Source organism: Oreochromis aureus, linkage group 7, assembly GCF_013358895.1.
Source record: "Oreochromis aureus strain Israel breed Guangdong linkage group 7, ZZ_aureus, whole genome shotgun sequence".
NCBI classification, from domain to species: Eukaryota; Metazoa; Chordata; class Actinopteri; order Cichliformes; family Cichlidae; genus Oreochromis; species Oreochromis aureus.
Genome location: NC_052948.1, coordinates 8,274,589 through 8,331,547, shown reverse-complemented (window position 1 = coordinate 8,331,547; position 56,959 = coordinate 8,274,589). Strand labels below are relative to the sequence as shown.

At 39.9% G+C, this 56,959-nt stretch overlaps 1 protein-coding gene and 1 long non-coding RNA gene across 2 annotated transcripts; one reads left to right on the top strand and one right to left on the bottom strand.

Annotated features, from left to right (window-relative positions):
- Positions 1-585: 585 nt before the first annotated feature.
- Positions 586-27,731, bottom strand: polr3b (polymerase (RNA) III (DNA directed) polypeptide B). The gene is made up of 28 exons (XM_031737238.2): positions 27,552-27,731; positions 27,266-27,298; positions 25,043-25,099; positions 24,893-24,957; positions 24,707-24,782; positions 22,772-22,872; positions 22,409-22,500; positions 21,919-22,036; positions 20,899-21,007; positions 20,070-20,192; positions 16,223-16,339; positions 15,999-16,133; positions 14,790-14,951; positions 13,261-13,461; positions 11,433-11,595; positions 9,756-9,909; positions 9,516-9,590; positions 9,138-9,236; positions 8,898-9,025; positions 7,655-7,864; positions 7,386-7,544; positions 5,572-5,689; positions 5,324-5,466; positions 3,214-3,317; positions 1,844-2,010; positions 1,206-1,319; positions 943-1,116; positions 586-772 (listed from the first exon to the last, which is right to left on the bottom strand). The coding sequence occupies exons 1-28, from the start codon at positions 27,621-27,623 to the stop codon at positions 643-645; spliced, it is 3,399 nt and encodes a 1,132-aa protein (XP_031593098.1). The 5' UTR covers positions 27,624-27,731; the 3' UTR covers positions 586-642.
- Positions 27,732-44,801: 17,070 nt separating this feature from the next.
- On the top strand, positions 44,802-49,968 carry LOC120440870. The gene is made up of 3 exons (XR_005613587.1): positions 44,802-44,834; positions 44,952-45,076; positions 49,676-49,968. It is a non-coding gene; the product is annotated as an uncharacterized LOC120440870 (long non-coding RNA).
- The last annotated feature ends 6,991 nt before the right edge of the window (positions 49,969-56,959 follow it).

Genomic DNA, 56,959 nt, shown 5'->3' with positions numbered 1-56,959 from the left:
TTAAATCTACTATTTAGCTTTATAGTGTCTTTGAGTTGGAAATATGGCATGTAGCTGCAGGCACCTGCTTTTATCTTTTTGAATTTAAGTGATTAAATCAGCAGTGAAGAGTGAATCTACTGAAAATAAGAAGTTATTATGGGACCTCTTTGACTCTAGGGTATGTTTTCTCCACACTGCACTGCTACTGCCGATCTCAGAGTTCCCAGCTTCAAAATCCTACTTAACATTTATTAGACAGGAGAGAAGCAGACAAGAAAGGAAAGAGAGGAAATATCACCCAGGCCAGCTGGATGTTCAAAAGATCTTGTGGTAAAAACACATTTCAGGACAAACAATTTAAAGTTGGTAACATCCTGGAGATTTTGCCCTCAGAAGGCAACCTTTTGATATTTGTAAAGAAAGAAGTCAAAATGTAAGAAAAACCATCAATTTATTTATTATGTACATAAACAGAGAAAGAATAAACAAAACAAAAAAAAGAAACAGGAGAAAAAGTTTTCACATTTTAAACGACAACAAAAATAGTCCTGTTTCAGCTTCTTTCTGCTTGTCTGTCGCTCGATCCAACATTCACAAATCAACTTATAACTCTTGCTCTAAACCTGTGACTCACACATCCCGTCTCTGTCCCTGTCCTGCTCACTCATTGTAGCGCGACAGCTTGAGTCGGGGGATGATATTCATGGACTGCAGCTCCTGGAAGAGCAGCTTGCAGGCGTAGGGGATACGCAGGGAGGAAACGTGGCAGGACGACTTACAGTAATGACACCTGAAACACGGAAACAGAACAGACGTTTATGGACCACCCGGATTACACAGTTACCAAGCTTTTTTATTCACTGTGTAAACTAAAGTATTTCCCCTTCTTTCAGTTCATATCAATGTGCACCAGATCTTGTGATGGCCCCTAACATGTTTTCACCAGCAGAAACAGCTTACCACCCAGAGTATCCCAACAGCCCGCACTGCCCACACACGTCCACCTCGAAAGCATCGCTGGAAATCATGAGGCGCTCCAGGAGCAACATGCTCGCTCCATAGCCGATCAGACAGTCGCGTTCCATCTCACCCAAACGCAGACCTCCATCTCGGGAGCGACCCTCCGTGGGCTGCCTATTATCATGACAGGTGGATACGCACAATTTAATTCAACACTTATAGGCATTAATCGAATCTCAACGTCACCACAGATGAGAAACTACCTGGTGAGAACGGCTCTGGGGCCTCGGGCTCTGGCGTGCATCTTGTCAAGAACCATGTGCTTCAGTTTCTGGTAATACACAGGTCCAAAGTAGATATAAGCCTCCAGAGGTTCTCTGAGAGAAAAGCAGGGGTCAGGCATTGTGTGCACATCAGGCTATCACATACATTATTATAAAATTACATACACATATAAAATCTATCATTTTTTGTAATAAAATAGTGGATAAATAAAGCATGGGATGATTACAACAAAATTCTGCCTTCTTTTTGGACTGCTGGTCCACAAATTTAAATGTTAAAGATGAAAGATTTTATTCTGTACACGTGATCTTTGCCTTCAGACGGCAGATTTTACACAGAAATTAAATGTACAGTTTGCATACAGCAGATACAGCGTGGATGGGCACTAACAGGGCCACTATGAGAATGTGCAATTTCTGCACAATGAAAACATTCAAGCAACTGTTTAAGAACTAACATTGTAATGAGAAAATGTTAACATCACTCTGAGAAATGGTGTTTTCACAGCATTAAGAGAAATAAGACTTGTAAACAGTCATGAGTAGCAATACAAACACTTGTGTAGGAGCATTGTGTTGTGTGTGGTTATTAACCTAAAACATCCTCTATTAATTACCCAGTGATGCCTGAGGTGACGTAGTCTTTGCCCTGGTAGTTGTATCCATAACGGATGAGATCTTCACACACATCCTTCACCTTGCTCCCTCCGAAGGCTGTGCCATAGTGGAAGCGCCCATCCAGGACCCCTGCCTTCCCAGCCAGCAGTTCAATCAACTTTCCCACCTGATGAAGTTCAGGAAAAGAACAGCAGCTCTGTTCATTACACAAATCTGTTTGTGCTTTACATCCTCTCCTGGCACTAAATGTGTATATTAAGGGTGAGATTAGATTACACATGTACTCCTCAGGGTTGGTGACAGCAGTCCAAGAATGGCTGAGTTCAACAATTCCACTAAGATCGCACTCAGAGGACCCCTGACCCCATCACACAAAGAGAAACACCTACTCTCATATCACTCCCAGGCCACAGAAACATCCTCTGGAGCCAAGCATTTCTGAGCCTTTTCCATGGAAACCAGAGTGAGCAGCAGTAAAGATCATTCAGGTTTTTACAGTGTATGAAACGGAGCCAAGTCTCATGTCATTCACATTCATCACCATCCTACAGTTCACATGTACTGGCCACGTTTGATAAAACTTCCACACACACCGCTACAGGCGGTGGCCTCACTGGCAGCTGTCTCCGCAGCAACAAATATCTGTTTGTGAACAGTGAGATTGCTGCTTAACGGCGTCAATGGACGTGTGCTCTGGAAGCCAATGATAACCCAGAGAGAAGAGGAGCGGGGATAATGAGGGTTTTGTCTCAGGAGAGCCAGCACAAACTTATAAAGAGCGACAGCCACAGCGTCCTAGGTGACTCAGACTCAAGTCGTAGCAAAAAGAAAAAAACAAAACAAAACACACAAATAAAAACCAGAAGCACGTCCTCAAATTAGACAGCAAATAACCAGGTTTTCACCAAGAGAAAAGAAAATTTAACCACCCTGACAAATGTTACAACATCGGAGCAGAAATGACACAGCCAGTGATGAATTAATAGTCCTAAAAATAATCTGCAACCATGAATAATATATTTTAAATATTTTATATTTTATATTCTAGCTCCAGTAAATGGGTTGATCATTAAAGATTGGATCTTGCAAGATGTTTAAAGGTATCACTTTTTGCCTTTGGGGTCTTTTGATACTTTTGAGAAAATAATCATTTAACTGTTTATCAAACGTATCATTATCTGCAGATGATATTTCACACTGTTTTCTGACATTATGGTTGTTTACTGTTCATTTTACTTATTTTCTTCCCCTTTGGTTTATTTCTAAACAAAACAAGGGGGAAAAAAAACCCCGCAAAAATACTGGCCATATGAATCTACAGAGAAAAATGCTGCAGAATTTGAGTTTCCACAGCTGTGAAGTGCCGCACCGTCATTCTGGAGGGATATCCATGAGGGTTCATGATGATATCTGGACAGATCCCTGTGTCACAGAACGGCATGTCCTCCTGTGGGACGATGAGGCCACAAACACCTGAAACACACAAACACACACACAAAAATATAAATGCACACATATGGCAAAGAGAAAACCAATCAGCTTCCCACGTGTGAGGATCCAAGCAGTGTTAACACATCACTTTGGCTGCACAGAATGTGTAATAGGCATTTTATAATATTTTGAATAGAAAATGTTAAATAAAAATGAACATAAGTTTTAAAACTAGGCTGCAGTTTTAATATTGTTTTAAGGAAAAGATCTGACTTTCTGACCTAACTGCAAGCACCAGTTCAGCAAACTTATAGTGTTTGTGCTGGGGGAGCTCTGTGTGGACCACTGGCAGAGCATGACATTTCCATACTCATGTGGACAGATAGGGACCTCTTTTGACTCGCATGATGTGGGGGGACAAGCACCCCTGGTAGCCAGGAGTTTAAGTGTGAGTGCAAATGTTTACTGAGGGGCCGAAGCACTCTTCCTTGGCCATGGTAAACAGATTGTAGGCCCATTTGCAAATGAAAAAAAACGGAGAAAAAAAAAGAAAAAAGGAGTGAAGTGAAGTGAAGGAGAGCAGGAAGTGGAGAAAGGTGCTTAGCTGGACAGGGAGACTGGGATTACACACCCATGATTTTCAGTTCAAGTCAGAGGAAGTGGAGGGGATCAACTCGAGAGGAGAAAACGAATCAGTGCACGTGGGAAAAATTCACTATTAGCCGACCAGTCAGCGACGCAGCTGACTGCTGATGCCTTACAGGATGTTGCAACAGGATGTTGACTAGGAACAAGTGCAGCGATTAACAGGAAAGTCATCCAACGGCAGGAAGAAGGTGAAAAGAAAAGAGAAAAGGCGGGTAAGGCAGGGCCAGAAGAAAGTATAAAGAGAGAAAAGGCATTAAGAAAAAGGCTGATTATCAGGTTAAAAGTACTGCAAAAGAGGAGTGAGAGGACGAAGAATGAAGTTGGAAAACGGTGGAAAGCACCAGAGAGACACTACCAACAGCAGACATCCTTGGGTGTTGTTTGTTTTGTGTGAAAGTAAATGATAAAAGAGGCATGAAATCAGCAGAGAAAGGCAAGACAACAGCAAGGGTCCAGAGCCCTCCATCACAGCTCATACAGCTCCACAGTGGCGGCTCACACAATAGGCCCCTACTACTAACAGCCCGTCCGCCGCCTCCCCCACCTACACAGCTGTGTATGTGTGTGTGACCGGTAAATAATTAACTTATTCTGCTCTGCTGACCAGGACTTATGAGAGTAGTCATGAGAAGCTGGGAGATCCATCACTGCAGCCAAATTCACTTCTAATTAAACACTTTTATATATTGATGAAGAAATAATGAGTTTGTTCCTTTCAAATTACTCATCAGAGAAGAAATAAATGGTTGTTTTTACAGAGAGATGACCACAGTGAAGCAAAAATGTAGATAAAAAGGGTTTACTTTTCCTCTTTGAGGCAATTGTGATTAAAACTAGCTCCACATCAGCTGCACATCTGGGTGTCTCCATCCAAAACTCCTCCAGCTAACCCCACACTGACCCCTCTCCTTGTCACTATCTGAGACAGAAGACATTGTCCCATCGCGAGCTGACCGCCCAGTGCCCACCATGTTAATGAAGAGAGTAAATTATGCATGGCGCCAGTTAGCTTTTTGATTAAAACATCATACTAGCCCTCTATAGGGGAGGTGCTGCAAAACAATAGAGGCTATAAACACTTTTTTCCCCCCAGTAGCACCAGAATACTGCTGGGGTGTAATAAATTTGCATAGTCTGGCACAGGACAAAGAGCCAATTAATTGAAAAGCCTCTTGAAAGATGAGAACAGGGGGGCAGTGACAGAGCAGCAGCTAGTGGGACTTGACTCAACAAATGCTCCAGCACAGTGAAAGATTTTCCTCTTTTTGTCCAGGCATTTACAAATCTCTCGCAACAGGTTGAAAACCCGAACCCTCTGTACTCTCCCTCCAGCTTTGAGCTCAACATCTGTAAGTGCTGGTCTCACAGAGCAGGCCTTGTGACTGTCATGGGGTCGCCACCTTTCTGTCCGTGTCGACTGCTGAATTTGTCGCCTATCTCCGGTCTCCTGGTCTGCCTCAGGAGGATCTTGATGAGGAAGGCGTCTTCAGCATTGGACGAGATCATGACCTTTTCGATGTACGAGTCCGTTGACCCCTTATAACTGAAAACAAGAGAATTCAAACTGAGACCCTCTACATAGATATAAGAACTGAAAAAAATAGTCCCATAGTGATGTGTGTGGGCGTGGTGCTGGAAGCTGACTCACCTGATGGGCACGTCTCTGTACTGGGGCTGGCCTGGCTGGGTACTGCCCTCCAGTGGTGTCTGCGTGACAGTCGGCATAGATTTGTTCACCAGCACCTGCTTGTTCTCCACTCTCTCACCTGAAGCACACAAAACACATCAAAGAGTCTTAGACCAACTGGCCTACATAGACTTAAGGCCATTAAGTTCTCTTTAACTTGTTCTAACGTCCAATCTTTGACCAAAAACAAAAAAATGAAACCAAATAAGTTTGGACAGGAGACCACAAACCCCCAAGGTTTGTGGTCTCCTGTGCTATTTTTTTTAACCTAAATATGATGAACGAGGAGTGGATCCGACTGAGAAGCGATCCGCACGCTAGAGCTCGACCGATACTGGAATTGATACTGATATTTGGCGATTTAAAAATCAGATATATCGGACGATTTTTTTAATACACATGAAACAAAAACACTTGCCTTATATTTGTTATGTGCAGTAATTTATGTCTCCTTCCTTATCAACATCATATTACAATGCAGGTTTAAAAATAAGTTTGGTTTACTCTATTATCCATCTGATTCTGCTCAGATCAACTGGCCGTCTTGTTTGTAGCATGTTGCCAACACGGAAGTAGCAGAGTGCCCTCTAGTGGACAAACTATGCAAAGTCAACACTGATAACATGGTTGAATGGTGTCTTTTTTCTGTTTCTTCTTTACTTCACTGTTAATTTATTGGCCGACAAATGAAAATTACTATATCAACAAATAGGATACATCAGGAGCTTTATATCAGTTGGGCTCTATTGCTAATACAGGATATACAAACAAAACTCAACTTTTTTGAATCTTAAATATTATTTTCATAATACAATTACAATTTCTCCAAAACTGCAGTAAGTCACAGGATGCTTTTAAAGGGGTCTGCCACATGAGGTCCAAATGATTAATTGAAAAGAAGTTACTGTACACCCACCTTTGCATAATAACGACATATTTTACCTTACAAAACAAAACAAAAGCAGATGCAACAGATTTACATTACAAAACGAACATCAGTTACTTGCATCATTTTTCAGCATGTTTATAACGCCACCAGACAGCAGGACAGTTTCTTTTCACTCGTCTCTACAATTTACTTGTAACTGCCTTGATCCTTTGCTCACAATCGATCTCATGGCTGCTGGCTGACTATAAGCTCTGGACAGCTTCAGCTTTAGCCACTTTCTCTTTGTTAGCTCCTTTAAAATGTCCATATTGAGCTTGGTGAGGGTGATTTAGGTGCCAGATTTGGTTTGTTGTTACAAACGATTTTGTGGTGGTTCCCCCAGGATTTACTCTGGGAACTCTCTGTGTTCACTCACAGTGAAGAGCTCAATAATGGCCACAGTGAGTGTGTGAGCAACTATTTGCCTGCGCTACCGTGCATGTGCTGTGCATGCATGAAATGGACCGGCTTGTAATCAGGCATACGTGAGGCCAACCGGCTGAGAATACTGAAATCGGTCAATTCCAGTCCCCAGCTTTTGATCAATTCAGTTGATAATCCACACTTGTACTGCATGATCCTATTTTCTTCTTCTTCTTCATACTAATAATATTGATGACACATTCCTAACTGTTCCAACTGATGAAAAAGTATGGAGATATGTAAAAAGTGGTGTGTGTAAATATTGCAAATTAGGCTTCACTTCTCTCTGAGTGAACCATCAGTAAAATCAAACTCCTGACCACTAATAATGACACAGATAATGCTCACAAAATGAATGCCACAGAAGAGGCTCTTAAGGAGCAGCGAACCATGCTGGATTCGCTCCAGTCCTGCTGGTACTCACCAGGGGAGCAGATACCATCAGCATCCAGGATGCTGTGCCTCCAGATGGGTTTTCGTGTGGCAGCATCCAACATGGGGCCCATCACCTTGTCGAAAGTCTGATTGGTGTAACGCCGCAGTGTGCATTTTGCATTTTTGTAGACAAGGCACCGTCCAAATCCTGTATGGAGACACATTTACTGTTACATTAGATTTTCTACCTCCTATTCTGGTATTTTGTTGCTTAAAAACGACTACACAGCAATTTTTTAAGTTGAACAGATCTCACACCTCTGTCCAGTGAGGCTTTGTTGAGGACCAGAGCGTCCTCGATATCATAGCCACTGTAGCTCATCACAGCTACGGTGGCGTTCTGACCAGCCGGCAGCTTCTCAAAATCAATCAGCTCGATGGTTTTTGTTTTGACCATCGGCCTTTGAGGATAGGCCAGCAGATACATCAGGGTGTCGATGCGGTTTCTCTGGTTGTAGCCGATAGTCCCTGGAGAGAAGAATCACGAAGATCAGATTTTAAAAAAAGAACTAAATTTTTAATAAAAACTTGTATATAACTCACTGTGTGTCTGTAATCTAGTGATTTAGGGCATCTATAAGCAAATATATAATTGTCAATAAATCCATTTTTAGAGGATTATCGGTGTTACTTCCTCCTGCTTAGACCCCTCTTATATTATGGCCTAAAGTCTGGCCTCCATGGAGGCTTTGACACTTGTCAGATGATACTGCTTCACAATTACACTGTGTGTGATAACAGGGCCGGGCCACACAGCCAGATTTGCACATGTATGGGAGCCGTCCATACAAAACAGACAAGGCAGAGAATATTGGGCCAAATATAGTTCCAGTCAGTGTTTTTGTAAAGACTGGGAGGGCGGGGAGGAAGGGATGGATGAAGGTAAATGCAGGGGTGGGGGTGACCGCAGTCCTTACGAATGTTAGCAGGGCCGTTTGGGGAAGTTCTGGTTACCAAGGAGCTCCGGGTGCACACTCAGTGGTCTTTTGCAGCTGAGCACACTGACCCCCCGAGCACAGCCAGAGCAGACACAATGAATTGCTAATGACACTCTGGGTGACTGGCAGGGAAAGGGCCTCTGCACACACAGCACAAAAGAGAACCTACGCAAGCTCCCCATGTTTGATGTTCATGCTCACACACTCACACACACACTCACACACACATGAGACACTTAATCACACATACAAATGCATTCTGACAAGAAGTGGTGCAGGAGTGGAGTTTTGGGGGAGAAGAACCAGCAGGCTGCTTGTATCTATACCATTTGTTATTCTAATGCCCTTTTGTATGATTTTAACTTGTGCAAATAAAAGTGCAAACTCTGAACCAGCAGATTTAGGAGGCTTAGGAACACCGTTCATTTGTTCATGTAAGATTAAATTACTGTAAGAGGCTGTGTTTGTGTGTGCACTTGCAGCTGTGGGGAGGATGTTTGAGAAAGGATTCGAGATCCTTGCAGTTTAATGACCTGTGTGCTACCTGCTCAGCCCACTCTTACCCATTGCCTGCTTGCCCATAGCACACTGGTATGTGTTCCTTGGTGACTGGTTGTGGTGGGGGTAGGGAATGAGGCCGGCACACACTCCGAGCAGCGTGAAGGGCTCGATCTCCAAGTGTGTTGTGTCCCTAGAGAGGTTTAAAAAAAAAAAAAAAAAAAAAAAAAAAGTGGTAACTTACTTGACATAAACCTGAACAATCTTTTCGTTTTACTGAAATCAGCTTATCATGTGCCACTGACTTGTTAATCATGTATTCATAAAGGGCGATCTGACAGTCGTTCTCCTCGTTGACATCCAGATACTCCACCAGGCCTTCATGTAGGAAATCCTCAAAAGTTCTGAAGTTAATAAAGTACAGAAACTATTAATAAAAATCTACTGTTTGGGAAGTTCCTGTATGTGGTGTGACTGCAGAGACACCCTGCAGGTGTTGAGGACACACTCATAATTTCACAAATATGCACGATACTATCCAATGACTTTTGTTTTTCAAGCAGTTGTATAATTGATGTTTATTAAGTTAGAAAATAAGCCAATGTGGCAAGTTTAAAAAACAAAACAGTAAGTTAAAGAGCTGCTTCTTTAACAGCAGTCATTCTCTGCACTCCTACCCTCACCTGTAGCCCTGAGACAGGTCTTCGATGTGCTTGTTTTTCACCATTGGAACTCCCTTCTTTACTATGATGTATGGCCTGCAGAGGGAAACACAACAAAACAAAGCTGTGTGAAAAACATTCTTACAACTAAAGAACTCAATGTTACGCCAAGCAAACACACTGGTGTGTAAAGATCTTTAGGTATTTATTCACAGCAAACATTTATTTCCATATTATGCTATTTTTTCTAAACTTCCGCACCTGCAGAGTCGTCCTCCATCAGATGAGATGTAGACGCAGCGGTCGCTCAGATTTGTGGAGATGGACACAAACTCATTGATGAAACCCGCCCTGCGCATCAACCTGAAAGTGTTGATCAGCTTCTGATGGTCTCGGATCACACCAAGGATGTTACCTGTGGACATAATACAGATAAGGAGGACAGACATTAAATAATAAACATATTTTTGGGGTTAGAAGACTGATGTGCTGAGCTAAGCACATTCTGACTTTGTGTATTCAGCAATCTTTAAGATCCAGCAAACAATTGTTATGCAATTGTGATGCAGCACGCCAAAACAGGCTAAACACCAATTTTAATTTATTGTTGTTACAAAACCCTTTAACAAGAAGAACCCATTATATTGATCTTCCTTTGATTATTTTTTATGACTTTTTAACTTCATTCTTTCAAATTTATGTCACTGTCATTTGTAGCACGTTTGTCAATGTTGAAAACATCTGATGGATCACAATGCACACAACACTACTGTCACAGCGTAGAGACAGAAAAGTTGCCAGCATCATTGAGGGGCTACATTTTGCTCTCTGACTAGCCAGGTAGCGTCTGTAGGTGTGTGACTGTGATGAGTGAAGGTTTTCCCCTCACAGCAGAGATGTTTGCTGGATGTAAACCCGCTCAAAAGAGTGCACCGTTAAATGTAGTTTATGCATTAGAGACTGTTCAATAATAACATCTTTTGACATAGTTTTGGCAGATATTGCAGTTAACATTAGGGACAGTAGGATTGTTCTTGATTGCATCATTGCTTGGTTGTTTGTGTGTCTTTGGACAACGTTTCCCCTGCTTCGTCACATTTGTTTAACATTTAGAGATCACATTAATAAACACATGGATTTTGTTTATCCAATAATTTACCAGTTGCTTTCTCAGTTAGTCAAATTATCAGCAAAATGCCAAAGAATAGTAAACCATATAACAATGGCCACAGAACAGTAAACACCTGTCTGAAGCTCATACATTATCTGTTTACCATCATATAAAACAAGAAACATCGGCACATTTGACATCTAAGAGGCTAAAACAGGACATTTGTGGGATTTTTCCACAAAAAAGCCACAACAAATTATTAATCAGCTGATTTTGGTTAAAATTCGAACTTTAAATGCAAAGAAGGAGTGAAGGCGGTATTTGTAAGACACCGCAGCTTACTGTGGAAGAAATGGGGCTCTAACTGCCTGTAGGGGTGTGTTCATATCAAGTCTGACAGACAAATGACTGGAGAACAGAGGAGACACTGTGCTCTGCCTCTGTGTGAGGGCACATTTGCACTGAACACACTCTGAAGGGCTTTGACACCTGCTGCTACCAACTAATTAAATGGTATGGCAGCTAATATAATTTGACAGTTATCAGTGGCGAGACAAACATATACAGTAATTAAGGGGCCAAGTTTTGACTCAAGAATAATACCTACTGCTGTCGTGTAATGAATGAATTATCAGCCTCACTGTGAAATGCAAAATTACCTTCTGTAAACTAAACAGAATATTTTTCCCTTCATGTTCATAAGCAACACATTCAAAACAGGGAGGATTAAGACTTTCTTTTCAAGCGATCTAAAGCAAAAGCCTCCGGTGTTAATTCTCTCTGTGTTTATTTATTAATTAGGCTCCACTGCGGAGGAGGAGGTTTACCATTGAGGAAGACGAGAAACACGCTCGGGTAGGAGAGCTCCTCTCCACACAGCAGGTTCACATCTTCCACTCCGAGGTTGAAGGCCAGCTTGATGATGGGACCGTCCTCCATGTCGGTGGTGATGTGCGTCATCAGAGCCAAGTTCTTTACCAGACCACAGGCCTACAGATACACATATATAATAGAGATGGACCGATCCGATATTACGTATCGGTATCGGTCGGAGAGAAATAAAAAATGTAATCTGATCCATTAAATATCAAAAAAGCACCTCACAAAACTTGCGACATGGCGTAACTCGGCTCATAACCGTAGCACGTCGGAGCAGTGTGCTCACGTGATAGAGTGGCTGTGTGTATTTGTAGCCTCGCTACCAAACCGGCATTTCATCTCTGAGGAAGTTATCCCAGAGAGAAGTAAAGCAAGTGTGTAAGTTCATCTCTGAATGTTTGTAAAGCATTGCCACGTCAAGCTTAACAACCGATATATGGAGCAAGTGCCTCTCTCTCTCCCTCCTGCTGCTACTTTAATCATGAAACTGATCAATGATCAGCTGATCGGCTTTTCTGTCGCGAGTCCGTCTCTCTTCTTTGTTTTTGGCCCACTTTGCACCACAAAGAGGAAACCAGCGGCTGAACAACAGCAGCACGTTTAAGCTTGATAAGCTGTTGTTAGAATTTATTTAATATTACTTTCTACACCAGGATCCTTTTCTACGTAGCTGACGGCTGGTAACTGTGCAGGGACGGATCTAGCAAAGTGCAGCCAGGGGGGCCGATAGGGCATGAACAGGGAAAAGGGGGCACAAAGACATACTTTTCTTTCTTATTCTCATTTAAAATATCTAGCTTTTAATAAATAATTATCCGAATCTTACGCCCAAAGTTTTAATCTGATGTAAAATGTACAGAAGTCCATTACTGTATATAGTAACTATTAAGTCTAATATACCCTAGTAAGCTATAGTACTTTTTCCTTTGGGAAGGTACCATCTGTGAATTCTGCAATTCTGTTGAAGAAAGATGTTGAATCTTTTTAATTATTCTTGAAAAATAATTTATTTCTGTGCATTTTTTTTTTTTTTTTTTTTTCACACTGCATCAAATTAAAGTTGATTACGTCGATTAAGCGTCATGAGGTGGAGGGTGGGGGGTGGTTCCCTATTTTTTTTATGCTGGGAGTTTGCAACCCTATTAGTTAGGTTGCTTAATATTTCTGCTAAGTACTCTTTAAAATACCAGAATAGGGAGGATGGAGTAGGTTTAAGTTTATTAGATTGATCAGTATTGCTGAACTATGAAATATTTTGGATGCAGTGTATTTTTTTTTTTTTTTTTTTTTTTTTTTACATACAGGTATAACAGAATAGCTTTAGTGTTGTTGTTTATTTAAACTTGAGTATGAACTTATACAAAATGCAGCAAGATATTTAAAAAAAAAACACTTATTGATTAAAAAACACTATATCGGATTCAGATCGGTATCGGCAGATATTCAAATTTATGATATCGGTATCGGACATAAAAAAGTGGTATCGTGCCATCTCTAATATATAATCCAATGTTATCCTTGTGGGAACACACAATAATACAGAAACAAGAGTTTTTCTAAGAGTCTCAGTGTCAGTAACTTCCCCTCCAATCCCTATTTAGAGGTAGATCATTGTCTAACCAGCACAGGGAGTGTTATAGCATGAGAATAACTCATTAAAGTAAAAAAAATAATTTGCTGACCATGATTCCTATATATAGCAGTATATGTGCCACAGCATATTAGCCTTTGAGAAACCTCCTGGGCCATCAGGTGTGGCTGCCGCAGCACACTCACCTCGCCCTCAGGGGTGTCAGATGGACACAGCATTCCCCACTGTGACGGCTGCAGGGACCGCGGCCCGCTGACCTTCCTCGTCTTCTCAAACTGGGAGGAGATCCTGGTCATCATGCCGAGAGCTGAAATGTAGGAGAGACGAGACAGGACCTGGGTGACTCCCTGACGGTCCATCTTGAATCTCTTCAGAGACCAGTTACCCTGTTGCAAGAAAACAGCAAACAGTTACATACTGCATAGTAAATATTACTTAGTACAAAACACTTTATTGCTCATTAATGCATTTTAATGACTGAAAAGCATCCAAAAATGGATGCTAGAGTGTGCCAGTATTAGCAACTATACATAAGTGGAGCATGTTTCATTGTAACATTACAAAAATTCATGCAATGACTCCAAATTAAGAAAGAGACATTTCTGGTTTAAATTCTGAAAGCGGAAGCAGGATTTCACTCTTAATGTTGTTTTAATATAAATCTATAAATCTATCAGGTTGTCAGTAACTCCTGCTTTCTAATTTTTGTTTGTTTGATCAGTGACCACTTTATTCTTCTATTAGAAGTACATCATGGGAAAATTTTAAGTTAACACTCACATAGGAACAGAAACTGAACCTCTACTTAATTGGAGGCACTACAGTTGATGATGTAGATACGCCTTTTTGATTGTTTTGTTTTTTTAGCTATCATAAGCATCTTTAATAAAAGTAATAAACATTTTGATATGTTAAATGAACATTTCCCCTGCATGTCTGTTTCTTCTGGCCTGCAGCTCTATTTATCCTTCAAGACCGTTTTGCGAGCTGTTTGATGTCAGATACTGACTTTAGAGAGAGTCCAGCCAACCGACCAGGACACCATTAATACTGATATTTTAGTTTTTCCTATTCAATATTTGATCAACTCAATACGAAAGATGAACGAAAATGATTTTGGTCTATTTTCGTGAGTCGTGACAAAGACTTTCATGTCCACATGCTTTGTATTACAGTGCTGTGAAATGTAACTATATATAATAATAAAATGATCACTAATAGCCTATTTAAAGGTTTTTTTGTTTTTATTAGTGTGTAATCAAATATGAGATTTTTTGTTTTTGAAATTTTAACTAGCCAATGCACAGACATTTTTTGCAAAGTAGAGGATCTGTAACTTGGAAAATGTCAAGATTTTATCTTTAATAATTTTCAGCTATTTATGTTTAAACAAAAAAATAAATAAACAAAAAAAGCTTTGAAAGCAATGAACCATTAAAAAAAAAAAAAAAAAATCTTAACAGTGTCTGATATATGAAGCTAAAATTGTCATTATATACACTAAAATTTTGGACCATAAAATTTTTATGCAACATGCAGATGCATGTTGCATAAAAATTTTATGGTTAAGCAGAAAACTTTCCAAAATGTGGCTTGTTTGAGATGAAACGACCTCTTTCTGAGCTAACACGGAGCTAAGTGACAGAGCATGGAGAGAACCAGTGCTCAGCCAGATGTTTGTTAGCACAGGCTATAGCAGCCATGACTTGCTCACCGTGGATATTGCATTGACCATGCCGTTGGTGATCTGATCCTGCCGCATGTGCTTGACAACATCAAACTGAGCTGCTCTCTGTTTGGGGATGATCTGGTCTGCGATTTTCTTCAGTTCGGCGTTAAACTTCTTAAAGAGATCTTCAAACAGCAGAGACAGGAGCTAGAAAGAAGAAAAAATGCACATGTTTTTGTTTGTTTTTTCAAATCTCAGGTCTCCTGGCACGCAGTGTCAGTTCACGTGCATCTACTGCCAGATGTAATAACCAGGTGTGCCAGCTCACAAGTAAGCCAGGTCCCTGTGGTCCTCTGTCCAGTCTACAGGAGGGAACCTCTCTTACAACCCCCACCCAACCTGTGCATTAGCATACATCAAAACAAACAGGCAGCACTGCTTGAAATTAATAAAGAAATTAAGCTTCCATTGCGCAGCCAGGCCAATTAGTTGAATGTCAGGGAACCATAATTGGAGAGTGAGGAGATTGCTGGCGTTGTTAGTATGTAAGCCCCCTATTGAAACAGGGCTCTGTGCTCCCCCCTCCCTCGATCCCTCCATCTCCTGCTCCTTATACAGAGCAGGTTGGGGGGGAAATTAAAGGCCTTAAGACAGCAGTAATTACATTATCAGAGCTGGGCCTGCGGATTAGCTCAATCGCTCCAGTCAAGGCAGCATTTCTATTGTCACGGTGCTGAAAAATCCCCATGCTTCCACAGCCTCGGGATTTTGGTGCCACCGCATATCTCTCTCCTGACAAAGCCAGGCTGAAATACTAGCGGGGGAAAGGAGGGGGGGGTCGAAAACAAAACAGGGAAAAACAAAGCTGAGGGAAAATAATGAGAGTCTTATTAAAAGAAGGTGGCAGGAACAAAGGTGCAGGTGAGAGATCAGGCCTGGAGCCGGCACTGTCCTCTGGTGCAGCGCTGTGATCCCTTCACACTGAAGCATGCGAGTGTTGGTGTGGTTCTGCTCGTATGTTATTAATAAGCATCAGGCATGTTTTGTTTTCTAGTTGTTTTATGAGTAAAGAAAAGGAAGTAAACACCTTTCAGCTCACAAACATGGAAAAAATCAATAATAATCATTTAAAAGCAAATTTAAAGTCTGAACTCTGGCTCATTTGGTTTTAAAGAACAAAAACACAACTGAATGAAGCATTAAATAAAGGCAGTGCATTAAAACCTCAAGGATGACAGGTGCACAGAAGCTTACCTGTCCAGCCAGTTCAAGACGTTTGTTGCCATAGTAATCTCTGTCATCCACCTTGTTGTCCCCTTGAGCCAGGATCACCCGCCGCACCATCACGGCCAGGTAAATACACTTAGCCCGAAAGTTAAACTCTTTCACCTGGACACAAGTTATACAATCTTTACATTTTGTTGAGTAACATTTTAGTGTGAATGTCAGTTATCCTGGTGAGCATTCTGTTTACATACAGGCACATGTGTGAGAATGAGAGATGCTAACAGCTCTCTGGCCTCTTCCATCTTTGTTTTCTTGGGGCCTCCCCACATCCGCTGTCTGCGCACTTTATTCCCAAGATACCTCAGGGCCTGAAACAGAGCAGCCAAATAACATTTGATTCAACCTTTTTGAACAAAACCTTTTTGATCTTATGCACAAAAAACAAAAGACATAACAGCACCCCACCCGACCTCACTGATAATTAAAAGGGATGAAAGCCTCGACTCATTATCACCACCTCCTGTCTATTAAAGTGGAGTCTTTTCAGACATAAAGCACTAGTTATTCACTGTCATAATCATGAATTAATAGATTATATTTAGTGACCCAAATGAAGACAAAAGACAAATTTACTTCATTAGTTACACTTTGCCAGGTTAGATCTTCTTTTGCCTTCAGAACTGCTTCAATTCTTTGAGAGACAGATTCAACAAGGCGTCAGAAACATCCCCCACATATTTTGGTTCATACTGACATGAAAGCATCACACAGATGCTGCAGATTTGTCGGCTACACATCTATGATGTGAGACTCCAGTTTCACCACATCACAAGGTGCTCTATTCGATTGATATTTGGTGACTGTGAGCTCACTGTCACATGCAAGAAACCAGTTTGAGATGATCTGGCCAGCAACAACACAGAGGAAGGCTGTGGTTTTTAAATGCTGCCGAATTAGTACAAATCATGCCAATAAAAAAAAAAAAAAAAACCCAGCAGCAGTCTGAACTACTGACACAGGGCATGTTGTTTAATCCGAATTCTGACCCAGTCATCTTAATGTTGCCTCAAGGTGCGTTACATACTAAGGTAAAGACCCTACAATAAGACATCGAAAACCCCAGCAATCAGATCCCATATTTCCCATATTTTAATTTTGGAGACAGCGGGAAGGAAAAAACCCTTTTAACAGGAAGAAACCTCCAGCAGAACCAGGCTCAGGAAAGGGCAGCCATCTGCCATGACTAATTTGGGGGTGAGGAAGACAGGACAAAGACACACTGTGGAAGAGAGCCTAATGAGCCAACATTTTTCTAATCTTCTATTATCAAGTTCTAATGACTCTTTGTGAACTGTAGCCTTGGTTTCCTGTTCTTGGCTGGCAGTAGGTGTGGTCTTCTGCTGCTGTAGCTCGCAGCACTCATGCTCTTCTGGTATATTAGTTATAAAGAATGGTTATTTGAGAACTGCCATCCTATCAGCTTGAAGAAATCTGGACATTCTCCTCTGACCATCCAGAGAACTGCGGCTGACTGGATTGTTTGACTGGATTGTGTGGAGAAATCCCAGCAGATCAGCATTTTCTGAAATACTCAGATCATCCCATCAGACACAAGCAACCATGGTATGTTCAAAGGAACTTAAATCAGCTTTCTTCCCCATTCTGATCCCCAGTTTGAACTTCAGCACGCCGTTCTAACCACATCTAAAAACCTGAATTCACTGATTTGTTGCCATATTGTGTTAACAAGCAGTTAAGCAGGTTTACCTAATAAAGCTGTGTGTATATGTTACATCAACTTTCAATCAGACCAGAAAAGCACCATGAAAATCAGTTAATTTTCCAACCAACCAAATGTCCAAAACAACAAATATAAATAAATATTAATATTAATTAATGTTACAGTCTGAAGGAGATATTTTGTGTATAAGATCAACATAGTGAATTTTTAACAGAGAACGGAGAAACGTGTATCAGACTCTTGGTAGGTCAAGTGAACCACAAAGGGCGCAATGTGCACCCACACCTGAGTAAGCGCCCAGCTGGAGTTCTCAACAGAATTATAGCAAAGGTCAAAGGTTAATAGGGCTGGACCACCCAAATTGCCCTCAAAACGGCATAAAAAATAAAAATAATTATTATTACTATTTCGTTGATTCTTTAATGTAAAAAAAAATTGTTTAATTTAGAGAAATTAAAAAAAACAACAACAAAAATATCAGATGTGTCCGGATAGTGTCCGAATTAAAAAAAACAAAAAAAAGATGACAATCAAATTTGGTTTTGCCAGATTATTTATCATAATCTGATAACAATGTTTCTTAAGCCTTATCTGCCTTTAATTATATAGATTTAGGCCTCATTGTGCACAATACAATGACCCAATGAATACCATGAAAAGACATCACGGAGGCTGGCAGACAGAGGAACACGAGAGCTGTGGCGACCGGTTGCTAGGAAGCAAATATGGCCTCATCAATGCATCAGCGGTTCCTCTAACAACATAATCTTTATGAAAAACAAATTGGCCGATTGCATTCATCTGTAGATGTCAAAGAAAAACACGTGGGCCTCATGAAATCGCCATGAAAAGCATTACTTAACTGGTTGGTAAGACAAAACCTTCGTCATCTGATCTCAAAGAGACAAAGAAAATACCTTCTGACAGCAGACAGCCAATAGAAACAGAAACAACATCCTGATCTGCAGACATCCGCAACTAATGATCACACTATAGAGATGCCAAGCAATTCACACTGACTTTTACGCACTCCCACCCCAAAATTATTATTTTTTAACAGTTTTGTGAATCAGGATTTTATCCACTTCAGCATGAGGAACATTTCTCTTTAATAAACAGTCAGAAAATTAACATCCACTCTACATGTGCATCAAAAGGTGTTGTTTTCAACACCAGTTTATTTTTGTTGGGTGATTTTAACTTGTCACATCTGTAAATATGAAGGTGGGGAGCTTTTTTACAAAAACCAGCCGGCAACAAACAACAGGCTGAGGTTCTGAGGGGGCTACGTAACCAACTGGTCATCTTTGGTGGTGCTAGGACCATCTCTCTGCTAAGATAAGCCAGCCAAACATTGGCTGTAGCTTCAGATTTCCTGCACAAACATGAGAAGCAACAGTGCTCTTATAACACTCAGCAAGAAGGTGAAATTTCCAATTCCAACAGTTCAAAACTCAAACAAATATTTTTAAATAGGGATCAGGTCTGTAGTTATGTATTACCTGCTGCTTATTGCTTTATGTCCCTCCTTTTAACTTTTTGATGAGGTCTGAGTTTTGTGTTCTTCATGTATGAGTGTAGTTTTACAGTGGTTTAAAGACCCATCTAAGAACAGGCAGAGCAAATAAGCCTAGGCTATAGATGTGCTTCTACTAAGTGCTGCAGGGATAAACCTGAAATCCCTGCAATATGTTTGCATTTAGCACTTACTGGTCCCTTTTCTCTCAAATCCAGTGGGTTTTTTCTTTTTTGAACAGTTCATTGTTTAGATACTTGAAATAAGGTCTGTGGGTAATCCAAGTGTGAGATATTTTCATGTTTTGGTCTACAACATAATATATGTACAGACATCCACCCAGCAATCCAAGCAAGGTGTTTGCTAAGTGGCAAAATAAGAACACAGACATTGGTGGTTGTATTATACGTCATCATGCTGAGAACAGGAGGTTAATTTACACTTCAGGTGCAAATCAGGTTAAGGCAGAGGTTAGAGAACAGTCTACGGTTACAGCGTACCTACAGCACAGATTTGACAGAGATATACATCCCATGCATGTTACTACATATCTCCTGTTAGTGGGGGTGAAGTTCAAGTCTTATAACCCTTAGAACTGCAGTTCTTTTATAGCATAAACATTAGCACTGTACTTTTAGTGCTTTTTAGTGCTCCTTCAGTTTTGTAATATTACTTTTTTTTTTTTTCTTATATTACCAGTATATTGTCTTTGGAAATCAAAGTTCAAAGATAATTAGAGCTTCAACCTAAAGTCAAGTCCATGGGGCTAAACTGACTTGAGTGTTTGTTTAAGCTTGAAATAACATCGGCCAGCTCTGGCTCTCTTGGATCGATGAAATACCTGAGTCTGTGTGAAGATTTGTGCTTTCTGGCACTCCTCCAGGCTTGGGGCGAAGCTGGCCATGACACTCTCCTCTGTGCCGATCATCTGAACTATCTCCTGGTCACTCTCCACACCCATCCCCTGTGTGGATGACATGTAAACAGCGTGTGTAAAATGTTTGTAAAACTACAAAAAATAAAAAATCTTGTTATATTTAGATAAAAGCTTATCTGGGGAGGAGGAGTACATGAGACAGGGAGTGTTCACAGGGAGGGGTGAGGTGAGGAGGGAGTCATAATGTTGCCTGACATTTGCTTATGGAAATGTGAAGCTGTGGGAACTGATTCCAGATCGTCTCTGCAGCCGCTGCCAAACAGAGGGAGGGCTGGGGAAGACGTTACCCGGCAAACACAAGTGCAGCGAAAACACAGCGAGCATGCAGGCTCGGTCAGACTGCGGATAGTGACACTTCACACTCATAAGGTAACATGTTTGAAGAGGTCTCTCCTCAGAGGGCAAAGAAGTTCATGATACCAGCTGTCAGCTAACATTTTCATTCAGAGGTGATGCAAGAAATGTAATCAGCCGAGCAACTAATGAAACTACAGATCTAAAACTATTCACAATCTCATATAAAAACACTTCTCTATATATGTAACTTAAGCTTTGAAACAACTCCAAGCTGTAGCAAAAACAAAGACAGAGACTTTGGAAACACTCACAGGTCTTTGCTTCAATCTGTTGGGCAATAACATCACAAACATCTTCATCTCTGACCATTTACCTGTGCTATAGCACCACCTACTGGACTTATTTCAGCAGACTAATAAAAAAAAATCATCCCTACCTTAAATATGATGGCAATGGGGGCATCCTCTGACAGCGTGTTGTGTCTCAAGTAGAATCGGCCTTGTTTAACAATAATATTAGTTCTGCTTTTCTTTTCATGAGTGGAGCTGGAGAGGACACAAAGAGCAGAGCGAACACGAGCGTGATTAGTGTCATGTTCTTGTTCACCTTATAACTGTGTGAGGTCTCTCTGCATACTCAGACTTCCTCCCACAGTCCAAAAACTTACACCCTTGCGCAACTGAGCAAGGGTGTAAGGGTCATTCAGTGTCAGGTCATCAAATGTCTCCCACCTGACCATCTGAGATTTTCCCGAAAAAAGTCCTGAAATATGACACTACAGCTAGATTTAAAAAAGTGTTTTTCCTTCTACATTAAAGCTTTAATGTCTATAAAACAATTGCCCTGATTTAAACTTTTAATTTTAAATCATAATTAAATAATGCCATGGACCTTGTGTACAAGAATCTGTCCCCTACCTGCAGAATCGTGGCCTCCAACATCTGCTGTCACAGACAGGACACTCAAATATTTTCTGACCTTCAAGCATCCATCAGGCTGTTATCACAAGCTACATTCCTGAAATACCAGGGATTTCCCCTAAAACATTCCAATGTTAATGTTGCATAATTCCTAGTAATTAGTGCATCTTTCCCTGGAATTAATTCAAGAAAGACTGATGATCACAGTCCTGGTGGAAATTTTTTCCTTTTAGATTTGATGAACTGAAATGGAATGACCCACGAATATATCAGAGTTTCACAGGTCTTAAACTAGCAGCTTCACGTTATGGTTTACACCAAACACCAGTCACAGCATCCACACTCATGAGTCGTCTCCACGCTTCTGCGCTTCCAGGCAGAATCACAAAGAAGAAGCCAATAAAACGATAAGGTTAAGATGGTCAAACAAGACAGCTACTGAAAAGAGACAGCTGATTTTTTCTTTACATGTCTGCCAAGAAGGCGACTTTAAAGTGATGGATGAACAGCTGCTAATGGACATGTTGTTACAGTACCTGGTAACTGATGCTCCAACTGCACCCTTCCTGTCCTGCTCAACAATGATTCGGTTCTTGGACAGCTGTTCTTGGATCAGAATGACTTTCTCCTGACCTTTTACAATGAAATAACCCCCTGTGGGGAAAAAAAAGGGGACACTGATCAATTTAACTGGAGAACCTGATGGCAAGTCATTTTCTTTTACTTAATTACTCTCAGAGTGTGTAAAGGCAGTTTTAACTCTTTACTCCTTGAATCTCTTTTCAGTAATGAGCCGTTTCTGTCATATTTCAGACCTGCTTATAGTACAAATTTTCTGAATGTGCATCAGAAATTAGTGAGGGTGATCACTGCCTGTACAGCCACCCTTGGAAAAACCTGGAATCTATTCTAATGGTCATCAAACATTTTACTGATATGTACTGAGATGCCAAAACTCATCATTAAGGGTCCAGGTGAGGCCCTTGAGGGGGAAAGAGTTAAAATGAGAGTGCTACGGTTACGTGCCTGGATCCAGGGGACATTCGTTGAGTTTTGAAAACTCCATCGGCGTCTTTCCCATGAGAACGCAATTAGAGCTTCGCAGCATGATGGGCATCCTGAGAAAAGCAGAGTTATCTACATTAATAAAATATGAATATTGCTTATTACCGTGTTGTTATAAAGAAGAATGCGTCAGCACAAATGAGCGAAGAAGGTCAGTTTATCAGCAAACAAAGCTTAAAAATCACAAAAGCTGAATTATTTTTTTGGCACTTGTTGGCTTACTGAGCTTTGCTGGAGAGGTTTTAAATTTGTAGATTTGATATAAATGCAATATAAATATGTCTGCATCACAGAACAGGAGCAGGGGAGGGGGAAAAAAGATACCTTCCGATGGGCAGCGCATTGCGAATTATCCTCTGACTGCCGCGGGTGTACTCTATATCCACTGTGATCGGCGCAGAGTAGGTCATATCTCTGAGACGACACTGTGGGATGAGACAGATGACTCTGAGCTATATCTCATCATCTTTAAAGGAAAGTATTGGAGGTGTATCTCCAAAAGTTGATTCTGTTCATCTGGACGTAGCGTTTTGAGGGAGAAACGTTTCGTCACTCATCCAAGTGACTTCTTCAGTCTCAGCTGATTGCAGGTCAGGTTGGAAAAGAGGGCTTTGCTATCCTACCCTGGAACACCACCAAGTCATTGGTTCAGATATGTGGATGACACCTGGGTGAAAATCAAATCTCAGGACGTACCACATTTCACGGATCACATTAACTCGGTGGACCGACACATCAAATTCACCAGGGAGGATATGAAAAGTGGCAGATTAGCCTTCTTAGACTGTGAGATTTCCATCAGTAATGGGGGACATCTAAAAGCTGACGTGTACCGTAAACCTACACATACGGATCAGTATCTAAGGTTTGACTCTCATCATCCACTGGAGCACAAACTGGGTGTCATTAGGACGCTACAACACAGAGCGAACACCATCCCCACTGACACAGCGGCCAGGGATGCAGAAGAACAGCACATCAAGAAGGCCCTGAGTAAATGTGGTTATCCCAGCTGGACTTTTGTCAAAGCTGGAAAGGCACCTAAAGAAAGCTCCAGCCGATCCAGGAGAGAAGGACAACCGCTGCCCAAGCGAAAACCTGTAGTGATCCCATATGTGTCAGGAGTATCGGAACAGTTGAGACGCATTTTTTTCTAAACACCGGGACTCTGTGGCTTTTAAACCACGCTGCACCAAAGATTGGTCCACCCCAAGGATCGGGTCCCCGACACAAACATAGTCACATAGTGTACGCTGTTAAGTGCCAGGAGGATTGCCAGTATTTATACATCGGGGAAACCAAACAACCTCTGGCGAAGCGGATGGCACAACACAGAAGAGCAACCTCGTCAGGCCAGGACTCTGCAGTCTATTTACACCTACAGGCCAGTGGACACTCTTTCAATGATGAGGATGTACACATCTTGGACAGGGAGGAACGCTGGTTTGAGCGCGGAGTCAAGGAGGCCATTTACGTGAAAAGGGAAAGACCATCTCTGAATCGAGGAGGGGGCCTAAGGGTACATCTTACAATGCTATGATTGCAGCCATTCCCCAACTCTCTGTGAATGGTACTCATGGCCATTGATCAGTGGGCTTTGATCAGTGGTTGTTGATCAATGGTCATGAGAATTTGCATAATTATGATTAAGGAACTGACCTCACAGCCCATTGTTCCTTCAGTAGGCTGGTTTCAGTCATTATGCAAATGTACTGTTTATAAGATTGGGGAAACCTGCAGTCAGCTGAGACTGAAGAAGTCACTTGGATGAGTGATGAAACGTTTCTCCCACAAAACGCTACGTCCAGATGAACAGAATCAACTTTTGGAGATTTACTTACCTGGATGATTGAGCATGCATCAAGATATTGGAGGTGTAGGCACTCAAATATAATTAACAAATACCTCTATGAGGGCTATAACTAAATGCTGAGTCTAGAGATGCCTGAGTGAGACATCTTCCCTCTGTATTTAATGTGCGATTATATATATATATCTCTATCTATATCTATATATATATATATATATATATATATATATATATATATATATATATATATATATATATATATATATATATATATATATATATATATATACATATATACATACATATATCTATCTATCTATCTACCTACCTACCTACCTACAACTCATTTAAAGCTGTGTATTTGATTGCTCAAAAGCTTTATTTAACTTTAATTAAACCACAGTAAACAATGGTTCATATTTAACAGCAGAAACACAGACTACTCTCACCTCGTGGGGAGAGACCGGTCTGGTCACGTTGAAGCTTTCTTCCACGTCCGGCATGCCAACGTAGATATTGAGGTATCTGCAAATTTTTAAAAATCCATTATTTCCTCTTTTAATAAAAACAAAACGACTTGTTGTGCATGTCTGCAGTGTTAAAGTCAGTGATGGTGAATGCACACAGTGACTTACTTGAGGTACCACATTGGATCAGCATCACTTGTGATTTTCTCATTTGCCTTCATAATTTTTTTGATCTAGAAGCAGAAATGAGACATCGATGCTCAAAATCCAAGTGTACATGAAAAAGCAGCAACAGACAAAGACATGCTCGTGTTTTACCTCTACATTAATGAAATAGTTGAATGAGTCGATGTGCTGCTTTACCAAACCTTTCACCTGCAAAACACACAACATGATATACATGTTTACTCTCCCAAATAATATTACTCACACAGATGTAGACCCACCAACTGTTCTGTCATCATTACACAGGAGGATACTTTGATATTTGATGACAAAAAAAAAGTAATTTAAAGAAGGTCCATGACCTAAAGCTTTAACAGGGTAAAAGAACAAGACACATTGTACAGGGTATATTTGGTCATTATGCAATATTTCATTATTTCATGGCCATACTGGACTCAAATGTTTCCCTTTTTACTAAACATATTTCCTTGGCCAAAAAATCTCTTGCTAAGGAATCAGAAGAAACATGACCAGATAACCACATCAATAAGTTTACCAATACTGCTTTCTGTAACTTAGAAAATATAATGTTAGAAAATCCCTATCTCAAACTCACTATGAGAAATTTGACGACACATTCACATCTAGTAGGTTAGTTTATTGCAACGCTCTAGTTTTAGGACTCCCCAAATCATCAGTTGGAATTCCCTTATTCATTTAAAACCCAACCTTGGAATCCTTATGGGTACACAGAAATTTACAAAGCTTTTGATGATTTGGTACCCAGTACAGACATCTCAGGTCATCAGGTTCAGATCTGTTCTCAAAATCATATATTCACACTGCAGGTCTTAATGCTCAATTCCGATTTTTTGATCAAATCCGATTTTTTTTGTCTGCTTGTTCACACTACAAATAAAATGTGACAGCAAACGCGCTCTAGTGTGAACCCTCAAAGCGGCCCGCATGTGCAAAAGAAGACGTCACACAACGCGCTGTTTAGACCCAGACCAAACAGTATTGTTTGACTGATGGCCCTTAATATAAAGACTTGTTTCGGACTTTACGTTTCCCAATTTTGCTCTAAGCTATAAAGCTATTTTGTTATTTACATATGGCCTAATAATTATCCTTTTTGCTGTTTTAGACAGGAGCGGTGCTTCAAAGGATAGTTGCAGATTTCTGTCAGAATCTGCAGATTATACAGTACAAATAAAATGTTTCTCCAACGCTGTCTTCCCAACAGTTTCACTAACATCTACACCGGATGGCCAGGAAGCGTTCACGATGTCTTCTTGGGCGCTTCTCTGGCGCTGATAATTGGTGTCTGTCTTGTGTCAGTGACGTAAAAGACGGATTTAATGCGACATGACCATTCAAACAGCAGTCGCTTTCTAAAACATCAGATATGTATCAGATTCAGTACCACATACGAAAGTGACCCAGGTCGAATTTGAAAATATCGGATTTGTGCTGTTCACACTGTCATACCATGATCGGATATGGGTCGCATAGGGTCAAAAAAGGCGGATTTGATGCGCTTTCGCCTGCAGTGTCAACGTAGCCTTGGTGTGTTGAGGGTACTTTCAGTTATTCTGCCTCAGTTCCTTGGAGCAGGCTGCTGACCTAGGATCAGTTACATCTGCGTGTACATTGAAAAACAGCCTCAAAACCTTTTTAGCCACACAGGCCTACAGCTAATAGATGCTGTTGTTTTGTTTAATTGTTTTTCATTGCCTCAAGTCATCATAAACCTACACAGGGTTTTTTCAGCTGTCATGTAATGAACTGTACTATTTAAATAGAGATGTCATTGTTATTGTCTGACTGCTTTGGGTGATAGGAACTAGGCAACAGTAAGTCAGATTACTACTACACCACTACGCAAAACTGAGGCTACAGTTTGCACACACTCAACAACCTCGGGCAATATAAGATTGGAAAAAGGTTTTCTGGTCTAATAAGTTTTGATTTCAGAATTTGGTGTGAACATCATGAAAGCATGGATCCATCCTGTCTCGTGTCAACAGTTCAGGCTGCTGGTTGTGGTGGTATAAAAGGGTTAGGGGACATTCTCTTCTCATACTTCGGTCCCCAGTTGACTAAGCACCATTTAAACACCAAGGCTTGCTGAGCATTGGTGCTGACCACAGTATGGCTGCTTCCAGCAGGGTAACACACCATCTCACAGAGCTCAGATCACCTCAAACTGTTTTTATAAACATGACAGTGAACTGTTACTGTATACCCACTAGTTTCTAAACATGACAGTGAACTGTTATTGTATACCCACTAGTTTCTACCATACTTTAAACATATTTTAATCAAGAAGCATTGAAATTTAGTAAGTGTGTAAGGGCTGGTGTGTTCTGTTACCTTCAGGAAGGCTGGTAACAACTTCCATTTTTCCTGTTAAAAAGGGAAACGAGCAAATAAACAAGTCCGTTTTATCAATAACCTGAAAACTATTCGAGCTGTGTAAATGCTTAAGCACTTTTTCCAAATTGTACACTAGAAAAAATATCTGTCAGAAACAACAAACTGGGACACAGGACGTTCCCCTTCACTCTGCATCTCTATGAGCTAACAGCCTCCACGCTAGCGTTAGCATCTCTGTGCTCGTGCTGCCAGACTTTCGGTCCTTTCCGATCTTCATACTCACAGCTACGGTGTTAACAGGAGCCACCAGCTCCTGTGGAGTCAGGTCGCTAAACTGTCCTCCCAGGACCTCCATGGTTTACTCCACTGCTTATCAGCAAACACACAAAAACCTGTACCGTCAGTGTTGATATCTTGCAAGCGTGACTCCTTTGTGTTGCACTCTAAAACGTCCGTACGACCGGAAGCAAGAAAAGCGTTCCGATTCTTTAACTTACAAGGATTGTATCGTTCTACTTTTTAAAAAACATTACGTCATAAAATATTGTATTGTGACGCACAGTTACTCACAGTTGCGTCACAAAAAAGTAACTGTGCGATGCAAAAAACAGTACATTCAGACTAGAATTTCCTTTCTTACTTATTGGAGTTATTAAAAATCCAACGGATAGCAAACTGATGTACACTTCCCAAAAGGTGAAATGCAGAAACCTTGTGTGTTCAGAATGAACTGGCACATGGAAGTAAGCGTCATTGAGGACTACTAAGGTGAACCACTCTCCTGGAGTGATGGTCTGCAGGACATTGATATAGTATCTGAAATCAAGAAGTAAGTGGAATAAAATCCCTTGTTCGTTATCTCTGATTGCACTATTGTGATAGCCCTTTTGCCCAGTAGCATATTTCCTATGACAAGCACAGGGTCTTCACAGAGTGTGACAGAAGTCACTTTCTCTGAAAAGGGTGGGATCGATGACGAAACTGCAGCGTGTACCCCCGGGACATTGTTAGCAAAACCCACTTATAGCAGCCTCTCCTCTCTCACTGAGAATGGCAAAATACTGCAATGAATTAGACAAAGCGTGTCTCAGGTGACCCACTAACTTGATAACTTGTTGCCAACTAAGCAAGTGTTTAAGCCCAGGCAATCCAGACAAGAATTCCAGCAAGCTGCAGGAGGTGACCTGAACCATCAACTTACTTATGTCACTATACTTAAATGTGTTGAATTCTAATACCTGAGAATACCTTAAACCTAGCTGTGCACAGGGTTCTCAGGGAGAGCAATATTGAGAGATATTGAGAGACCTGTAGCTTGCTACTGTCAACAACCTTCTACTGCTTAGAAGCATTTCTTATTTAGCTTTCTGGTTTTTTTTTTTCTTTTTTTCACATACAGTCTACATACAATGTAATGACTGTGGATGCTCGGTGGGATGCTTCTATGCTGTTAAGGAGATGTCATTTCAGGACTTAAACCAGACTCTAAGAAATTGCTGTCTAAATTTGCAATGCTGCGAGTAACAAACTGCGTTCAGTTTGGAGGTTGAAGAGGAACTCTCCCTCACCAGGCCGACAGCTGTCTGTGCCACAGTTTATCTCATGCAGTGCAGTGCTAAATTTAAAATTATCAGACACTTTGGACAATGTATATTCTTCTATGACAGAAAATACAAGTGTTCATTTAGGTAAATAAACAGAGCCGTAAGAGATGTTTTTCAAAAATTGTTTTCTTTATTTTGATTTGCTGCTAACAAATTTTTTTTTTTTTTTTTTTTTTTTTTTTTGCTAACAAATTTGGTTGTTTTTTTGTTTTGTTTTTTTTTATTTGTAGCTTTTGTAGTGTGAACCCCTCACCAGAGTTTGTAAGTTCTTTAGTTCAAGGCAATTAAACCCCAACAATCAAATGATCCCCCTATGAGCAAGCACTAGGCACGGTGGAAAGGAAAAACTCCATTTTAACAGGAAGAAACCTTTGACAGAACCAGGCTCAGGAAGGGGCAGCCATCTGTCACGACTGGTTGGGGGGTGAGAGGCAAAAGAAAAGAAAAATGAGAGCACAAGTTAGCTATATGTTGCTCACGTTGTCTAACATGAACAACATATGGTTTTCTGGACTGTGGATGAAAAGCAGTCCATCATTACTGGTCTTTAAAAGGGAACTGATCCATCATTAAGGTAGCAAAATGGCTCAATGAGGCTAGAGGCAGAGGCAAATACGCAATTGCTGTTAAACATTGAAAAGGCCCAGTAAGCTGCAGGTATAATAAGGCCTGCTGCGGCAACACCTAAACCTATTTTAAGTAGGCATTTGGCACCATGATGCCATGAACCACTAGTTGGAACCATGTCAGGAGATGGTTCTGAGACAGGAGAATCAAGCTCTTCAGGTTGAGGAGCAAGATTCTCCTGTGTCGGGACCACATCAGTAGATGGTTCTGAAACTGGAGAAACAAGCTCCTCGGGTTCAGGAGCAAGATTCTCCTGTGTCGGGACCACATCAGGAGATGCTTCTGAGACTGAAGAAACAAGCTCCTCAGGTTCAGGAGCAAGATTCTGTGACTGTTTTTCGACCTTAGCCTGTCTCACCTGACATTGGAGATTGCATATTTCCCTATTTTGTTTTTCTATTATCTCTTCTTTTTTTGTTATTTTATGGTGAGCTTCTCCCACTTGTTGCTCAAGTCTCTCTAAAACGTCCTTGAGATCTGCGTTCTCTTTCTTTTGTTCGTTTCTCTCACTTTCGATCTGAGACAACTCGGCAGCAATGCTGCTGTTCTGCTCAATGAGAGATTCTTCCTTTTCCAAAAAGTCATGGTGCATTGTCTGAATGTTCTTTTGCTGTTCCTGGATTTTAGCCTCCAGAGATTCCACCTGTGACTGTTTTTCGACCTTAGCCTGTCTCACCTGACATTGGAGATTGCATATTTCTCTATTTTGTTTTTCTATTATCTCTTCTTTTTTTGTTATTTTATGGTGAGCTTCTCTCACTTGTTGCTCAAGTCTCTCTAAAGCGTCCTTGAGATCTGCGTTCTCTTTCTTTTGTTCGTTTCTCTCACTTTTGATCTGAGACAACTCGGCAGCAATGCTGCTATTCTGCTCAATGAGAGATTCTTCCTTTTCCAAAAAGTCATGGTGCATTGTCTGAATGTTCTTTTGCTGTTCCTGGATTTTAGCCTCCAGAGATTCCACCTGTGACTGTTTTTCGACCTTAGCCTGTCTCACCTGACATTGGAGATTGCATATTTCTCTATTTTGTTTTTCTATTATCTCTTCTTTTTGTTATTTTATGGTGAGCTTCTCTCACTTGTTGCTCAAGTCTCTCTAAGCGTCCTTGAGATCTGCGTTCTCTTTCTTTTGTTCGTTTCTCTCACTTTCGATCTGAGACAACTCGGCAGCAATGCTGCTATTCTGCTCAATGAGAGATTCTTCCTTTTCCAAAAGTCATGGTGCATTGTCTGAATGTTCTTTTGCTGTTCCTGGATTTTAGCCTCCAGAGATTCCACCTGTGACTGTTTTTCGACCTTAGCCTGTCTCACCTGACATTGGAGATTGCATATTTCTCTATTTTGTTTTTCTATTATCTCTTCTTTTTTGTTATTTTATGGTGAGCTTCTCTCACTTGTTGCTCAAGTCTCTAAAGCGTCCTTGAGATCTGCGTTCTCTTTCTTTTGTTCGTTTCTCTCACTTTCGATCTGAGACAACTCGGCAGCAATGCTGCTATTCTGCTCAATGAGAGATTCTTCCTTTTCCAAAAAGTCATGGTGCATTGTCTGAATGTTCTTTTGCTGTTCCTGGATTTTAGCCTCCAGAGATTCCACCTGTGACTGTTTTTCGACCTTAGCCTGTCTCACCTGACATTGGAGATTGCATATTTCTCTATTTTGTTTTTCTATTATCTCTTCTTTTTTTGTTATTTTATGGTGAGCTTCTCTCACTTGTTGCTCAAGTCTCTCTAAAGCGTCCTTGAGATCTGCGTTCTCTTTCTTTTGTTCGTTTCTCTCACTTTCGATCTGAGACAACTCGGCAGCAATGCTGCTGTTCTGCTCAATGAGAGATTTTCCTTTTCAAAAAGTCATGGTGCATTGTCTGAATGTTCTTTTGCTGTTCCTGGATTTTAGCCTCCAGAGATTCCACCTGTGACTGTTTTTCGACCTTAGCCTGTCTCACCTGACATCGGAGATTGCATATTTCTCTATTTTGTTTTTCTATTATCTCTTCTTTTTTTGTTATTTTATGGTGAGCTTCTCCCACTTGTTGCTCAAGTCTCTCTAAAGCGTCCTTGAGATCTGCGTTCTCTTTCTTTTGTTCGTTTCTCTCACTTTCGATCTGAGACAACTCAGCAGCAATGCTGCTGTTCTGCTCAATGAGAGATTCTTCCTTTTCCAAAAAGTCATGGTGCATTGTCTGAATGTTCTTTTGCTGTTCCTGGATTTTAGCCTCCAGAGATTCCACCTGTGTCTGATTTTTTTCAGCCTGAACCTTCATGTGTTTAAGCTCATCTCTTGACCGATGGAAATTATCTTTATAATAATTCTTTTTGAGCTTTAGGGTGCTCAACTCCAACTGGAGTTGTTCAATTTTCATTTGAAGCTCCCTACAGTTAGGCATTTCAATCTTCAAAACCGTATGCAGTCTGATTGATTCCGCTTGAATCACTCTGTTGGACTGTGAATTATTAAATGTTTCGTCTGACATTTCTTTAAATGTTTATGCAAAGTGTCGACAAAAAAAAATGTTTGCTTAATTGTTTAAATTTAAAAATAGTCTCTTTCTGAAAGGTTTCTGGTTTGCAAAACGCAAATCCCTGTTTCTGAAACTGCTCCAAGTAAAACTGTTTGCAAAGGTGAAGAGGGCGTATTTATGGACTTTTGTGGCCGCGAATTTGACGTCAGCGCTCTTTGATCCTTTGATCGAACAAAGCATCAAAGGACAGCTGTGCGTAATTCTGCGCATGCTCAAAGAATACCCATTGAAATGCACGGTTTTGTTTTTTGTTTTGAATTTTTTTGAAATACTTTGAAAACAGTCCAAACAGTGTTGCCAACTCAGCGACTTTGTCGCTATATTTAGCGAGTTTTCAGACACCCTTAGCGACTTTTTTTTCTAAAAAGCGACTAGCGACAAATCTGGCGACTTTTTCTGGTGTTCCAGCATAAATTTAAATGGGTAGGACGTTGTTCTGAAAAAACATCCTACTTTGTCAAAATTTCCTCCCTAAGTAGTTTATACACATTTCTGATGTCACAGAGTAATTCCAGCACAAATTTAAGTAGGAATGACGGTTTGCCACTTAACTTTGCCCATCAGAGTATGCTTGTAGCTCATATTCATAAAGCCAGGACGGTTTACCACTTATTTTTACCCGTTAAAGTGTGCTTGTAGGTCACATTCACAAAGGTAGCATGGTTTGGCACGTAATTCTTCCTGTCAGAATTAGCTTCTAGCTTATATTAACAAGGTAGCATGGTTTGGCACGTAATTTCGTCCCATCAGAATTATGCTTCTTGCTCTTATTAACAAAGGTAGCATGGTTTGGCACGTAATTCTTCCTGTCAGAATATGCTTCTAGCTTATAATAACAAAGGTAGCATGGTTTGGCACTTGTTTGTAGAAGCAGTCTGCATGCCAAGGTGCTTAAGTTACACACCTGTCACCATTGAAGTGATTGGAACACCTGGCTATATAAACTTTGACAATGAACTCACTCCATTAGAGTTACAGTATATATTTACAGATACATACATTTGACATTTACATATATATGTGATATACAGTTAAGCCCATAATTATTCATACCCCTGGCAAATTTTGACTTAAAGTTACTTTTATTAAACTAGCAAGTTATTTTTTAACTGGAAATGACACAGGCGTCTCACAAAAGATAATAAGATGATGTACAAGACGCATCATTGTGGAAAAAAATATTTCTAAGCTTTTATTTACATTTGAGCAAAAAGTATCATGTCCAGAATTATTCATACCCTTCACAAACTGTCACAGTCTCTGGGAAAATCCAAAGTTCCATCCATTCCAAATAGTCAAAGCTGTTCTAAAGCATCCTAATTACCCTGATTAATTGGAAATAGCTGTTTTGATCAACTCAGCAGGTGAAAAACAGCAGCTCTCTGCAGGTGGTCTGTGGACATTCATGGCTAAGACAAAGGAACTCAGTGAGGACCTGCAGCTGTGCATTCTGGCTGCTCACAAGTGAGGAATGGGCTACAAGGCCATATCCAAATGTTTTCAAGTTCCAGTGGCTACAGTGCAAAGTATTATTAAAAAATACAAGATGTTCCGCACTGTGGAAAATCTCAGAGGACGTTGTCGGAAGCCAAAAGTGACACCTGTGCTGGCCAGGAGGATAGTGAGAGAGGTGAAAAAGAATCCAAGGATCACCACCAAGGCCATTCTGGTGAATCTGGGCTCTGCTGGTGGCAATGTCTCAAGGCAGACAGTCCAACGGACACTGTTGGGTTCCACGGATGCAGACCAAGGAAAACGCCACTTCTCCAGGCACTTCTAAGGCATGCAAAAGCTCATTTGGCCTTTGCAAATGCTCATTTGGACAAAGAAGAAGGTTTCTGGTCTTCAGTGTTATGGTCAGATGAAACAAAAATTGAATTATTTGGTCACAATGATTTTGCCTTCATTTGGCATAAAAATGGAGAAGCCTTCAACCCACAGAACACCATCCCCACTGTCAAACATGGTGGTGGGAACCTAATGCTTTGGGGGTGTTTTTTAGCCAATGGACCATGGAACCTAATCACAGTAAACAGCACCATGAAAAAGAGCAATACATGAAGATTCTCAACAACAACATCAGGCAGTCTGCAGAAAAACTTGGCCTTGGGAACCAGTGGACATTTTAGCACGACAATGACCCAAAACATACAGCAAACGTGGTGAAGAAATGGTTAGCAGACAACAACATTAACGTTTTGCAGTGGCCTAGCCAGAGTCCTGACTTGAATCCAATTGAGAATCTGTGGAGGGAGCTAAAGATCAGGGTGATGGCAAGAAGACCCTCCAACCTGAAAGATTTGGAGCTCATTGCTAAAGATGAATGGGCAAAAATGCCTGTGGAGACATGCAAAAAAGCTGGTCTGCAATTATAGGAAGCGTTTGATTGCTGTAATAGCCAATAAAGGCTTTTTTCTATTGATTATTGAGAAGGGTATGAATAATTCTGGACATGATACTTTTTGCTAAAATATAAATAAAACCTGAGAAATATTTTTTTCCACAATGATGCCTCTTGTACATCATCTTATTATCTTTGGGGAGACACCTGTGTCATTTCTGCTCAAAAAAGAACTTGCTTGTTGAACAAAAGTAACTTTAAGTCAAAATTCGGCAGGGGTATGAATAATTATGGGCTTAACTGTATATGACAACGGAGTAGTGTGGAGTAGCGTTAAATCACAGACGGATGCGCTTAGCTTCCCTTTTTGTGTTGTGCGCATGCGCGCACATGCTCAGAAACAAGAACCAACGGTTTACGGGGTAGGCTAAATTCCCAGAACACCTGTTATGTCGCATTTAACTTAATTCTGAGGCGCTCCTAACATATTTTGGTCTTCTTTGTGAGTGGTTTGTCAACTGACTGTTCAGTTGCATTATGTGTTAACTGCACCGTGGTGTTAGAGAGATTTTGGCCATCGAACAGCTTCAGTTAATGTCGGCGGCTGCATTAGGTTAGCTTAACCGCCGCTGTTGTGACGCGCGCGACAAACATTACCTGTACTTGTATTAGCTGCATAAGGAGTGGTGCTCATTAGCTGCTTGCTAAATGGGTAAGCGTGTCATGGGTCTGTAGCTTTGTCCACCGTTTTAGAGAACATATTTGGTTTTAAAGTAAGTTACAGGGCTATTCCCTGCATTTCTGGAGAACACTAAAAACGACCTGATATGCATATTAGTATGGATTATGTTAGGATATATTGGTATAGATAAGTATGGAGTATTATAATTATGATATTAAAAACACATTTCAAGAAATTACATTAACAAACAAATTATGTAAGAGTTATATTTAACTGCTGATTTTACAGCAGCAAAATTATTGTATCTCTATCGTTTAAACATATAATAAGCTTTCTGCCTTGCACAGAGTGGCTAATCAAACAAATTGAATAATCATAAATATATTATTTTATATTTTTCTACTTTATTTTTTACTGTCGTCACTTTGTTATTGCACTATGAATAAATAATAAGGAAAGTATTATGTATCACCACCAATGTTCCCTCTAAGCTGCGCATGTGCGCAATTGGGCACTGTTGGCACGGTCTCTGGGCAGAGAAAATCTGCGTTGCGCACACAAAAAAATTCTAACCTGAATTGAAATTAAAGTAAATATGTGCCGACACTGGTGTTTTAGCTAGCAAAGCGGCGTGGCTGATGTGGAGTGAAGACACGTTAATGACAATGTGTACAACCTTTGGAGATGTGAGCAGGACAGACGGAACAACTGACGGAAAAAGTGTGGACCAGGGGCGATTTTAGCCCATTTTTGGGGATGAATCAAAGCACCCCCAAAGATTTCTTACTTTTTTTGACAATATTTGTTGTTTGTGTGACACACTACTAAAAATATAAAAAGCATACAGTACTTAATTGAGATGGAACATTTTACAAACAAAAGCATAGATAACCCCTCCCCCCTCCCAAAATGGTTTGTTCCAGCTCGCCTCTCCCGTGCTCTGGCTCTAGCATAGTGGCTGAGACGCAGCAGAGTGGAGGTGTGAGTGCCTGGCTTAAAACAGGACATATTAGCTGCATTTAACCTTCAGTTACTCTTTATATAGTTAGGTAGGAGGCAGGCCACGTTTCTTTTTAACTGAAAAACATTACACCCAAGTAACCTGCAGTGTTGGAAACGTGTTTCCCGACAATGTTTGCTACCCTACAATCCGTCCTGCTCTGTAGTAAAATCAGCGATATTTGACCGTCCTGTTGCTCCCATTGAAATTTATATAGCCTATTTAAAATCTAAAACTTAACATTATCCGTAGCCTGCTGTTGTTACCACTGTCCTGTTTGAAATGTAATGAGAGAAACTGGTTATTTTGTCATATGTGCATGTGCCGATATTGAACCCAAGGTACTAACTAGCTAACTGACTGGATGCCCATTAACCTTATAACTCCTGTTGTGTGTGTGTGTGTGTGTGTGTGTACAGAGAGGTAGCCAGGTTCATAATGGATATGAGGAAGTTTTTTCAAAAACAGGAGCCACATTCAGGTAAAAGTGTAAGATCAAATGATCCATCAATCAAGAATAATGTTGGATCAGTGTTTCAATATTTATATCCTTTATTAGATGTACATGTGGTTTGGTTATTTGCCTTTTGGTTGAAAGTACACTGAGAGAGGACTTTTTTATTAGTGCTTCTAATAGTATTTTTTTTAATCTAATTGAGTACAATCTATTTGTGTATGATTGTCAGTCCAAAGAAAGAGAGAGGAAAGAGGGGAACCTGAGGAGAAAGTACAAGGTCAGGAAGAACCAGGTAAGGAAACAGACAGGGAATAGTGACAGCAAAACAGAAACTGTTAAACTGGCAAAGAAAAAAAACAACAACTAATTTTACTCATAAAATTAGTAAGTTGTGTTCTCCCTATATTAAAGCTGCTATACAGAATCTGCAAAACAAACTGGGTTGTCAGCCCTGGCACTGCATTACCATATTGAAATTCAGTCAGAGGAAGTCACGGTTGCCAAAAACTTTTTGAAGCTCAAGAGTGAGGCTGGTGCCATTCCAGATATGTTAACATTGTACAATTTTCTGGATAATCAGATCTTCCCCACACTGAAAACTGTTATTCAGGTTGCCCTAACAAACCCAGTTAGTAGCTGTAGCTGTGAAAGGTCTTTTAGTGTCTTGAGTCAGCTCCATACCTGGCTGAGAAGGACCATGGGTCAAAGCAGACTACAGCACCTGGCTGTGATGTCAGTTGAGAAAGAGATGCTTGAGAGACTTGACCACCAAAATGTGATAGACAGATTTACCAACCTCAAGGTGAGGTGACATAGGTTAAAAGAAAAGAAAAACTCTGCAGAGCCATAGTAGTATCTGCAGTAAAGATCTTTTCATACATTGTATACATTGTACCATAGGTACCATAGGCCAAGGTGTCTCCATTTTTCTATTTTTTTAATAATATTTTGTACATTTCAAGGACTCTTCTATTTTTGGAGTGTATTTTTATGTATCTGTATTATATTATACATACACATTAAAAGTGAATCTCTGTCCAAAAAATGCACTCAGTTTACTTTTTACTCACTGTGAGCATCATTCATTATTCTCCCGCAGTAATTAAGGTTAAGATATGTTTGGGTGTTTTTTTTAAAATTCCAATCCATTCTTCTTTGGCAGTAGTAGTCTTTAGCAGCATTTAAATAACCTTTATCAGATTTGATGGTTTTGTTACAGACTTTTCAAAAAAGTGTTTTGCTTTTCTTTCACAAATGTGGGGATTAAATTGTGTTAAAATGTACAAAACAGTGATGTCATGTTTTGTGACGAGGACCCAGGCACAGAGAGACTTGATGAATTTAAGAATCTTATGATTTAATAAAGAAATTTGCAGACTTGCACAGAGAGGGTAAAATTATGATGACTGATAATGGAGATGAAGAAAACAGATGATGAGGACAGGGAGGAACATGGGTTTAAATGCACCAAGGAGACAGTCAGAGGGAACTCGGGACAACTGGAAACATTTAAGGATGCAGGGACTTACAGAGACAGGGAAGACGTCTCATTATGACGAGTAAAGTTTACCTTGACTCCTTGCCTGGATGGGCAGCTCTCTGGGTGCTCAGCACCCCCAAAGCTCTGACCCTAGAATCGCCCCTGGTGTGGACTTTATACCAGTTTTCAAATTGTGTCGATAGGCCACGTAAAACCAGAGTTATGATTAAAAAATATGCAATGTTTGGTTTTCTTCCTCAATACTATTGTTGTTCATATTTACTGCGGGAAGAAACGGTAAAAACGGCGTTTTATAAGTAAAACGCTCGAAAGCACTCTCCGCCTGTGAGCTAAGACGAAACCAAAACACTCCACCCTTTCCCATTGGTCGACATGGTACATTTTTCAACCAATTAAAACATGGCATTTAGTTGTTAAGAAAGGGGAGGAAGTTTTAGGAGTGACGATGGTGTTTTGAGATGTGAGAGATTTGCAACATTTAGCGCAAATCTCGTGTAGTTAGTGTGTAGTGTAGTCCAGTGGCGGAGCGTTGGGGTGGCTTACTGGGCTTAAGCCCGGGTTGTTTTTTCAGAAGTTCGGGGTCTTTTGAAGTGTATTTTTTTCATAGTTAGATCTAGGGCTGCACGATTAATCGTTAGAAAATCGCGATCTCGATTCATACTTACGTGCGATCTCATTTCCAAATGACAACGATTTTTAAAAAAAAGAAAAAAGAAAAAAAAGAAAGACGACGACGATTGTACCGCATTTTGATCCGGGACATAACCTGCATGAAAACAAGCGCTCACTCTTCCTGCTCAACAAATGACAAGGGCAGAGCCTTATACCACGTGATACAGAAGCTGTGCCGTGTGATGCTCAAATTGGCAGGAAAGAAACAACGGAGAACACGTCAGGGATGACGAGAAAGTGACAGGAGAAAATCCGTCCTGATCAACCACCCAAACATCAATAACGGGAACCTTATACAGCGCTTCCCTATACACGTCGAACTCCCGCAGGCAGTGGCGGTCCTAGCCTGTTTGGCGCCCTGGGCGAACACTATATGCATATAGTATGCATAGTATGCAGACGGCTACCAAAGAGCCATCATAATTCGTCATACAATGAGAACAGGACAAATCAACAACTGACAATGACTAATTAATATTAAAATCTGTAACAATGTATTGTTTGGAGTTTAGTCTGTTACTGTTACTATTTTTACCATTTCTTCTTGGGGCAACTGTAACCCACATTATTTCCTTAGGGATTAATGTCTTGATGCATTCTCAATCATCCAGGAAAGTAAATCTCCAAAAGTTAGGTCCTGTGAGGTCCTCACAGCCCATTGTTCCTTCAGTGGGCTGGTTTCAGTCATTATGCAAATGTACTGTTTATAAGGTTTGGGGAAACCTGCAGTCAGCTGAGACTGAAGAAGTCACTTGGATGAGTGACGAAACGTTTCTCCCACAAAACGCTACGTCCAGATGAACAGATTCAACTTTTGGAGACTTAGGGATTAATAAAGTATTCTGATTCTGATTGTTTCAGGATGACCTGCCATTATCCAATGACACATCTGTTTACCTGTATCATTTGTTCGTTTCTCCTCCTCTTCTTTTCTCTTTTTTCTAAACTGAGCACCTGATGGCTTTGAACTTTTCTTGTCCATCTTCCATTGGTTTTAATTTTGCACTCCAGTATGAACACCCATCCCTCAACCAGAGGATCACCACGACATAACCTAATAGACCTACACCTTAGTTCACAGATTAACTTTGTCTAGGGTGTATTTCTGGGATTTCACACAACCCAGGATTCAAATCATGAATACATAATGGGCTTGGGCTTTACAACATTATGAATGAAATGTGCTCTATTTTGGACGCAGCAGGTCTCCCTCCCCTTTCGACAGGTTATGTGTGAGACTTTAAATCATCAAACTGTAAATTATAAATTTTAAATTGTTATTGATCCCTTTACCCCGAGTCCTAAAGTGTATATTTATTTTCTTACTCTACTATATTTATTGTTCGTTTATTTGCACTGCTGTAACTGGAGCCTCGTCGTCTCGTCTCTCTATATACTGGACTGTATGTAGCGGAGATGACAATAAAGTTTACTTTGACTTCAGCAGCGCGCAGGCGCACCGAGGGCTCTCGCGCTCAGTTTTCGTGTATAGAATTTCGAAAAAACATCGGTGCAAATTATAAGTCTGTATCATAATGTCCGGTGTTTTCGTGTTTGTTGTTTTGTTTTTATTTTGTTTTATTTTGCGAGTTGGTTATTAGATGCTGCTCCAGCCAGCCAGAGAATCCCCCGCCGCTCCGCCCTCTCCTCCCTGTGCCGCAAGCAGCAGGCGCACCTCGCAAACGGAGGGCGCCCTTGCTCCCAGCAAATGGGCGATAGAAAACCGATCGGTGCCTATGCCATTCCCAATATGCGCTGGCTGCCGTCGGGGCAGCATGGGTACGAGCATTTTTTTTTTTTATTTTTTATTTTTTTTGCCGGTGCCCGTGATGCCGCCCCCCATCACGATGCCGCCCCGGGCAACCGCCCGTGTCGCCCGTATCTAAAACCGCTACTGCCCGCAGGCACAAAGAAATTACGGAGGCTATTACTTATCACCTGACCAAAGATATGGCTCCCATCAACACTGCAAAACGAGGGATTTAAGAAAATGATCAACACCCTAGACCAGGGGTCGGCAACCTGCGGCTCCGGAGCCGCATGCGGATCTTTAGTCCTTCTACGGCTCCGCGTGGTTTGGGGAAATAAATAATTTTTTGTAAGTAATTAGCTAAAGTCTATTTTATTTATGTTAGTTCTTTTTTTAACTCGTAGTTCTAAATTGGAAGATTATTGTGATATTGAAATATAAATATAAAATTATATTCTATTAGTTTTTGATCGATCAAAATAAGCGTCACACTTGCGGAAGCCGATATACCCTTGAAACGCCCGCCAACCCCAGGTAGGCCAATTATGGATCTTCGGATCCACATTATGTCAGCAGCTGTTCTCCAAAAACAAACACGTTCACGCCTCACAGACGACAGCTTACAGTCGTGCGTAAAGATGAAAGTGACTTCGTACAGCCCCGATCGTACAGCAGACGCTGTGCGCAGAGGTTCAGGAGCGGAAGTCCCATTGTAAACATATCACGGCAGACCCGACTATGTTTCCATGAACACGCTTTTCAGCATCTTTTTATTGACCACTTTTCACACACGGTTGCTTTACGCATACAGCCGGTGTTAAAGCTCGCAGCCCGACACACACCAACACAACAGCATAGGTGGCACAGACGTTAAGGCGGCGAGGCGTGATTGCCGGTACCGCTAAGGTGCGTCCGCCTCCCCTGCAGCGGCGCTGCAGTCCACGCCCCGCCACACACATTAATCAGGTAAAATACATACTTAGGCGGAATTTTGCAAAGTTCAAAATGTGTTAATTACATAAATAAAATGTAATTTTCTCTGTAGCACTTCATGCATTTAAGCAACACACCTTAGTTGTTCACACAAAGCATAAAGGTAAAAAAAAACCCAATATATACAGTGTTATGTTCATTTTAGATGTCAAAAAGTATTTGCGGCTCCCAGAGTTTTCTTTTGTGTGGAAATCGCGTCCAAATGGCTCTTTGGGTGTTAAAGGTTGCTGACCCCTGCCCTAGACAAACGCTACACAGTGCCGTCCCGCAGCTATTTTTCTATTGTTGCACTACCTGCTCTATACACTTAGTGTCAAGCAACGGTGGAAACGGAATTTCAAGCAGTACAACATTTTGCGGCAACGACAAAATGTGAGGCATTTATTGTTTTTATGTTTATTTATTGTTTTTATGTTCAGTTTCAACTGTTACGAAGTTGATGTGCAGTTAATAAGTGCTATAAATATTTATATTGGAAAAGAAAATCGTGAGAGAATCGTGATCTCAATTCTAAGCAAAAAAATCGTGATTCTCAGTTTTTGCAAAATCGTGCAGCCTTAGTTAGATCCCTGGCTGACAACTGTATAAAACAAAAACTACACACAATATTCGAAGCACATAGTGCACACTGTGGGAATTTACGACTGTGCGTAAATCCCCCCTAATATTGGTATGATCCGAGCTCAGACACTAAGCGACTGAGGGAGGGGGCGGGGGGAGCTGCTGCCTGCGAGTGCGCTGAGAGAAACGGAGCGAGGCAGACAGAGGAGAGCTTAAGTTCGACCAGGTACCAAAGCAAATCATTCGTACTGTACAAATAATGTAAATATGACGGTGTATCACAAAAGATTGATATCAAATTGATCACTTGACCCATATTACGTTACTTGCTTTTCGAGTGAATCAACAAATGAAAACCCGAACAACAACGATGCTGTTTCTTTAGCTTAGCTTACATGTGTGTTTATTTCATATTTTCATATTCATATTTTCAGTTGTTACCCTCCACGGCTAAATAAATCGGTTTCAGCAATGTACTGATATACAAGAATGGACATAAGGGGCTTCTTTCAAAGAAAAAACTCTGGTAGATGTTATTTTATATATTATGCTTTTTATGTTGTTCAGTATATTTCTATGCAAAACAAGAGGAATTTCAATACACAGCAGTATATTCACAGTTGAAACCAGATATTTACATACACTTTATGGAAAACACAAGAACATTTTTTTTACTGTACAACATCATTTTAGAGTAAACATGTTTTGTTTTGGATAAATAAATGTTGAAATATCTTTTGAATTAGTTAAATGTCAGAATAAAAAGAGGGAGCTGTCTATTTTAATCACTTTCATCAAATTTAGGAGTGCATATACACTAAGTTTATTGTTAATATACACTAAGTTTATTGTTAATTAATAAGAAAACTCCAGACGATTCCATTCTGAGCTGAAGAAGCTTCTGATAGGTCAGTAGAGTCCATGTGAGTAAATTGGTGGCACACCTGTGGATGCATGTAAGGCAAACACAGAGCCTGTTTCTTTGACATGGGAAAATCAAGAGATGTCAACCAAAACACCAGGAAAAACATTGTGGAGCTCCATAAGTGTGGCTCAATTTTAATACAATTTGGTGCCATTTACAATTAAGAAATACAGATAGTTTCTCTATTTACTTTTCTCTATTTACTCTTCAGATAAAAACACAAACACTTTTATAATTGTAACATCAAATCAGACTAAATGTTTATTTTTTTCAAATTGATAAATATAAAAAACATGTTTGTAAGTTAACAAACATGATTTTTATATTTATCAATCTTTATATTTTACATGTTTGTTAACTTACAAACATGTTTTTTATATTTATCAATCTTTATATTTTACATGTTTATTAACTTACAAACATGTTTTTTATATTTATCCATCTTTATATTTTACATGTTTGTTAACTTACAAACATGTTTTTTATATTTATCAATTTGAAAAAAATAAACATTTAGTCTGATTTGATGTTACAATTATAAAAGTGTTTGTGTTTTTATCTGAAAAGTATGTAAATATCTGGTTTCCACTGTATATTTGATGATGTTGGTGTTTGGCTTTATTGTCATCATAGAGAGGGAGAGAAAGGAACAGAGAGGGAGATTGAGAATGAGGACAGAACAGAGATGGAACAAGAGCAGGTGAGACAGACATGTTAGTCCAATGGTTGTTTACCAAAAGTATCACCGTATCATAGGTACTCATGTATCTCGTGCCTAGTGTTTCTTTTTAGGTTTGTTATTTTTCAAATTCAACATTTATTAAGTTATGCAGGCTTGTTTGTACAACAAGGCTAAATCATTATATAAACTTTTCTGAATCTAAATAGTGTACTTTGGTAGAATTAAAAAATAAGTGTAGTGCAGGTCTATGATGATTTTTAGTGCTACTATCATCTAGTTCTGATTCTGGTTCTGTCTTGGAGTCCTAAGGAGTCCTGATTTTGAACTGTTGTAGTCCTGTTTTAATTCCGGATCAGTTCTGGGTCTGGTTGAATTGGGGTTTAGTCCTCGTGTCTTGATACAGCCCCGACTTTGTTCTGCCTTGCTGCTTAATTTAAAAAACTAGTTTAAGGTGTCCTGCATATGTGATATATATTTTTCCCTATATGAAGTCATTCTTTTTTGAACAAAACTCAAAACAGAACCTATTAATCTTTCAGTCATTTCACAGGTCATGAACAAGATTTTTTTTTTTTAAATTTTCATTGTAAGTGGGCTAAAGCAGTTAATTAAAAGTAGTCTAGCAGAAATGTAAATGCTGTAATTTTATTATTTTAATAAACCATGTAACTTGGATGGATTCGACGCTGGCGTGACCACAGTGCACACGTCTAATGTCGCTCACAGTGGTCCACGAGATAGCTCAGGGAGTTTGTGTGTTTGCTCAGACACATGAAAAATTAGAGGGAACTTGTGGCAATAGTATGTACAGTACTCTGGAGAAGATATAAAATGTCAGTGTGTGTGTGCGCGTGTTTTATGTGTATAGATGTTTTAAAATTATTACTCATGATACAACAATGTCCAGATATATCCTGTAGGGACATGAGGAGGAAACAGTGGCAAAAGGAGTTATGTGAGGCTGCTAAAGGCAGTGGATCCTTCATCAGACCACAGGCAACAATAACACATGTACCAGTTGTTGAACTGCAGAGGTATTCAAGTGTAAAAATAATAATGGCAAACAGAATTGCAATGTTTTGGTTCTGTAACATTTTTTATTATTACTCTTTTATGGATTAGGTGCAAGAGTTGTTAAGTGTGGATCATTAAATAATAGATTAATGTAATAGCAAATTGTGCCTCTTTCTCAGATGGACAGGAACAGGAGAGTGATAGATGAGATGAGGAGATGGAAGGAGGAAGAGAAGCAAAGAGTGAGTCACAGGCAGAGCCTGTTTTATTTCCCACAGTATTTTAAATCTGTTGCCTTATGGTTCCAAGCGTTGTCACCAATCTTTGCATTTTATTATTATCTTGTAACACTTGTTTAGTCAGATACCATCTCTCCTATGGACTTTGTAAATCTGCAGTCTCAGATCAACACAATCCTGCCCTTCAGCACTATCAGCAGCAGGAGCAGCAGCAACCTCTGAAAAGCAGCATTGTACCCCATCAGGTAAAACATAGGCTACGTTTACTTTGCATTGTCCCCACCCACTTTTAGTATGGTTTGATATTAGATTTTTGATGAATGTGGGTTGTTGGTATTCATGTGCCCCTTTTTAACTTTGAGCACCCACCCCTTCAAACATCTCTGCATGGCCCTGCCTGTATATATTAACAGAAAGGTGATTATGCTAATTAGTTTAACTGGTGCAGTGTATTTTAGTGCAGCGGTCCCCAAACCCCGGGCCTCGGACCGGTACCGGTCCTTGAGTCGTTTGGTACCGGGCTGCAAGAGTTGAGGCTCAGGTGTGAAATGTATGGTTTTCAGGGTTTTTATCGTTTTTCAGCGTTATTTTGTTATCGCTTTTATCGTTAACTCAGTTTTCCTGGGTCTTTTCACGTGTGTTATGAATAAATCTTCTTTTTTTCGGTACCGGTACTAGTTTTATTTTGTTGTATTTATCCGCAACACCTTAAAGGCAGGTCCGTGAAAATATTGTCGGGCATAAACCGGTCCGTGGCGCAAAAAAGGTTGGGGACCGCTGTTTTAGTGGACTACTTTGCGTTTCTGACATTTTGTCCTGGTCAAAATAGTAGAAAAATGTACAATACAGTACACCCCAGCACTATTAGATTTTTCTAGGGGCCAGGACTCTCCTCTTCGGGTTCTTGGGGGATGTTGCTAACTCCGGGTCCGATAACAGGCACCACACCCATAGTAGGTACGGTGCTTTTCTCGGCTTTAAAAAAAAAAAAAAAGCCATGTGTCGCCAGGTGTTTCATCAGATTCGAGGTGTTACCTCCTTTGCACAGTATCACCTTAAAGCACTTATTGCAGGGTGCTGAGTTTGCATCTTTTGCTGTGAAGTACAGCCAGACTTTTGACCGCTTCGCCTTGGGCAGTTTTAATCTGTAGCTCTGCTCTAAAAGAACGTATGTACCTGGGCCTGCCTACTATCCTTGCAAAGATAAAATGATTGGCTAGAATCTGAAGTATATGACGTCTCAGGAAGAAAAAGCACCGGAATAAAGCACCGAAATGTGCACTGCTTTTCGGTCTGGTTACTACCGTTTATGTCAGAACCAGTGCCATCATGGGACCGGATACCGGTACCCATCCCTAGTAATCAGTAATTGATTTAACTTCAGGGTTCATACGGGTGCTTGAAATCCTTGAAAATACTTGATTTTTAATGTTGTCTTTGCAAGGTTTGAATAGTGCTTGAATTTCAGATGTGGTGCTTAAAAGTGCTTGAAAGTGTAACTGTATTTCATTCACCACAAATAACTATCTCATTGAATAGTTTTCTTATCAGATAGAGAAATAAAGAGAGTCGCAAAATGTAAAAGCAAAATTTCCCCGCCTGGGCTGCCTTGCTCCTCGGTCTGTTTCAACGTGTGACCCCACCTCTCCCTCGGACAGTCAGGTATGAGTGCGCTAACATACCTGTAGGTTGCTGTTTTAATGAGTGTTTGACGGAAAATGACAATGGCGAAGTTTGCGTTCTCTAATCACATGATAGGTGAGTCCTAGTAAATAATTTTCCAGTATGTGTACATTACACATGCTATTTTTTTAAATTATGATTATTATTTTGCTAGCTATCAAACTCGCTGGAGAAAGGATTGAAATGCACTGAGTGTGATGCAGTATGGCAGCGCTATTATGGAATATGCTGTGAACTTAGCTAACATTACTTAGCAGTGATATGAGTGAATTTACTCAAGTGAAAGCTTTAAACATTAGCCAGATACATAACTAGCCACCTTAAGGCTTTCTGAGTAACCCTCTGGAGTTAGAGTCTGAGTCTCCATTTCAACTTGGGTCGAACGTGTGGACTTCAAACTATATACCAGTTTTTAAATTGTGTTGATAGGCCATGTCAAACCTGTTTTTGTTTTGTTTTTTGTTTGTTTTGTTTTTTCTCTGAAAAAAACAGTGGCGTTTACTCCGGCAAGAAACTGTAAAAACGGCGTTTTCTAAGGAGAGTGCTAGCAAACAGGCTTTGCTTGTGAGTAAAAAAAAAGAAAGAAAAAAAACACTCCTTCCTAGGGATGGGTATTGATAAGATTTTCACAATTCCGATTCCATTTTCGATTCTGTTTAACGATTCGATTCTTTATCGATTCTCTTATCGATTCTTTTTTAAAAAGGAGAACACTAAGGTCGATTAACTTTGAACTTTGTTTTATATCTTCTCTTTGAACAAGATAGAAATTTAGGAGTAACATGGCCTTACAAACCCAACAGTGAGATCTTAAGAGATCCACAGCCTACGGCTCTTCAATGGGGTGTCACAGGGTCCCCAGGAAAAAAAATTGTAAATGTAAAATAAATATTCTTCTGTAGCAATAACAAAGTATAACATAAATTATTCTGTAGCAATTACACAAGAATATCCAGTAATGTCCCTGCCTACAATTAAACACATTCACTTACCGAAAATCGGGGGCATCTGCTGTGGCAAATGGGTGCAAGCCTTTGACCACAAACTTAATCACTGCTTGGTGACATTCGTCTATCCTGGCCTGAAAGGAGACGTTAACGGTAGACTGCAGTGAGAACTGCCAGCATCTGAGCGAGGCAGACTCTGTCTCTCTCATCAGGGTCACCTAAATGCAGCGCACAGTAATGGTAGGTTTTGTAATAAGGCAGATCGCGCTAACATAATATGCACTGTTAGTTGATTATTTACCTACCGCATTAACGGGAGAGGACGTGCAAACGTTACCGCTGCTGCTGGGTTGAGATTCACCAGTCCGGAGCGGAATTAAAAACATGACATTCATTTAAGGTTATCGCGTGTTTTGTGAGCAAATGCTTTTCCATATTCGTAGTGTTTCCTCCCTTAAATGAAATATCTACTTTGCAAGTATTGCAAGTTGCCCTGTTTTCATCCGTTCTCGTAAAGTATAACCAAACTTTTGAACGTTTGAGCCAATTAGGCGCCCTGCCAGGTAAATGACGCTCCGCAACGTGGTGACGTCATTCGGGGCGACTGGAATCGATAAGGGAATCGTTTGAAAAATTGCCAAACAATTCCAAGGAATTGAAACAGTGGGAACCGGTTCCCAACAAGAACCGGTTTTTGATACCCATCCCTACTCCTTCCCTATTGGTGGAAAAACGTACCATGTCGACCAATCAAAAAATGATATGGCGACATGTGGCATTTGGTTGTTTGGGAAGAGGGGGAAGTTTTAGGAGTGACCGGCGAGAGAGAGCGAGTAGCGAGAGAGAGAGAGTGAGTTTGGATATGTGAGAGATTTCTGACGTTTACCGTGTTTGGAGTCTCAAGTTAGTGTGTTGTCTTGTGTAGTTAGTGTGTAGTGTAGTTGTTGTTTTGTTTTATGTGTCAATTCTACTAGTGAATGTCACAGTTGCTGCCTTAAAGCCACCAAAGGCAGATTGCAGTGTAAACGCTGAGTGACACACCTGCTGTCAGACCTGCATGATTTATCCCTGTTCTGTTCTCATCTGTGTTATAGTGGACACAAGCTTTTTTTTGGAGTTGTATAAATAATTTGTGTGCCTTCTTATTTGATGCAGAACACCTCATTGTTCTGTAAATAGTTTGAAATGGTTATATAAAAAAAGTCTGAGCCTTGGCTGCATTTTTAGGTAAATGGTACCATATAACTTTGTTGTTTGCAAAACTTGTGCATATTTTTTAACAATGTACAATTTCTGTCTGCATTTCAAGTTATGAAAATGATTCGTTAAACATGCTTGTAGTTTTTACAGTCAAAAATATCACTTTCTACTCGTATTTTAAATTTTGTCTGAATTTAGATAAATTGTGCTGATACAGTTTGTCAAAATGAAAAAATCACAGATTGGCAAGATAAACAGTTTTTAAAGGTGAAATATAGAGGCCAAATCAAAAGTAGTCCAAAACGGCCAATTATACCCTGCACACCAGAGGGTTAAAGGCTAAAAGCAAAGTTGTCACCAAGTACTGTTTATATTTGTGTGTATTGCTGCAGCTTTTTTGAGTATTAACTTGGTGACTTTGGGTGAAATAATGGTAATGTTAGGGATCGATCCATATGGTCACAAAGAATAGCCACTTGTTTCTGTGCTACCAAAGTTCCCCGGCTTTCATTCAAAATGTGTTTATTGTCAGCACCTACACATTAAACTCCTTAAACATTATAAATGTCTTCAAGCTCACACTGAGGCCTGTGGGGCACTATCAGCCACTGAGACAGTAGACACATTTATATGTGTATTTGTATATGAATATTTCATATTTTAAGGCTGCCTTTTTATTTAAGGGAGATGAACAAAATACATTGGAATTGTACATAATAATATCAGATGATAAATTAAACGGGCTGTTTAAATAGGGTAGATGCTTGTGCATTCTTAAAGTCTTATATTTTGAATTGAACTATGTGATCTGTTCAAAGTCTCTCCCAGTCAGTGCTGTTCTCCATGCCTGTCTGACTGTACATGATGTTATTAGCACAAACACTTTAAAGGTGATCATTTAGGACTTCAGCAATAATAGAGACAGCAATGTAGCTAGCAATAAAACAGTTTTATCTGGAATTAACTTAAAAAAATAAACAAACAAACATCTGTCTCCTATTTTTTGTCACACAGGAAGGAAGCATCAATATCAGATGAGAAGATTTATGTCTTTCTTTTGTGTCCCCCCAACAAGTTGATTTGTTCACATTTTTACATTTTTACATCTTAATTTTTAAGTGACATGTGCATTTTGAGTTTATACACTATGTATATAAGGTGACTGTTCCCTTTAGCAGTATTTTTGTGTGGTGTGTTTTTCTGTCTTAACAAAAGGGGAACAAAGGTGTTTAAGTTCACCTAGAATGATTTGTTTTGATTTTCACATGATCTTACTGAGGTGATTGGAATTGAAACATGCATTCATTTTTTTTTTTTGCTGGAAAAGCGTGAAAAGAGACCTTGAAAGTGCTTAACGTGCTTGAATTTGACCCTGAAAAAGGCGTATGAACCCTGTTTAACTCTGTCCCACATTTAGTTAGCAATACTCTTACTGTTGTGTATACCACCTTCCCTTAGTTGTACACATTTTATTCAAAAATGCATTCTTGAAATGTCAAACACCATTTTGTCCTCACTAGATATAAATTATTCGTTGTTTCCTCTTTTACTGTGAATGGTGCTAGAAGTGTTGCAGTGACATGATAAATGTAGCAATGCAAGGCCTGCCCTTCAGTTTTTCCAAGTAGGTCCCATATACTGAAGCATTGTCGAGTGAGACATGGGCATTACGGAAATGATAATCGTATTCCATGTGTGCATGCAAGCTGCCAGTGCACTTTTCAAACGTGGAATGCACTATTAATTCATTTGAATAGATGTCATGTTGTTAAAACTAGTTGTTGTCAGTTAGGAATGTCATTAAAATATCATTTCTGTTCTTGTAAGGATCTTGTGTCTGAGAGGGATTACTGGACTCACATTAATGCAGACTTGAAGAAAAATGATGCTCGAAAGGAGTCCCTCATCAAAGGATTTTGCATCTGTCTCAATTACAATCGCTGACATCTTGGTGCAGGAGTACATGTTGAGCGTTTTGTGAATAGATTGTGTCTTTGCAACTTTTCAAAATGCATTCAGTTAACCATATGATTATGATTGGGCGATTGGACAAATATATCGACTATCCTATCGTCGATTGCTTTTACAAGGACGATTTATTTATTTGCCCATGAGTAAGTTTGCTAATAATGATGGAGCTAATAGAAGAAGTCAACAGAAAAAGAAATGGCACTGTTTTAACAGCACCTGTTAGGTCTAATTGTTGAATGTTGTCATTGTGTTTCTTAAATTTGTACAGTCTTAGTTCAAGCAGTATTATCAAAGCCATTCCTTTGATCCTGAGCACCTCTAACCACTTTGTGTTGGGGGAGCTTTTATAGTAGATACATCCTATCTGAAAGATCTGTTTCTTGTGTTGTAAGCTTCCTGCTTTTATGACCCTTTTGGTCATCAGGAGGTCACACAAACGCACCCCCAAAACACACACACACACACACACACACACACACACACACACACACACACACACACACATTCCTACTTACATATAAAAGTTCACACATATACATACAATGCCTTAGAACTTTGTTTTATATCTTTCTGCCATCTTTTCTTGATACTCAAGATTTTGTAAACGTTTCTTGAAATTTGTGTTCTCTGATTTTCAATGATCTCTCCTTTGTTATGAACAATTTTGAAATTTTGTTTAACTTTTTCTTCCAGCCTAAATATTTTTTTTTGATAATTTCATTTTAAAGTTTTCAAAATATAACACAGAAACAAAAACAGGCTCAAATGCGTTACAGAAAAAAAACAGTTAATTCAAACAAACTTGCACTTTATTTTATATATATTATATATCTATCTATCTCTATCTATCTATCTATCTATCTATCTATCTATCTATCTATATATATATATATATATATATATGTGTGTGTGTGTGTGTGTGTATATATATAGATATAGATATATAGATATAGATATATAGATATAGATATATGTATAGATATATAGATATAGATATATGTATAGATATAGATATATATAGATATATATATATATATATATATAGATATATATATATATATATATATATATATACATATATACACACACATATATACACACACATATATACACAAAAAAGAAAGAACATAATATTAAACTATGCTAGTTCATCAATAATGCTGCACATGGCAGCGTCCTTGTCCCATTTGTAAACATTTCTTGAGATTCTAGATCTAGGTTTGAAAACCTAGAAAATCTTGAGTGCTAAGTGAGAGTCTCTGTATTTAATAATTTAAAATAAAAAACAGAAAAGTGAAATTGTGCACAAGTGCCTCTCATGCTGCTGCTGCTGCAACAGCAGGGAGCACGTCCACATCGCCCCAGAAGCAGTCAAGGACGTCCATGTTGTCCCCATCACCACCACAGCAGCCGGGCATGTCCACATCGTCCACATCGTCCACATCTCTGTCAGGGCAGGCGGGCGAGCACCTCTACATCGCCTCGACCTGACCACTCTCTCTTCCTACCTGGATTATGGTCAGAGAATGACGAGGCCACCGCTTCATGATTTCAGGCTGACCAGAGCTTCATATGAACATTTTGACTATGATGATGTGAATAATGTGTCTTCTGAAGGTTTTCATAGTTCTGTTTTCAGTCTAGAGAAAAGTCTAAATAAGTCTGGGGTGGCTGACACAGCCAGCCCAGTTTGTTTCCTGCTATTCCTGTTCTCGTGGAGTTCACTGTGTGCTCTAGGGACAAAAAAAAAAAAAAAAAAGAGAGAGAATGTTACATTTAGTTAATTCAACAGTGGACACAGATGTTTTGATTCGGCAGCAACTTGAACTTAAATTAGGTTAAATTAACACAAGGTATTCACATTCAATAAACTGCTGCATTTTGTGAATTAAACTATTTTCTCACTTACCTCTAACACTATTCAATAACTTTTATTCCAAATAATACTTTGTTACCTAAATAATACATATCATCCTGACATTACATGATGACATTGTATTCTAGTATCATATATACAATTTTACAACAGAGGCCTTATAACAGATATCGTAGTGTACTCTTCCAAGATAGATGCCAATAACCACTTGTAACCTTTCAAAACAAACTGTCTAATTTCACTGCAGTGACAGTAGATCAAAAACTTGAATGGACATTACTGTTCTACTGAAATATAAAGAAACGGTTAAGTAATGTCAGTTTTTCAAATGTCAGTAATGTCAGTGTTTTGTCAAATCCATCATGGCATGCAAATTAGACCTTTTGAAAAATGTTACAAGTAAGCATCCTGGAAGGGAACAATACAAAGCATTTTGTTTAACCCTCTGGGCTCTAATGCTGGCCATTTGTGTCCACTTTCTTTTTTTGGAACATTTTCAATGCGTTAATGCATATGGAATGAAACGTCCCAAGGGTCTAGATTTTTTTTTCAGATTTTTCTAAATTTTCAGCTTCAACTTAAATACATGAATAATATATACTTTACTGACAGGTGGAGGCCAAGCAGCTGATGGCAAAGAATGTAAAAGAACTACCTCCCCAGCTCCAGCAGTTGCAGCTCCCCAGTTGCAGCAGACAAAGATTTTGTTGTCTGTCTGTTCCTTCACCAAAACTACCATGGCGATATCTTACATGCCAAAGTAAAGGAAGAATGTGCTTCTTTTAAGCACAACACACAGGATTACAAAGTTAATTTTTTTTTTTTTATTCCTTTGATTAAAGGATTGTCCACCTCACTGGGGAACCAAACAAAAAATGGTGCAGCGCATCCTTTTTTGGGGGGGGATAATTTCATTTTAAATTTTCAAAATATAACACAGAAACGGGACTTCTGGTGGCGCATAACACCGCATGGCCGCATAGAGAGTGACCTCCGGCACCAACCGTGTGTTTCCCCGGACTTGAGAGCTGTATTAGGGCTACATTGCCATTTTTCGACACAAGAATGAGTGGGGATAAATCTAAAAAGGAGGATACGGACTACGAAACATTCTCGACTGTGAAATGGAGAAAGACGCCGCGGCTAGTGAGGCAAAGCTCGCATCGGGACAAGATGGCGACTGAGGTGAAGGTCTGGGTTGGCTTCGGGATGCTGTAAGTAGCGTACTGGTGGCCGAAATGGCTACATTGCAAACTGAATTGAAAAGTGACTTCAAAGAATTCTGTACGGAATTTCGGGAGGATATAAAGAAGCAAATGGCCGAACTCTCTAAGGAATTGAACCAAAGATTACACGAGATAGCGGATCAGGTAGAGGAGTTGACTGGTCGGCTAAAGCACGTCGAGGACAACATGGCTGACTCGGAACGCTGGGACATCAACGGGCGCTTCAGGAAAAGGTGTCCGATATGGAGGGCCGCGCTAGGCGCAAAAACATCCGGATTTACGGCGTACCGGAAAACTCGGAGGGCTCGTCTGTGACTACCTTTGTTGAAAATCTGATCAAGGAACACCTAGGCGAAGGTTTCGGCCCGGACCGTGCCCTTGGCATTGAGCGCGCACACCGCGCGTTGGGACCAAAACCACCTCCAAACGCCCCACCACGCTCAATAATAGTGCGCTTCCTCCGGTTCTCCGTTAAAGAAGAGGTTCTCCGCACGGCGTGGAACAAAGGGGTACATATCCAAAACAAATAGGTGTATTTCGATCATGACTACTCCTTGGAAGTGCAGAAAAGGAGACGGGAATATATCCCAGTTAAGAAGGCTCTGAAGGACAGCGGGATACGCTTCCAGACACCACTCAGTAAGATGCGAGTGTTTTATGCGTCAGGCAATGCCCTATATAATACCGCGACCCAAGCTGCTGAGGATTTAAGAAAGCGGGGAATAGCCGTGGGTAAGATCACCTTGGGGAACCAAACCAACAGGATGACAGAGGACACGATAAGGCAGCTACTTCCTTGGGAAACGCAGACAGCACACTGCGGGGGCGGCTTCCAACAGCACGTTCGGGAAAAACTCCAAGCATTCCGGAGGGAGCAAGAAAAAGTGCCAGCAGACGAGTGAGCAGCTGATGGCGGGACAACGGTGAGATAGCTGGCGGTAGAGTTTTGATAATCTACCCGCGGGAACACTGACTTTCGTATCCTTCAGAATTCATATTTCTTTAGGTTGGTGCCTATGGACATGGTTAGAGAACCACCAAGTTATTTCTAGTAGCGATAAGAAACTGTTTTTGCTTATTCTCTGCCCCTTTCTTTGTTTTTTTTTGTCGGTCACTCCCCTCTTGTCGGATGAGGGGCCCCACCTTGTGGCCAGTCCCCTCAATGTCAAAGGACACTCTTATATCCTTTGTATTGGAAGCTCTTGTTAATGTTTGGTGTGTTTGCTGTTCAGTGAGTTCTGGTTGTGATGTTCTGAGGTCTGGGTTGATTATGTTGTATTCCACATATCCACTTGATGGCTTATAATTTCTATAAAATGCTGTCACTAAATGTAAATGGCCTGAATAGCCCTATTAAAAGAAGCAAATTAATTGCCAAATTGAAAAAGGAGTCAGTAGATATAGCATATTGGCAAGAAACTCATTTAGACAATGCAGAACATGAGAAATTAAAAAAGATTTGGGGTAATGAACTCTTTGCTCCGGCTAAGAATGACTTGGGCTTTAAAGAATGGCTTAACAAGGGTGTTGCGAAATTACAGGACTTACATGAGGAATACTCTCTAATGTCATTCAGTGAATTAAGGGCAAAGTTTAATATTCCACAGAAACACTTCTTTAAGTATTTACAACTTAGAAGTTTTATTCTGGCACACTTAAACAACTCAGTGCATCAACCCCCACTCTCCATCCTAGAAACTCATGTTACAAAAAACTGTTTTGGTAAAAGACTGGTGTCCCAGTTTTATAGCATGTTAGTTGAAAACCATAAGGACAACTCTGATGGTAGAAGACGGGAGTGGATTAGTGACTTACAAGAAGATATTTCATCTACTGAATGGAGTAAAATATGTTTAAAAGCACACACTCAAACCATTAACACTCGTTTGAGAATGATACAATTTAACTGGATAATGCGAACATATATATCCCCTGTGCAATTGAATAAATTTGATCCTAATATAATTGATCTATGCTATAAGTGTAATAGACATCAGGGTACACTATACCACTGCCTGTGGAAATGTGAAGAGATTCAAAAATTTTGGAGCTCAGTGTTACAATATATCTCTCAGATCACAACTTCCCCTGTACCGCTTGGCCCTAAGTTATGTATTTTAGGCTTGTACCCAGATGACTGTACTCTGTTGTGTGAGGAAAGAAAAATGGTCGATCTTTGTTTGCTACAGGCCAAACGCTGTATTGCATTATGTTGGAAGAATGTTGGTTGCCCCTCCTTTAACCACTGGTTAAACAACTTAACATCGAGTTTAGCTCTTGAGAAACTGACTTATATTGTTAGAAAGAAGGCTTCTGAATTTTACAACATTTGGAAGATATTTCTAGATCTACTGAGGAGTGGGGATTTGGGGGGGGCGGTGGGTGAATAAGATAACTAGATAATGATGAATAATGTCTGAATTGCTGTTGGGAATATACTGTGTAACCTACGTTATGATTTTTTTTTTTTTTTTTTTTTTTTTGAAATTGTATTTATTTGTATTGTTTGCTATCTTAAATTATTTAATTATTCACTTATTTTGAATTCTTTTAGGATTAACATTTCAATTATTATTATTATTATTATCATTATTTTAATACCTGCCATATGTTCATTATATTTTTGTGTTGGATACTGTTGAAAAAAAACAAACAAACAAAAAAAAACAAATAAACATATGTTTGAAAAAAAAAAAAAAAAAGAAAGAAAAAAAGATGGGTTTCAGACATACATTCTATTCATCGTATAGGGCCGGGAAAAAACGAGGAGTAGCTATCCTTATTTCAAATAAAATAAAATTTGAACATATATCTAATATAAGTGATAAGGAAGGTAGGTTTGTTTTAGTAAAAGGCAGAATAGAGAATGAGGCGGTCACACTATTAAATGCCTATGCACCCCCAGGAAGCAACGCAAGCCTTCTTTAAGAAGATATTTGATTTGATCTCTAAGGAAACGGTGGGAACTCTTATTTGTGCAGGAGATTTTAATTTACTGTTAAACCCCCGATTAGACTCAAATAATAGGGACAGGAGAAGCACGTCTGGAGAGAAACGAGTTAAAGGAATGTTAACGGAATTAGGACTTATTGATGTATGGCGATCTATCCATGGGTCAGCGTCAGGGTTTACTTTTTACTCTGCTCGACACTTAGTGTATTCAAGGATAGATTACTGTTTTATGTTTAATAGGGATTTACACAGGATAAAAGATTGCAGAATAGG

Coding starts and splice junctions, on each gene's coding strand:
- polr3b (XM_031737238.2), bottom strand. CDS start 27,623: ATGGAGGTCCTGGGAGGACAGTTTAGCGACCTGACTCCACAGGAGCTG. Junction 27,299..27,551: donor CTCCTGTTAACACCGTAGCT/GTGAGTATGAAG, acceptor CCTTTTTAACAG/GAAAAATGGAAGTTGTTACC. Junction 16,340..20,069: donor AAATCTTCACACAGACTCAG/GTATTTCATCGA, acceptor GCTCTGTTTCAG/GCCCTGAGGTATCTTGGGAA.